This window comes from Apium graveolens, chromosome 2 (assembly GCF_009905375.1).
Source record: "Apium graveolens cultivar Ventura chromosome 2, ASM990537v1, whole genome shotgun sequence".
Taxonomy (NCBI): Eukaryota; Viridiplantae; Streptophyta; class Magnoliopsida; order Apiales; family Apiaceae; genus Apium; species Apium graveolens.
The window spans coordinates 270,082,791-270,154,879 of record NC_133648.1 but is presented as its reverse complement, the minus strand read 5'-3'; the positions used below and the strand labels follow the sequence as shown (position 1 = coordinate 270,154,879).

The window sequence follows — 72,089 nt, the reverse complement described above, 5'->3', positions numbered from 1 at the left end:
GTGCAGGGCAAAGTGAAGAAAGTCATATGGATCATTGACAGTGGGTGTTCCAGACATATGACAGGTGATAAGGCCCTGCTATCACAATTTGAGGAGAAGGCTGGCCCTTTGGTGACCTTTGGAGACAACAACAAAGGATTCACAATGGGATATGTCAAGATTGTTTCTGAAAATGTTGTCATTGATGATGTAGCACTGGTAGCTGGTCTTGAAGTGAATCTTCTCAGTGTTAGCCAATTTTTAGACAAAGGTTTTGAAGTTTTATTCAACAAAGAAGAATGCACTTTCATCAGCAAGAAAACTGGTGAAGTTGCTCTGAAAGGAGCAAGGAAAGGAAGCTTGTTTGTTGCAGACTTGGACTCAATGAATAAGGATGGAATTTGTTGCATCTACACCAAGGCATCAAAAGAACAAAACAAGTTTTGGCATAAGAAGTTGTCTCACTTGAATTTCAAGAAAATTAACACCTTAGTCAAAAAGGAGTTAATAAGAGACATGCCTAAACTGGAGTTTTCTCAAGTTGAAGTTTGTGAGGCCTGTTAGAAAGGAAAAATGAAAAGATCAAGTCACAAGTCAAAAGCTGTGAATTTTATAAGTGCACCATTGTAACTTATTCACATGGACTTGTTTGGGCCAATAAATGTCTTATCTATTTCAAGGAACAAATATGCAATTGTGATGGTGGATGATTTCTCAAAATACACTTGGGTAGAGTTCATGTACACTAAAGATGAAACTCCACACATCATAATTGAGCACATCAAGAAGATAGAAAAATAGGCTGAAGATCAAAATTGCGTGAGAAGATTGAGAAGTGATAATAGAACAGAATTTAGGAATGCAATATTGAATGAATTCTGCAAAAACAAAGGAATTGTTCAAGAATTCTCAACAGCTAGAATACCTCAAAAAATAGAGTAGTTGAAAGAAAGAACAGGACATTAGTTAAAGTTGCTAGAACAATGCTGCAAGATGCCAAGTCGCCAACAAGTTTCTGGGAAGAAGCTGTTAACATTGAATGTTACACTCTGAACAGATATCTCATTAACAAGGCACATGGCAAATCACCTTACTCAATCATGTCTCAGAGAAAGCCTACTGTAAAGCATCTTCATGTGTTTAGAAGCAAGTGATACATTTCGAAAGACAACTCTGAATATGTGGGAAAATTTGACTCAAAAGTTTTTGAAGCAATTTTTCTGGGATATTCATTGGAGAGAACTACCTACAAGGTCTATATGATAGATTAAAAGAAGATTATGGAGAGCACATATGTGACTTTTGATGATGACAAGTGTCCAGGCTTGGAATGCCTTGATGAAAATGAAGCTGAAGCCCTTGCATTTGAAAACCTCAATATTGATAGTGATTCTGATGGTGAAGATGAAGTCAATGCACAACAAATGTTGAATGAAGAAATTACTGAATAGGAAAATCATGGAAATGGAAGCTCATCTCAAATACCTGAATTTGATAGCACAAACTCAGGGGAGAAAGAGAAGGATCTAGCAGTCATACCAATAATGAAGAGAATGATGAAGGAACAATTCAATAAACTCATACAAGGAAGTGGGATAAAAGTCACACTAGAGAAGAAATTATTGGTGATCCTATTGCTGGTGTGAGGACTAGAAGTGCAACTGCTAATGAGTACCTACATGCATGCTTTCTGTCTCAGATAGAACCCAAGAAAACTGAAGAAGCTCTAATGGATCCTGATTAGATATCTATGCAAAAGGAGCTTAATCAGTTTGAAAGGAACAAAGTTTGGGAGTTAGTTCCTGCACCAAAGAATAGAAGCATTATTGGAACAAAATGGGTGTTCAGGAATAAGATGGATGAAAATGGTATAGTTACTAGAAATACGGCAGGGTTGGTTGAAAAAGGCTACTCACAAGAAGAAGGAATTGATTATGATGAAACTTTTGCTCCAGTTGCAAGACTTGAAGCAATAAGAATTTTTCTAGCATTTGCTACACATTCAAATTTTAAAGTGTATCAAATGGATGTCAAGAGTGCCTTCCTAAATGGTGAGTTAGAAGAAGAAGTTTATGTGCAACAGCCACCTGGCTTTGAAGATCCAGAATTTCCAAATTTTGTGTACAAATTACTCAAGGCTCTATGTGGACTAAAGCATGCACCTAGATATGGTATGATACATTGTCATAATTCCTACTGAAACATGGTTTTAATAGAGGTAATATAGATAAGACTCTCTTCCACAAGAAACATGGTGAAGATATTATCCTAGTTCAGATCTATGTGGATGATATCCTTTTTGGTTCTACAAATGAAAAGCTTTGCCAAAGATTTTCTAAGCTTATGCAGCGTGAATATGAAATGAGTATGATGGGGGAATTAAGTTACTTTCTTGGACTACAAGTCAGTCAAAGAAGTGATGGAATCTTCATCAGCCAAACTAAGTATGTCAAGGACTTATTGAAAAAGTTTGGTATGGTTGATTGTTCACCTGCTTCTACACCTATGTCTACAACAACAAAGTTGGATGAAGATAGAAAAGGCAAGAGTGTAGATATTTCAAGCTATAGAGGAAGGATTGGATTATTGCTTTACTTAACTGCAAGTAGAATAGACATCATGTTTGCAACATGTCTATGTGTAAGATTTCAAGCCAATCCAAAAGAATCACATTTGATGGTTGTGAAGAGGATTTTCAGATATTTGAAGGGGACTCCAAACTGGTTTTGAAGCTGTTGGCTACACAGACGCAGATTTTCCTGGATGCGGGGTTGACAAAAAGAGTACTATAGTGGAAATTGTCAATTTCCTGGTCAGAAACTTGTATCCTGGTATAGCAAGAAACAACAATCTGTATCAACTTCTACAACAGAGGCTGAATACATAGCTGCAGGTAGAGCTGGCCAAATGTGCGGGTTTGAACCGCATATTGGGGACCGGTTCGTACGGAAACCCGTAATTATTCGGTCCGAACCGGGCCGGTTCAAACCCGCACAATTCATTAAATTAGTCGAGCCGGTTACGAATACAGTATTGAAAAACCGGGACCGGGACCGGCCCGCACTAACCCGCCGACACGGAACCCGCACGAGCTGCACGCGCCTGCAAACCCGCACAGCTCGCACAGCCCGCACAAGCCCGAAAAATACATACATAATTCAATACAATTTTTTCACTCAATCTTAATTCTCTCTCTGACTTTGAGCCTCTCTCAATCTCAATTCTCATTCTCTGCCTTATATATTTCCTAATTATTTCCGAGCTTCACCAATCAGTATCACCAATTCACCATCCTTAATTTATTTCTAAATTCTCACTCGCACATCATACATCAAAAATTCAAATTACAAATTCACAGACATAGGACAGGAGCCACAGCCACACAGGTGAGCACATCACAGTTCGCAATTACTACATTTATTAGAGCTGCGTCGGTGAGGAAAAAGATGGCTGAGACTGCCAATTGCTTGGGCGTAGGTGGATATGACCACAGTACCATTTCAATTTCCACCCCTTCTCTCTTTATAATTTCTCTGTAGCTTGTACAAGACTCTCCCTGTTGGGTCTCTTTGTTCTTCTTTTAAGACCTACCTACACAGTTAATCTACACTACACTACTGCACTATAAATATAATAATAATTATAATATAATATATCAAAGCAATACATGGCACTTGGCAGAGAATAGAATCTGGTTGCTTTTGCACGCGCGGCCCGTGGGTCAACCGCACGAGCCCGCACATCTATCAACGGGTTATTTACCGGTTCCGGTTACGAGTTCGGTTTCGACGGTTCCAGCCCGGCCCGAGCCCGATTCGTTCATCAACAGGCCGGTTCAGTGTTAGCATTTCGAGTGCCCAACCCGTGTGCGGCCCGGCCCGGCACGCACGGACCGCACAAGTGGCCAGGTCTAGCTGCAGGAAGTTGTTGTGCTCAAGTGCTTTGGATTAGAAATTAGCTAATGGATTATGGCCTAGTGTTATACAAAATTCCTATCATGTGTGACAAACTAGTGCTATATCTATAGTGGCTAATCCAATTTATCATTCTAGAACAAAGCACATTGATGTTTTATTAGAGAACATGCTACAAATGGTACCATTGAGCTTATTTTTGTTCCAACAGAAAAATAGTTGGCTGACATTTTTACTAAACCTTTGGATGAAGCAACTTTCACTAGACTTGTAGGTAAAATTGGAATGCTTAATTCTTCATCCTAAGGCAAGAACTCAGCTAATATTTTGCAGCAGATTAATTTCTGGTAAATCAAAATTAATTTGATTTAATTGGAAATTAACTAAAATATGAATTATAAATATTTCAGAAATCTCTGCATATTTATTTTTCAAAACAAAATCTTTAACTTGGAATTTTTCAAATTCTAAGTAAACTGCTCAGTTGTTAATTTACATTCTTAATATGTGAAATTAACACAAGGCAAAATTAAAGTGTTCAAAAGTATATAGAGAACTGAGTTCTCGATAAGTCTAACTGACTTATCGATAAGTCATCTTAAGACTTCTCGAGTGAGTTCTCGATAAGTCAATTTACTGACTCCTCGAGTGACTTCTCGATAAGCTTTATTATGACTTATCGACAAGTCCTTGTAAAGTTCTCTAGTAGTGTTAATTCACAAAGTTCTGTACAAGTATAATTTTTAGACTTCTCAATAACTCAGAACTGAAATAATTTAACTTAATAAATTATTTTGGTAAAATACTTTTGGCAAATTTATTCTAATTTTATTTTGGATTTATTCAAATAAAAGTTGGAATTAACTCAATCCATTTTTGGACAAACTGGGTATTTATTTGACATTCTGATAAGTCAATTTTTAGTTCTCTATAAGAGTAATTTAAAATGACTTCTCGATATGCTTTTCATTTCTTAGAATGACTTCTCGATAGACTAATTCCAAACGTCTATTTTTAAGTTCTCGACAAGTCTTTGCTTTTACTATAAATACCCAGACATCTCGATACATATACATACTTACAACTTTCGAGATCTCAAGTGACCTAGCCTTTCAAGCAAAAACCAATTTCTCTCTCGGTTTTACTCCTTTCTCAAAAATTCTTCTTACCCATTCACTCTCATCAATCAAAAATGGCACTAAATGTTGCAAGAGCCTCTATTCCATAGAAAGGAACAAACTCTCTCACTTTTACTGATGCTAACCAATCTCCTGATAATTTTAAGGGGTTTGTGAAACTTTTGGCTGAATCTTATCTTGCAGGAGCTTTAACTGCAAATCATGTTCAGTATCTGGATGTTTTGCATGAATTTTGGACTACATCAGTAGTGAGGACTGATATGAATGACAACTCTCTCTCTATGGTGGTGACATGCACAGTTGGAGGCCAGCTAATAGAGTTCAATGAATAAGATGTGAATAGAGCTTTGGGGCTGCCAACTGAAAATCTGGTAGAGGTACCAACTCCTAATGAACTAACTGAGTTTATGGACTTCATCAACTATGGTGGAAGAATCAACCTGTCAAGCTTGAACAGAACAAATCTAAGGAAGGAGTGGTTCTTTATCTTTGATTCAGTGGTGATGGCCTTCATATGCAGGAAGACAGGGTATAACAATATTTCAAATGTGGTGCAAAAGCTGGTGTACTCAATTGCCCACAACAGACACTTGAATGTTGGTCCATTGATCCTGGAAGAACTTACAACCAGGCTAACAATGCCCCTGTCAGCTGGAGGTAAGGAAATTTTCTTTCCTAGATTTATTATGTCCACTTTAAATCATAAAGTAGAAGATATACATTTATTGAATGGTATAGATAGCATAAAAATAGGCAATTATAAGCAAGTGTCCAAAGTAATATTTGGTTTACTTAATAAAAAGAATAAGGTAAATGTAGGTTTGAAAATCACTCCATTCATATTGGAGAGGTTTAGGACTTACCCTTACCCAATTCCTAACATGAGGTCAAATGTACAGATCACCCATAGGGATCTTCCAAGCTGAAACCATTCCTTCAAAACCAGTTGAAGCTAGGAAACCAACCACCTCATCTTCTCAAAAGGATGAGGTGATTAAAAAGAAGAGAAAGGAGTTCACCCTAACTGTTATAACTGAGAGTGGTGAGGATCAACATGAAACTGAGTCACCCTTGGTCAAGAGATCAAAGAAGAGTAAGAAAACTGAGCTGACCACTCAAGCCACCTTTGTATCCTCTCAACAGGATGCAGTTGTAAAAATAGGGACTAAACAGACTCTAGATAAATCCTCTCAATAGGGTGTGTCTATTGAAAAGAGCATTTACCCCAATGCACCATGTCAGAGTCTGCACAGCCTGCACCTGAAGCAATTTAAGTGTATGGTAGGAGAAATAAGGATGACACACACATTGAGAGAACATCTCTTGAAGCTCCCTCATTCATTCAGGGGTAGCTGCCAACACTCACATCTGAGCAACAAAATCTCATATCTCAAATTTCTTCTCTACCAATAGCACTTAAATTCAATTTTCAAATGCAAGCTCACTCAAGTGACTTGGTTCAAGAAACCTTGATCACCACCCATACACTTCAATTAGATGGTGAGAGGCTACTAGCTGGGGTGGACCTTGATGACACCATCAAAACCATGGGAGATTTATTAGTTTTTACTAAAGACCCCATGGAGATACTAAATGCACCTTCATGTGCAAATCAGTCTTCACAGACTGTAAGGTTTGAGGGTAGTACTCCTGAGGGGGAGCTATCTAAATCCTCTCCAATTCAATTGGAGGTTCCTCATGTAAGAACAACTCCCCTCAAAACCCAAGCAGAAATTACCCTGGCAGTAGATGCTAGGAGTACAATTGCCAATGATCCTGTCATAGGGGAGGCAAGTATAGCACATTCAGGTGACAGTGTGGTGCAAGACACACAAGGGTTTGAGACTGGTGCACATGACAGTAACCCAGTCAAGTCCCCTCCAATTCAATTGGAGGTTCCCACAACTAGTGTGGAACAACTGGTCATAAACATAGAGCAATCTGTGAATAAAACTATGACTTCAGTCACATGTATTTCTGAACCCTCTACTTCACAACCTCAACAATCACACATTCTATCTCACTGGTTACAAGAATCTAGCTCTCAACCCACATCTGTAGATGATCTACTAGTTGAGTAGATTTCTGGACTGGCAAATATTTCACAGCATCTATTGACTTCAAACATGAGCAATCAAGATTATCAAGCTATCATGCTAATATACAATGAAGAAGTTGAGAAGCAAAAAGAGAAAATTGTAAATAAAGCAGAACAAGATGGAAATGTGGATGCATGGCTCTCTCAGGAATTTGTACTAGAGATGGATCAAGTCTTGGCCAGATTTACGGAAGAATACATCACTATTCTGGGAAGCAATGCAAAGGCCTTGACTTCACAAGATGTATATGATGCAGTTACAGAAGTGTACAAACCTCAGCTCAAAGCATTTCATATTTTTGGTAAAGCTCTTGAAGTCAAGCTAACTGGTCATGAAGACAAAATCAGGAAGCTGGTGAAGGAGAAAATGGATGAGATTATACCATCTCAAGTACATATCACTTCCAAATTCAAGCATTTTGCTGATCAAATGTCAAGGATGGATCTCACTACCATTGAAAAGGAAGTCAACAATCTCAAACAATCCTTCATCTCTCTTCATACAGTTGTCCAGCACTAAATCACTCATTTCAATGACACAAAGGTTAAGCTGGACCAACTTCACCAAAGCAGATATGAGCCCTCAACTTTGCTTATGGAAGGCATCAAACAGGATGTAGAAGAACATTTTGGAACCTTAACATCTACTAGCTCTTATCAGCCTGGCTCCACTTCCATAAAATCTGCAAATCCAATCTCTTCAAACTCAAGTCTTAGAATTACAAAACTCAAATGCTTCTCTCAGTGCACAAGTCCAAGCCTTGACTTCTCTAGTCAAAAGTCAACAAACTGACATCCAGACCCTGGTGGACTCTCACAAGCACCTTCAAATGCAGAATTCTGTTGCTTTGGGGGCCATCATGGAGAAGCTCAATATTTCACTGCCCGCCTTACCAGAACAAATTAGGCAAGAAATTCCAACTCCTTTGCTCATGCCTATTTCCAAGACTAAGGGGGAGATTGAGGCTAGGATTGCACAATCTAGGGATGCCAAGAAACAATCTAAAGAGTCTTTTCAGGTAGGACAAAACTCAAGGGCTTAAGTTGATGTTGGGAAAGAAAGCCTACTAAGGGCTGCAGAAGGACATAATCAAGATCAGGAATTCAATGACCTCCTTGCAGCACTGAGAGTTTCTCTTCAACACAATTATATGGGTTGCAAGAAAGCTTTATGCAAGAACATCAATTTTGTAAGAGCAGTGGTGGTAAAGATTGACAATAATCTGGAGAAAAGGATTGTCATGAACATTAATGATGGTGGTGTAGACAGGTGCGTTCAGGTGACTCTCTCAAATCTCCAAACTTTAAGAGCATCTGAACTTGATGTAATGATTGACAGAGTAAATCCAGTCATTCAAGAAGACACTCAACTACTCCAAGAGCTCAAAAAGACACAGATAGGTGCTTTCCCAGAAGCCTATCTACATCCACACAAAGAGTAGTTTATGTTTGTCCAACAAGAAATTAAGCAAGGCATCTCATTTTTACCAAACATTATGTTAGATTAAAATGAGGCTAATCATGACATTGCAATCTGACTTGAAACATAAAAAGAACAAGAAGCCTGAGGATGTTGAAATGATAAAAATCTTGGACAGGTATCTCTTGAATCCTAATACCATATTGCCAAATACTCAGTACAATCTAATGAAAGATGAGGATGATGATGAGCAGAAGGGTGACAAGCAAAATCATTCTGGCTCAAATCAAAGTTAAGCTTCCAAAGCAACTGGCAGTAAGGATGAGCAGAAGAAAGGAGAAGTCAAAAAAGATGAGGAGAAGAAGAGAAGAAGTGAGAGGAGGAGTAAAAAGAATCACGATGGCTCAGAACCACACCAAACCCTAAAAATCCAAACACGATCAGCTCAAACCTCAGCTCAACCTTCAACATCAACTATCTCAAACATCAAACCACCTCAAACCTCAAAGCCTAAATTTTTATTCAAGCAAACAGCTAACTCCTTCCTAAAAATTACAATCACCACAAGCCAGACAAGTCTCAAGAAAATCACAACCTTACCTTTAGCCAAACCTTCACTAAAAGTCAATCTCAAATCTGTTGGGAGAAAGTCTAAGAAATTGAAGCTTGCAAAAAAAAGGAGAAGTCACTGAAAGGGCCATCTGGAACTGTTTCAAGCAATCTGATTTTCTACCTTTGAATTGGTGCATCTCAAATGAAGATCATTTCCAACAACTTGCTGAGGAAATAGTCAAAGTATAGGTTGTATCTCTTAGAGAAGTTAGAATTTTCTATGAAGATAGGTCTTTCACCTTCATTGGCAGTGATTTAATGGATTCTCTTTCTCCCACATAAATTAAGATAATAATAAGTTTGCTAAAAGAAAAGGATACTGCTACAAGGGCATGGAAATCAGTTATAGCTGAATGGTTGATTACAAGGGAGGAAACAAGAAAAAGAAATAAGGCTGAATCTGAAGAAATGGTGAGGAAGTATGATGAGGAAATAGAGATGTTCATTAAAAGATCAGAAGAGCTCAAGGCCAAAGGAATGAGCAGAATCTCTAAAGATGGGAAATTTCTAAACATCAAAGCTGATGGATTCTCAAGATTTAGGATTGATTTACTAGACAGTGGTTATCCAAAGGTAACAAGACAAAAACTTGTAGAAGCTCTAAGTGGGACACCTATAATAGAAGAACTTGAAATTCTTGATCACTTAAAGGATGTTCTTAGAGAAGAAGCAGATACAAAAACTGTCTTTACCTGAGACTTGTAACCATCAAACTTTGTAAATCTCCCGATATATAAAAGTTGTAATTCTATCAAGCTTTATGTATTAAATTTCATTTTCCATTTTTTTTAACTTGGGGTTAGTCTTGTTAACAGGTATGAATTTGTGTTAAGAATTCTTCTCACAATTTGGGGGAGATTGTTGTGCAAGACATGCCTGTACTTTAACAAGACTAAGTCAAATTGATAATCCTAAGTAAGTTGTATTGCAATCTTAGTTTGCATTTGTACTTGTAACATATAAATTCTGTAAAAATGTAAAAGAGCATACTTGAGTCTTTTTGTTTAAACAGTATCAAGTCTAAGGATTCTATCTGAAAGAAGATCAAGAAGATCATGCCTCATAAGAATTATGAAGAAGCTTGGAGTTGAATAAATCTGTTTGGATAAAAATATTATAAGTCAAGATCTCTACAAGTCACATATTTAGTGTTATAGAGAAGTCACTCGAGAACTCTAAATGACTTATCGAGAAGTCAGAAAAGCTTATAGAGAACTCACAGAGATATCAATAAGTCAAAATTGAAGACATGAATTTTGGAGATATCGACAAGTCATTTCTTCACTAGAGAACTCAGAGTTATCGACAAGTCAATATTCATTAGAGAACTCTGAGTTATCGATAAGTCAAATTCCACTAGAGAACTCAGAGATATCGATAAGCCAAAATTCACTAGAGAACTCTGAGTTATCAACAAGTCAAATTTGACTAGAGAACTCTGAGTTATCGATAAGTCAATAAGTCACTAGAGAACTCAGAAATATCGATAAGTTAAAGTGAAGATATGAAGACTAGAGATCTCGACAAGCCAAATTCTCCTATAGAGAACTCAAAGACCTCTACAAGTCAAATTTACTATGGAGTACTAGAAATCTCGATAAGCCAATATACTTATCGAGATGTCAAGTTCTCTATAGACCAAATGGAGATCTCGAGGCAAAATCTCGAAGTAAAATTTGCAGACCAGTTCAATATCCAAGATTTACAATCAACAAACAATCCAAACAGCTGGATTGACAAGTCTACAAAAAGCAGTTTGAAGAGAGTGCAAGATCAATGGTGAAGATTAACTAACAAAGGAAGATCAAAGTTAACACAGTGTGCAAGGATTTGCTAAGCCAAAAATGGAAGATACACCTTTCCTAAAATAGAAATGACAAGTGACAGTTTACTAAAGTAAAAGCAGTTTCTTATTATACACTGTGTAAACCAGAAGTTAACTAAATTATAAAGTTAACACTGGTCCTTTGTGAAGTTGTAACAATTTAGATAAAAAATCAGAAGTTAACTAAATTATAAAGCTAAGCTCTTTATCAACAAAGAGCCTAGAAATTTTGTAGCAAAACAATCTTAATTTTAATATAAAATTAAGTGAGTTTTGAAAGATCCGTATTCTTTATTATTGCATGTTTAATTTCAGCAAGTAACACATTTCACTACAAGATTTAATTTACTTTTTTCAACCATAAAAAGTTCAAGAAAAGCATAAAAATAGTAAAACACATTCACCCCCCCCTCCGTGTGTTATTCATTTCCTAACATATATTTTTGAAAAGAATACCTAAATCCAAAATGAAAATCCCAAATTGAAACCAAAAATCCCAATTTAAACTGAATCCCAATTCAAAACCCAAAAACTCTAAATCATCTCAAAAGCTCTAAACAGAAAAATAAGAAATATATAGAGACTGAAAAGGAGAAACATAGAGTTTGAATAAATCTCAAACGGTATAGGCAGAAAGAAAAAATTAATTTGAAATTGTAAAAGAGTCGATAAACTTACTATTTCATGCTAATTAAAGGCGGGCTACCGCCTAATTAACTCTAATCGAATCAATTACAAACAAATTACAACTCAGATTTTGAATAACTGAAAATCGATCCAATTAGAGTTCTTAAACTAATGTTTGATTTTGCTCAAGAATCTAGGATTAATGAGTGAGTGAAAGAGACTTAGAAGATAGATGAGGTAATATAGGAGTGTGAGAGACGAGAGAGATGTGTGTTAGGGTGGTGAGACGACCGATGATGGAGATGATGCTAGTAGGGTTAGAGTGAAAGAGGGGCGAGATACATTAGGGGGAAACAAAGGAAAAATTATTTTGTTAAAGGGGGAAACAAAAAATATTTTAAGAATGAGGGAGGAAAATCTGTATAATAAAATTTTATATATGTATATTTTAATATTATAACATAAATATTTGTTAGTTTTTTATATTTTAATATAATACGATAATTTATTTATGTACTAGAATTTTTTTTAAAAAATTATCTTGTTAATCGAGAAATAATTTTATTTTGGGGAGTGATACTTTAAATTTCCTAGATATTTTTTATTCCGATCATCTAAGATGAATTAGATTTTTTTAAAAAAATCTAATAACTAAAATGATATATCTTCACATCCGTAGGATTGTATCATTGAAAAAATTATTTTTAAAAATTATCTATTTAATCAGGAACGAATCTCGTTCTAGGGAGTAGGTTTTTTCCTTGATTTTTCTATTCCTACCATGAAAGATGAATATAAAAAAAATTGTAATTTTTTCTTATGACTAAAATTGATATATCTTGACATCTATATGGTTGGATCGTCGAAGAAATCATTTAAAAGAATTATCTAGTTAATCGAGAACGAATCTCGTTCTAGGTAGTAGGACTTTTCCTAGATTTTTCTTATCCTGGCAAGATGAATTTGATTTTTTTTGTAATTTTTTCTTCTAAATAAAATCAATATATCTTAACATCCATATGGTTAGATCATTGAAAAAATCATTAAAAAAATTATTTTATTAATCGGGAATAAATCATGTGCCTTGGAGTTAGACTATTCCTAGATTTTCTAATATTGTCATGCAGGATAAATTTTATTTTTTTTTGTAATTTTTTTATGAAAAAAATCGATATATCTTAACATTCATACGGTTGGATCAATAAAAAAATCGTTTAAAAAATTATGTGGTTGTTCGGAAAAAAATCTTGTGTTTGAAAGTTGAACTTTTTCTACATTTTTCTATTCCTGTCATGCAAGATGAAATTGAATTTTTTTTCATATTTTTTTCTTATAAATAAAATCAATAAATCTTAATATCCGTACGGTTGAATCGTCAAAAATATTGTTTAAAAAAATTATATGGTTGATCGGGAACAAATCATGTGTTTGGGAGTCAGATTTTTCTATTCCTGTCATGCAAGATAAATTTGAATTTTTTTGTAATTTTTTCTTATGACGAAAATTGATGAATCTTAACATCCTTACGGTCGGATCGTCCAAAAAATCGTTTAAAAAATTATCTGCTTGATCGGGAACAAATTCTGTGTTTGGGAGTCAGACTTTTTCTAGATTTTTCTATTCCTGTCATGCAAGATAAATTTGAAATTTGTTTATAATTTTTCTTATGACTAAAATCAATGTATCTTAACATCCGTATGGTTGGATAGTCGAAAAAATTGTTTAAAAAATTATGTGGTTGATCGGTAACAAATCATGTGCCTCGGAATTAGACATTTCCTAGATTTTCTATTCCTGTCATGCAAGATAAAATTTGAATTTTTTTGTAATTTTTTCTTAAGACTAAAATTGATATATCTTAACATCCGTAGGGTTGGATCGTCAAAAATATGGTTTAAAAATAATATCTGGTTGATCGGGAACAAATCGTGTGTTTGGGAGTCAGATTTTTCTATTCCTGTCATGGAAGATAAATATGAATTTTGTTTTTGTAATATTTTCTTATGACTAAAATCGATTTATCTTAACATCCTTACGGTTGGATCGTCCAAAATTTCGTTTAAAACAATTATCTGGTTGATCGGGAACAAATTTCGTGTTTGGGAGTCAGACTTTTCCTAGTTTTTCTATTCCTATCATGCAAGATAAATTTGAATTTTTTGTAATTTTTATTATGACTAAAATCAATTTATCTTAACATTCGTACGGTTGGATCATCGAAAAATAGTTTAAAAATTATCTAGTTGATCGGTAACAAATCATGTGCCTCGGAGTTAGACTTTTCCTAGATTTTTTATTCCTGTCATGCAATATAAATTTGATATTTTTTAATTTTTTCTTAAGACTTAAATTGATATATCTTAACATCCGTACAATTGGATCATCGAAAAAATCATTTAAAAAAAATTATCTGGTTGATCGGGAACAAATCTTGTGTTTGGGAGTCAGATTTTTCTTAAATTTTTCTATTCCTTTCATGGAATATAAATTTTAAATGTTTTTTGTATTTTTTTATTACTAAAATAGATCTATCTTAACATCTGTAATGTTGGATCATCGAATTTTTTTTAAAAAAAAATTATCTGGTTGATCGGGAACAAATTCTATGTTTGGGAGTCAGATTTTTCTTAGAATTTTCTATTCATGTCATGCAAGATAAATTTGATTTTTTTTTTAATTTTTTCTTATGACTAAAATAGATGTATCTTAACATCCGTATGGTTGGATCGTCGAAAAAATCGTTTAAAAAATTATCTGGTTGATCAGTAACAAATCTTGTGTTTGGGAGTTAGACTTTTCCTAGATTTTCTATTCCTGTGATGCAAGATAAATTTACATCGGTACGTTTGGATTGCCGAAAAAATGGTTTAAAAAAAGTATCTGGTTGATCGGGAACAAATCCTATGTTTGGGAGTCAGACTTTTCTTAGATTTTTCTATTCCTGTCATATTAGATAAATATGATTTTTTTGTGATTTTTTTGTAATTTTTTCTCAGGACTAAAATCGATTTATCTTAACATCTTATGGTTGGATCGTCCAAAAAATCGTTTAAGAAAATTATCTAGTTGATCGGGAACAAATTTCGTGTTTAGGAGTCAGACTTTTCCTAGATTTTTCTATTCGTATCATGCAAGAAAAATTTGATTTTTTTTGTAATTATTTCTTATGACTAAAATCAATGTATCTTAACATTTGTACGGTTGGATCGTTGTTATTCCCAAATAATCTCGACAAGAATTATAGAAGGGGGGGGTTGAATGGAATTCTGGTTTCTTTTGGATTTCAAGAACATTTCTACTACAAATAAATAACTGTGTTTAATTTTGCAATAGTGCGGGATAAAAGTAAAATACAAATCAAATCACAAAGCATTTAAATACAAGTATTTAAAAACTTTCTGGTGGATTGAACTTTTCCACAAGAGATATATATTGAGTAGAGAACTCTGTCTTACAAAATATACACAACTGCTTACAAGTTGAACGACAAGAACTGAGAAATTCTTTTACAGATTTTGCCTTATCTATTTCTCTGGTAATTTCTTGCTAACTTGTGTATTATTTAACTTGCTACCCTTGGTTTATATATCACCAAGTTACATGATAAAAAGACAAGATAATAAGACAAACTATTTATAGTCTAACTTCATGCTGCTACACTTCTCTTTCCAGCATCTTTGAATATCTTCAGTCTAACATGGAAATGCTTCTTTGTTCTCTAAAACCTGAATTAGGCCGCCACATTCTATTTGCGTACAACTAACGCATGTGACTGTCAAGTCACTATCAACTGCTCTTTTGAATTTGATCATCCGTTGAAACTCAGATTGATCATCCGTCGAAACTCTGTTTGATCATCCGTCGAGACTTATGTTGATCATCCGCTGAAGCTCCGTAAATCATCCGTTGAGACTGTCTTCTTAGAAGTTAACTCTATTTCATTTATACAAGATTACAAGGCATCTAATATTTATAATTAACCATCCTATCTTGCTTATCAATCTAGTTGTCAGCATGATTTGAACAATCTACAACATTTAGTTCACTAATCCTTTTAAGTATGCAGAAATGTGCTACTAATCTTATTGTTACATAAGCTACTCTTTCAACGGATGTTGAATTGATCATCGGTTGAAATCTACAAAATCACTTAACTAAAATCTACTTAGAGTTTTGTTCAAGTTATCATCAAGTGCACAATATATTCCTAACAATCTCCCCCAATTTATGTCAACTGGAATTGTAGCCATAAATTAAGAGGAAATTGATGATAATAAAAGACACTATGAATACAGAATTAGATAAAGTAGATTAAAGATTATAAGTGCTGCAGTTTATTGAAAATTCTCACAAAGAAAGATTTGTAGAGTGTCTTATAGATCATTTTCAAGGTGCTCCTTTAGACTGAGCAAATTTAGATCATTTCCTTGATTGCCTTGACTTCTTTCCCAGCTTCACATCATTCTCTTCAATCTGATATTGGAGTTGTCTGAAAAATTCTGATTCATCCTCATTTGTTAGATCCAACTTTTCTTGCATTTCCTTGAGATTGCAATCTTTAGCTGATCTTCCAATCTGAAGAATCTTCTAATATATTTTTTATCTTTGAACTCCATGATCCAGTATGGCCTTAAATGCACCCTATCTCCAGTGAAAGGGATTGTCAATACTCTTGGGAGTGCATTTGGTCCTCTCCAGCTATTTTTTATCTCCTCAATCTTGTTTAGTACTATTTTCTTGGCAACTATATTGAATCCAAATTTTTTTTTGATTGAAGAGAAGACAGTCACCAAAGTTGAATAGCCTTCATTGAGAATTCTGTGAAGGGGCCATGTAATTTCTTTACCATCCTTGTACCTAAAGACAAGTCTCTCTGGGAGGTGCTTGTAGGAATCAATAGATCTGACTTCTTCTAGCTCATCCAGATAGAGATTTATGTCTGAAAATTCTTTGATGTCACATATGAAGAGTTGATCTCCCTTGTTTACAGTGGGTTTGGGTTTGGCCAAAGTCTTAGATTGAAGTTTAACAGGCTTGACTATTTTGACTGCTCTTTTCTTTGTCTTCCTTTGTTTGGAAATGATTGGAATGTTCAGATCTGGAAGAGGTAAGCTGTCCCAATCTATAGGTTCATCCTTGGGAATCATAGGTTCACCATGAAAGGTGATATTAGGATCAACCTTGAACTCAGCCTCCTCCAATGAAGGTTTGGCTAGTTGACTTGATGTTGTAGATTGAGTAGGCAAATAGTCTTCCTTATCTTCATTCAAATCTAGCTTCCTCTTTGCATGAAATTTATACCTTATTTTCTTTGACTGCTTTGGCTTTTCTTGTTTTTCTTCATTCAGATTTTCAGTTATCACAGCAGGCAATGCAACTTCTGTGGTTACAGGCTTCTTGGCTAGGTTCTTGGCTTCTAAAGCAGCTTGCTTTTGTTGTTGTTTAAGCCTCACCTTTTCTTCTTTCTTAGCCTTTGCAAATTTTGGATGTCCAGCCACCACACACATTAGTTTACCATTCTTGTAGATTTTAGCAATTCTGTTCTTTGAAACTGTGTCTCTAGGATCTTTGGATAAAATAATAGACCTTGCAAGCAGCTTCTTTTCATCTGGCCTAGGGGTTTCATAAGATAGGTCCAGTGGATTTGTATTTGAATTCTTTGGATAATTCCTTTTTGGTTAAAAAATCATACTGGCATTTGGAGACTTGATTGATGAGGGTTGACCCATTTCCATGTTCTCTAGGCTTATTTCATTAGCTGAAATTTATCTCAATTGGCAGAAGTGAGAAAAGACCTTGTCTTGCTTCTCAATTTGACCAAATTTCTTCTTGATATTTTCATCAAGCTTCTTTCATTTTGCATCCACCTCCTGCTCAACTGCTGCAACATCAAGCTTTTTAGATCTTTTATTGAATTCTAACTTAGCTGCTGCTAGCTTGATTAAATCAATGCTGTCAAGAGTTGGTGGCTTTGGAAAAGCAATTGCTGGAACAATCACTTTGCTTACTTGAATCTGGAGCACTTTCTCCCCCGCACTTGTTGACTCCCCCTGGCAAACTGAGATGATAGAGTATTTATCCCCCTTTTTGTTAGCATCAAGTTGAGTAGAGGTTGAGATTTGTGTAGCCACCAACTGTTTTAGTAAACTGGTTTGAGCTTCCTGATTTGCAAGTATCCTGGCCACTGATTTCTCCACATTTGTTAGTCTTGAATCTATGGCCTCAACATTTCTGTTCAAATCAGCTTCCTTTCTGAGCTTCTGAGCTATTTCTGTCATTGTGGTGCCTAAAAGCCTGGCATCCAACCTTGTTACAAAGTTTTTTTTAATCTCATCAATTTCCTGTTTGATGGCATCAACATTTTGACCTTGTTGAAGGGCTTGAATTTTATGCAATTGGAGAGATTCTAGGTGAGTTGAAAGTAGTCTTTTGGTGCTAGCATTTGTGGAAGCTTGAATTGCTGTTTGGGTGTCATGGATAAGCTTGAATAGTGTGAATTGGAGATGTGAATAAGATCATTCCTTGTGCAGCATCCATGATGGAGTTTCTTCATCTCCCCCTATGCTCATGCCTTCATCCTCATCATCCTCACCATCATCCCCAAATGAGTTTTCAGCAAATTCAAAGTCATTACCAGATGTGAATGGCATAGCAGTTATATCATCTTTGCTCTTTACATTGAAGCAGTAGCGTGCACCAAGTTTAATATCTTCTCAGCATCCTCATTGCCCTGTCCATCCAGAATTTGATATGCTGGAACAAGATGAGTAAATGTCTCAGCATCCAAAGAGATAGAATCTATGACAGTTTAATATTCTTGCTAAAACAGTCTCTTTTTTTTGCATCACTGACATTCATTGACTCACTAGCAATGGTTTCCATCCTTATCTCTCCTGTACCTGCTTTTCTCTCATGATCTCTCTGTTTTTATATCAAGGGCTCCCCTTGGCTTCCCACCCTCACGCCCTCACCTTCACCTACTTATGTGGGACTCCACTCACTCACTTTTGCCGAGATGGAAGAAATAGCTTGCAGATTTTCACTCTTTTCCTCTCCTTTTGCTTGAGAGCAACTCAGCCTCTCACTCTGTTAACTCCCTTCCCATTAGTCTCTAACACGCTCTAATAATTCACGCAAGTATACACGTTCACAAGTAATATATAATTATTTCTAGTTCGTTCCCATAGAGACCGGTTTAGGTTAACTTTGTAATTTATGCACTTATGCAACAATGATATGGCTATTATTCAATGTTAAGATGAATAACAAATTGGGGTTCTGATTATACTACAATTAACTATTGAGAATTATACTAGATAACATTAACTAAGAGATTAAAGAGAATTGAATAATATATGACACAAACATGGGATTCTAACTTTATTAAATACTTCATTCAATAGCCTTTTTGTTCTTAACCTTAGTATGTAATGGTGATGACACTAATCAGATAACACGAAACTGATAAACGCCAACTTTCGTTGCACGAATACCATACTACCAGACATCCATAAAAGAGATAGAAGCTGAATAGACACCAAATATATTGAGACCCTATATGTCTATAGAATTTGACAATATAACGGTTTAATGCACAAGTTATCTATCGTGATTACATAGGGCAAGTAAGATGGTTAAAATTACCTACGAATCATGCATAACAATAACACATGAACCTATGCTAGCATGGCAAGTTCTAAATCCTTAAATTCACTGTCGCTTCATTAAAGATTAACACGCTATCTTATAAGTTCGCGATGCTCATAAGACGAATAAGCACAACCAATACTAGGTTATCATACAATCACCACACAATAAGGCATCGAAACAAATTAACTAAAGAAATCCATAAATAAATCCGCTAGAACCCCACGATAACGATTAGCCCATAATTGGACGCATCATCAACGTGGGTTCCGATGAAAGCATGGTATAATATATGTAGTCTTTAATAAACAAATAATAAATGAAGTACGTAATCCAGAGTATTAGGTTCAACAAAACAAGAAACAAGCATCCAAGATTACAACTTAGAACAAAGATTCACAAGTATAAAACTAGATCTTCTTCGCCTTCGTGAATTCTGCTATAGGTCTTCTTGTCGTCTTCTCCTTAAGCTCCATTATGAAAAAAACGTCTTTTTAATGTCTTTAAATAGCAACCCAATTAATCAAAAACCCATAAAAACAGTTTTCTAATTGAAATAGGAATCTGGAATTCCGACCTGGCGCGGGCGCGCGCTTCACCAGCGCGGGCGCGCTGACATTCGGCTTCGGCGCGCGCTAGCATCGCGCGGGCGCGTCGGACTTTTGGAAAAACTGAAATTGCCTTCTTTTCTTGCTGCAATGAGTTGGTCTTTACGAGCCTTTGTTCCTTGGACACCATCCTAACACTGTATTAGCATCAAATCAATGCTAATTCACCTGAATTCCGGATTAATGCCTGAAATGCAAAAACACTGGAAAACACATTAAAACACCAATAACTTGAGTACAAATACACCAATTCAGAGCTTTACAGAGCATTATAAAGTGTCATAAATGCCACTCAACATATCCCCAAACTTGAATCGATGTTTGTCCTCAAGCATAAATAGACTCAAAGAACAAGAAACAAAAATGCATGAATGCAACTATATGAATGCAACGATCCCCATAGAATAACTAAACCAATCAATAAGCCATATCTCAACAAATGCAGTTATTCACATAAATATTAATCAAACCTCACAAATCAACTTACAAACCAGAGACGTGCGTGTGTGCAAACTCTTACAGATATACTATCGCAACTAGATCAATAATCGTGACTCACTAAAAATAAAATAAAAGCTAGACTCAAAATAACTTATAACACTTCAATTCCTATATTGGAGTTTTATACGGATTCACGCCTTTATTCACAACACATAAACAACACAAATATGCTTATTTGACCATGCAATGAGTGAGGTCCACACAAGACTTATATAATAGTACCCATGTAGCGAGCGTTAGGTTAGCGGATCCTAGACTATAAAAAGCCTTAGGTAACTAGGCACAAAGTCCCCTAAGAACTTAATAACTCGAGTACTAAAGATCCCACTGTAAGGCATATATCATAGCCTATTTGTATATTCGAGGATTCAACTCAACTCAAATAAGAATGTAATAAGTAAATAGTGGATCTACCGTCAAAGAGATCTCACAAAGTAATATCTGTCAAAGGATTCAGAAACAAGGTTCATCTATAGACTTGAGGAGTTAATTCACTGGAAGAAGTTCAAGAAGTTGATCATGCCTCAGTGATATAAATCAAGATCGTAGATTTAATCAAGTGACAGAGATCTCGTCAGAGTATCATTAATTACAAGGATTTAATCTGAAGAAAATCAAAGTGTCAAAGTCAAGACATGAAGAAACGTCACGGAAGTTAGTCACTCATGAACCAGACAGTACATCGAGTGTCAACATTGAAGTGGTGGAATTGATTCATAATTTTCAGTGATTTTCAGAAGATTTGCAGAAAGATGGGTGCTGTTGAAGACTAGAATTAATTCTCTATTAATTAATTAAGTCATATAATTTAATTAAGAAAATAAATTATATCTGTGAAGAATAATTTATTTATTAATTGAATTAATTGATTAATTAATTCTGAATTAATTTTACGAATTTTCAGAATTTAAATTGGATTAAAATTCATTTAAATTCAGCAAGTCAAACTGATTGTACTAGTATGACAATCGGTATGACAATCAATAGTCATACCGAAAGTCATGCTAGTACAAACAATAGTCTCACCGAAAGTTACACTGGGAGGAGGATTGTCTTGCTAGTTCATTCTGATTGTCTTGCTAGTTCATTCTGATAGTCTTGCTAGTTCATTTGATTGTCATACCGAAAGTCTTGCTGAGCTCAGGATTGTCATTCCAGTTCAATTCAATTCTGTTGAATGAATTAAAAAGAAACAGAAGCAGCATAAAGAATCATCCAATCCAATACACAAGTCAAAAACAAGAACACAGCAGCCGCAGCAAATATTTCATTTTCATCTGCTTTATTCAAGATCAATTTCTAGATTGTAAAGTTAAATCCAATCAACTAGAAATCTTTATCTTGTTCTTGTGTAACAATCTAGCGGATCAAAATCCCTAGAACTTAATCTCAAATTGCGTTTAGCATTTGAATCTTTTTATTACAAAAATAGAAAAAGTTCATGTCGAATTTATTCTAGATTTGTGATAATTAATTTGGGATTAATTCCTTGTAATCGATACAGTTGTTGTAACACCTTTCAAGTTTAATAATATTTTTATTTAACTTGAATTTTGTTTCACATTTTTTATTCCATATTTAATTCGATTATTCGGTACTGTTTGTATTCAAGCCCCCTTCTACAAACACATCGGGACCTAACAATTGGTATCAGAGCCTTCTGATTAATGAACAAATCAAGATCCTAGACTTTTGTGATTTTTCAACTCCTTATATTTTTATTTATTCAAAAATTCATAATGACTTCACAAAAAGTTGGAACCGTTAAAATTCCACTATTTGATAAAGAAAATTATATCATGTGGAAGAAGAAGATGCTATTATTTTTACAAGTTGCAAATCCCAAATATCTGAATTTGTTAAAGAAGGGTCTAAAAACTCCGATGGTTATTGAACCAGAGGTGATAGTAGATGATGTTGTGATTACCATAGCTAGAACCTATCCAAAAGAGCCTGAAGATTTTACTCCTGCTGAGAAGGAAGAAGCCTCCTTGGATGCCAGCCTTCAATTAATATTAATTGATTCCCTTGATCCCTTGATGAACAGACATGTGATGAACTGTAAAAATTCCAAACACATGTGGGAAACTATTGAGGTGATTAATGAAGGCACAGAGGAAGTTAAGGAGAACAAGTTGGAGATCCTAACCTGTGAGTATGAATATTTTAAATCAAATCCAGGAGAAGGAATTACTGAAGTGTTTGAGAGGTACAATGCGTTGATCAACAACCTGAACATAAATAGGAAATATTATTCAATCAGGGAGGTCAACAAAAAGTTCCTTTTAACACCGCCAACTCATCTTGAACATAGAATCACTGCCATTAGAGAAGCTAGAGATCTGAGTGAGATTTCTTTGGACAGGCTCTATGGAGTGTTAAAAACCTATGAGTTGGAGCAGATTCAACAGAAGGAAGTCTACGGGAAGGATAGAATGGTCAGCACATCTACTGCACTTGTAGCTGAAGGTCAACAACAACAGCAATCTCAACAATTGGAGAGAATGGTACAGTGTTCCAAGGCTGAGGAAAATATGTTAGTAGCAGAATATGATCCTCCTACTACAAATCAATCAAGTGATGATTTTTATTCCTTGGAAGAGCTAGAGCAATTAGAAGACGAGTCAATGGCCCAAATTGTCAAGAGATTCTCCCATGTCAGATTCAAGAGGAATCCCAAGCTTAAGTACAAGTCCAACTATAATAAATTCCAGAAAGGTGGATCTTCATCCTCTAACACCAGCAGTGGTGGATACAAAACAGGGATGGTTGATCGGAGTACCATTAGATGCTATAACTGCAATGAGTTGGGACACTTTGCCACAGAATGTAGGAAGCCAAAGCAAGTAAGAAAGAACTCTGAAAGGGCTTATCTGGCAAAGGGAAGAAGCTGGGATGATACTGACAGTGAAGATGAAGATGAAGGAAATCTTGCTCTTATGGCTATTGATGGAAAAGCTTCATCGTCAAGAATAGAGGTAAAACTTTCTGATGCTGAAATGGTTTATCATCTAAGAGGTAACTTAGATTGTGCACGTCGTGATAATGAACTGTTAAGTTTACAGATCACAGACCTTGAGAAAGAGGTCAATGAATTAAGACTTGTGCACATTAATCAAGACAAATTAAAAGAACAAGTATCTTTTCTAGAGAATAGAGTTGACTGTTATAGAAAACTCGAAACTATTCTCAAAGACAAGATCACCGGTCTTGAGACTAAGGTTAGAGCCTACTTCAATTCTTGTTCGAAGGCTAAAGAGTTCTACAGTAAGCAATCTGTTAATCAAACATCTGGAATAGGTTATGATTACAATGTTGCTATTGGAGAATTAGGCATAAACTCCCCTCCTCGTGTCTGTGCTAAAGGGAGGGAAGTACCACATGTGCTTAAGGGTGTTGATGAACCCCTCTATAAACCATCAATTGCTGAACCATTTGATGCGACCTCTTCTATTATTCAGGAAGAAATACGTGCTGAAGATCATGCTAATGAGAAGGTTGTTTCCAAGTCAAGTGTGTCGAAAGTTCCAGTCAAAGTTGTGAAAGCAACTGAGACTAACTCAGACACACATGAGTTGGATAACAAAAATGCCATGTCTACCATGCATAAATTGCCTGCTGTTAATCACTCTCATAAAGCATGTGGTGTTTCTAATTGTATGTCTTGTGCTTTTAATATGATGTATGCTTATTTTAATGGTAAGCATGTTTCTAATGATAAGACTACTCCTCGTCAGCATGTGAATAACAAGAAGCATGATAGGTCTAAGACTGCCAGTCCTTCTAAGGCTAGAAAGGAGACATTTGTGCCTAAGCTTAAACAGAAATTTGTTAAGGCTGTTTACAAGGTCAAATGTTCAGTCATTGAGAAAGTTGAGACAATTAAAATTAAAAATGTTGTTTTGCCTGACAAAGGACAGTTCTACAAGTATGCCGGGCCCAACCAAGTTTGGATTCCGAAGAAGGGTTAATCCATTTGTGTTGCAGGGCATTAAAATAGGTGAAACCGGAAGTGTGGATTCTTGACAGTGAATCATCAAGATATATGACCGGAGATAGAGCCCTGCTATCAAATGTGGATTGAGAAAGCTGGCCCCCTGGTTACCTTTGGAGATAACAGCAAAGGTTTATCTGAGGGATATGGCTGTTTGCAAGCTGGTAATGTTATCTTGAACTTGTAAATAGTTTCTATATTTTTTCAATATTTATATAAGTTTTTATTTGTATTTTCTGTACTTGTAAATATTGTATGATATATGAAATTGAATGCTGATATCTTGTTGATAGATATTTGGTATTTAATTCATTGATATTTATTTTTATTATTATTATCTGTATTGTATTATTTTATTTTATTTTTATTTTATTTTAAATATAATGCAACATAACAATTAGTATCTAAAGTAGTTGACAAGTATCGGTCAATGATATGTTGTTAACATTATGTTGCAGATATTTGTAAGCTTTTGACATGAATGAGAATTACTTAGACTTTACCCTAAGTGATCAATATTTTATCGAAAACTCATTCATATTGAAAAACAAAATCAAACTTCTTTCTACATTAGTGATTTCTTATTTCATGTAAAATCTTTTGAAATCACTATTGTAAATCATTTTCTCTCTATTACCATATGTTTTGTGTTACAGGTTCAGTCTCCATTGACTTTCTTTCATTGACAGTCATGAGGTTGAAAACCCACAACGTCTATCCCAGACTGTAAAGGCAAACACAAAAACAGAACCAACCAACACTCTCTTACCACTAAATGTAGTATGAATGAGCGTGAGGGAGATAGTGCCATAGTGCACCACATAAGGAAGGTTCTGTAGTCAACCCAGTAGCTCTGTCTCCTACATAGATGAGTAGTATTTAAACCGAGATAACTGCTAGCCCCCATACATCTTCTCAAAAAGATGTAATGGCTAAAAAGGCATAAAAACAGTTACTAGATTCATTCTCTCAACAGGGTGCGTCTATTGAATTTTGCCTGTCGGCCAAGATATCCGATGTAGTGTCACCACTTCAAACATAAACAATTCTTGATGCACAAGGAGAGGTTACACACACAAAGGATGAGTTGACGAAAATAAGAGTTTTGACCATTTTAAGGTCAGATTCGATTGTTCAAGGTTCGTTAATGGACCAATTGCCTTTACAGGTGTTAGGAGAGGATACTGATCCAAAAGCCATATATCAGTGGTCAGTGTCTACCTCCCCAGGCTTAAATCCCCTGGATGCATCTGCGGATAGTGGATCTGACATAGGCACAGATCGACAACTTGTTAACAATGATTCAGATATTACCAGATGAGTCACAAGGAAATGTCTTCACAGACATTAGAAGGGAACTTTGATCTTTATGCTAAATTCGTTGGATCATTGTTTACCTTCCCAGAATTCAAATCTGGAACCCTAAAAGGGAAACTAGCAACTTGTAGATTATGACTCAGATTCATCTGACGAGTTTAACAAGGATGGGGATTTGCGAACTCCCATTGCACCACCTATGACCTCCTTAAGGATGGCTAGGGTGATTTTCCTTGCAGGTACATCTGATTTTTGGAGCTATGAGTGGAGTGATACACTTGTGAGAATGAGTGTAAACACGAGTGGAGAGAAGAGTGAAACACATGTGAGGTACACTAAACAGAATCACACACTCACAGTGAGGAAGAAAGAGAAACTACTTGTTATTTCTTTTCCAACCAAGTGATATATGAGAACTCCTTCAGACGACGGCATACATTCCTTCTTTAAGGGGGAGATAAAAGCTTAAGTAATAGTTTGGAGGATTCCTCTACTAAGGGGGAGAAATAGCAGGGAGGAAGAAAAAGATTCTACATGTACACTACACCACACCATTATTGTTTGTAACTACGGATCCTATTGTACGGGAGAGGTGGTAAACACAAGGTGATTTTCTAGTAAGGGAAGAAGCTGTTTTCAAAAGGGGAGTACCATTGGTTTTTATCTGCGGAATCCTATTGTACGGGAGAGGTGGTAAACGAAGGTGATCTTCTTTAATCAGTTGATTCTCATAGGGGGAGAAGCAAGACAGATATGCACTTCTCAACAGGAAATGTGGTTGTACAGAAGAAGATGAAACTACTTGAAGATATGTTCAGTCTAGAGGAACATTTACTTGGAATCTGGAAAAGGTTAAATGTCATCCAGAACTTTTCTGCTATTTACTTTGCATTTCTGTTTATATCTTTTTCTTATTTGTTAGTTGAGTTATCCTCTAGGTATTTGTGTGTTATTTTCTAACAAACAAATAGGGGGAGATTGTAAGGCATATATCATAGCCTATTTGTATATTTGAGGATTCAACTCAACTCAAATAAGAATGTAATAAGTAAATAGTGGATCTACCGTCAAAGAGATCTCGCAAAGTAATATCTGTCAAAGGATTCAGAAACAAGGTTCATCTACAGACTTGAGGAGTTAATTCACTGGAAGAAGTTCAAGAAGTTGATCATGCCTCAGTGATATAAATCAAGATCGTAGATTTAATCAAGTGACAGAGATCTCGTCAGAGTATCATTAATTACAAGGATTTAATCTGAAGAAAATCAAAGTGTCAAAGTCAAGACATGAAGAAACGTCACGGAAGTTAGTCACTCATGAACCAGACAGTACATCGAGTGTCAACATTGAAGTGGTGGAATTGATTCATAATTTTCAGTGATTTTCAGAAGATTTGCAGAAAGATGGGTGCTGTTGAAGACTAGAATTAATTCTCTATTAATTAATTAAGTCATATAATTTAATTAAGAAAATAAATTATATCTGTGAAGAATAATTTATTTATTAATTGAATTAATTGATTAATTAATTCTGAATTAATTTTAGGAATTTTCAGAATTTAAATTGGATTAAAATTCATTTAAATTCAGCAAGTCAAACTGATTGTACTAGTATGACAATCGGTATGACAATCAATAGTCATACCGAAAGTCATGCTAGTACAAACAATAGTCTCACCGAAAGTTACACTGGGAGGAGGATTGTCTTGCTAGTTCATTCTGATTGTCTTGCTAGTTCATTCTGATAGTCTTTCTAGTTCATTTGATTGTCATACCGAAAGTCTTGCTGAGCTCAGGATTGTCATTCTAGTTCAATTCAATTCTGTTGAATGAATTAAAAAGAAACAGAAGCAGCATAAAGAATCATCCAATCCAATACACAAGTCAAAAACAAGAACACAGCAGCCGCAGCAAATATTTCATTTTCATCTGCTTTATTCAAGATCAATTTCTAGATTGTAAAGTTAAATCCAATCAACTAGAAATCTTTATCTTGTTCTTGTGTAACAATCTAGCGGATCAAAATCCCTAGAACTTAATCTCAAATTGCGTTTAGCATTTGAATCTTTTTATTACAAAAATAGAAAAAGTTCATGTCGAATTTATTCTAGATTTGTGATAATTAATTTGAGATTAATTCCTTGTAATCGATATAGTTGTTGTAACACCTTTCAAGTTTAATAATATTTTTATTTAACTTGAATTTTGTTTCACATTTTTTATTCCGTATTTAATTCGATTATTCGGTACTGTTTGTATTCAACCCCCCTTCTACAAACACATTGGGACCTAACACCCACTCGTGATCAATTATACATAACACATTTTTTTTCTTTTTTCTTTTTTTTTCTTTTTTTTCTTCTTCTTTTTCATAAATTTCTCAACGAGTGCGTTTCACTCCATCTCACTCAACCCTAGACTACTCATATAAAATGAGCTGGCTACTAGCCATTTGACACCTAGCCACAACAACTAGCAATGAAATCCAATTTTCTCCAATTTTTAAATATCATGTTAATTTATTATTAAGAGAACACCCTAAATTCTGAATATAAACAAGCGATTAAACCTCGACAAACACATAAACCATGACCATGATCTAGCCCTCAAGAAACCTATAAGACTTAGTGAAATATAATTGTCTCTAGCATGCAAATCAATTCGATAAAACTTAACATCACTAAATATGACATCACTACACTAGCATCAATATCACAAATCAATCGGAAAAATCATCTAAGGGATCATGTTATTATGCAAATGCATGAAACTATATGAACAAACATCATTAAAAAACTACAAAAATATGCAACTATATGCACTAAACTATCATGAATATGCAAACTATATACGACTCACACAAAACATATTCCTTCAACTACTACCCCCAAACTTAAAATTTTCACTGTCCTTAGTGAAGGTAATAGTAAGGAATCAGGCATACCTACTCGGAATCAGGATCATCACCCTCAACGGGTGGAGTGTCAGGCGTATCAGAAGGTGGATACATGGAGTCCTCACCAAATACTGGCCACTGGATGTCAACACCTGTGGCTCTAAATGCAGTCCCTAATGCCCGGGTGAGATCACGTGCAAACCGACTATGGATGTCATGTATCGCATCCATCCTCCTCGCTAGACGCCTATACTGTGCCATGCTCAAACCAGTACTGCCCTGTGCTTTCTCCTCATGTTGCTGCTATTGCTGCGATCCCGAAGGACCAGCCTCCTCTCCCAACTAAGCTCTCCAAGCTGCTCTCCTTGCCTGCTGTGTACCACCAACATAAGTCTGATCCGCTGGCCTTCCACCTGGCAAATGGTCATATGAATAAGCAAGCCCCTTAGGATCGGGCTTCCTATCATACCACTCAGTCTTGTTCAACAGCGTCGAACTAACAATCGGGGCACTCGGGAGCTGCAGCTGCTCGTGTGCTGGCCAATGAACACCAACTTCCACAAACAACTTCATCACAATAGAAGCATAGGGTATAGAACCCGTAGTACTCCCTCGTAAAAATCTCAGAATCCCTTGGTAAATAACTATACCAAGGTCCACATAGCCCCCCTGCAGAATACCCCACAACAAGCATGCACGCTCCATAGTAATCTCATGCACATGAGAAGATGGCATGATGTTAGCACAAATAAGAGAATTCTATGCACGTGCAAACCTGTTCATGCACGAAGCAGGCAAAGTGGAATAGTTAGTCGTGCCCATCTTGAACTTCCAGTGAGTCTCAGGCACACACAGGGTAGTAACTATCAAACTCCTTTGGGGTCTTCTCGTTCCAAATATCCTGCCCTGGCTTCCTCGCAGGCTGCTCAATCACCCTCCTTATCACCTCGGCACTGTACTTTACCGTCATCCCCCGAACCACAGTGAAACTATTTTTCTCCGCCTTTGCATTAGCATAAACTCACGAACCACACTCATAGGCACAACAATGGGTGCCTCGTAAAAAGCAACCCAGCTCATGTCCAAGGTCATCTCTAACAACTTACCATCTTTCCATGATGGCAGAAAACCACACTCCTTGGCTATAGGCTTCGAAGGAAGCCTCGTATACTCCGCTTTAGCCTCGGGAGTTGAAAACCTTGGCCTCTTACCACCTGCACTCGAAGAATCAGTGGTGCTGCTGCTCACTTGAGTTCGCTGTCTTTTGGGTGCCATTGGGATTGAATAAGAGATAACAAAAGATAAGTGTTTGAGAGATAATTGTGTTTGAGAATTTGACAAGTGATGGAGAAGTTTGTGTATAAGTGTGTGTATATATAGGAGATTGGGAGAGAATTAGATATGGAATAAAAGTGGGAATTGATTATGGGATTAGTGGAAATAATGGGTTTGATTTGGAGAGGGAAATTTGGGATATGGAAGAGTAAAAATCGGGTAGAATTTGATTTTATAGTAAAGTCCCTGATTTTCTCTTCTTTTTCTATTTTTTTTTTCCAGGTTCAGGGGACAGCGCGGCCGCGTGCTACCTCAGCGCGGGCACGTCGTGCTTCTGACTTTTAAGCGCGACCGCCCCGCTAGGCAGCGCGGGCGCGCTCTGCTTCTGGAAAAGTGGCGTGGTCGCCCCGCTTCCTCAACACGGGCGCGCCGTGCTACTTTAGTTGGCCCCAAATTTTTTTTTTTGTGCTTTTCTCCTTTCTTTCTTCTTCCTCTGTCTACTAATGTACAACAAACTTGGGTTGCCTCCCAAGAAGCGCTTGGTTTACGTCGTTAGCTTGACGTAGAAATGCGAGATCAAACGGAAAATAAAATGGCAGTAACGACCTCACAGTTTTCCGTGTCACCATAGTAATGCTTTAAGCTCTGACCATTTACCTTGAATGCTTGGCCCGGATCATTCTCAAAAATCTCCACCGCTCCATGTGGAAACACAATTTTGACAATAAATGGCCCTGACCACCTTGACTTCAACTTTCCACAAAAAAGATGAAGACGAGAGTTGAACAAAAGAACTTGTTGCCCCGGCACAAATGATTTGAGCACTAGATCCCTATCGTGCCACCTCTTGACTTTTTCCTTGTACATTTTGTTATTTTCATACGCTTGAAGTCTAAACTCGTCGAGTTCATTCAACTGAAGCATCCTCTTCTTTCCAGCTGTATATAAATCAAGATTCAACTTCTTCAAAGCCCAATACGCTTTATGCTCGAGCTCCACTGGTAAATGACACCCCTTACCAAAAACCAACTGATATGGCGACATACCCAACGTAGTCTTGTATGCTGTTTTGTAGGCCCAAACAGTTTCATCAAGCTTCAAAGACCAATATTTTCTCGATAGACAAACAACTTTCTCTAAAATGTGCTTGATCTCTCTTTTAGATACCTCAGCTTGACCATTTGTCTGAGGATGATATGTCGTAGCAATGCGATGATTCACATTATACCTTTGCATTATGGCAGTGAATTTGCGACTGCAAAAATGCGACCCCTCATCACTGATTATGACTCTTGGAGTTCCAAATCTTGTGATATCTGCTTGTGAAAAAAATTAAGCACTACCTTCGCATCATTCGTTGGCAACGCCTTGACTTCAACCCATTTCGAGATATAATCAACCGCCAACAAGATATACTGATTCTTGCAAGATGAGACAAATGGCCCAATGAAGTCAGTTCCCCAAACATCAAAGACTTCAACCTCGAGAAGCACATTAAGAGGCATCTCATCCCTCTTGGACATATTACCCACACGTTGATATCAATCACATTTCAAAACAAACTGATGAGCATCTTTAAACAGAGTCGGCCAAAGGAAACCTGCTTGAAGAATACGAGCTGCTGTCTTTTCTCCACCATAATGTCCTCCATAAGCCCTTGAGTGGCAATCTCGCAAGATCCCCACTGTTTCGCTGTAAGGAATACATCTCCTGATGATTGGTCAGCTCCTTGTCGAAAAAGAAATGGCTCATCCCACATATACCACTTCACTTCATGCGGAAACTTCTTCCATTGAGTGTACGACAAGTCGGGAGGCATGATATTACTCACAAGGTAGTTCACAATGTCTGCAAATCACGGTTCTTCCTCTTGCACTCCAAACAACTGCTCATTGGGAAAAGACTTATTTATTAATGTCTTATCCAGTGAAGTTGCACTTGGATCCTCTAATCGAGATAGTTGATCAGCGACTTGATTTTCAGTACCTTTTTTGTCCTTGATTTCCAACTCCAATTCCTGAAGCAAAAGAACCCACCTAATCAGTCTAGGCTTCGAGTCCTCTTCGAGATGAGATAGCGAATTGCAGTGTGATCAGTGAAAACTGTCACCTTCGTCCCAAGCAGATAAGCTAAACTTCTCAAAACCATAGACAATAGCCAAAAGTTCTTTCTCAGTAGTGATGTAGTTTATTTGAGCACCATTAAGAGTCTTACCAGCATATTAGACTACATGAATATGTTGTTCTTTATTTGCCTAAGAACTGCTCCAATTGCATAATCACTTGCATTACACATCATTTCAAACGGTTCAGACCAATCAGGTGCAGTTATGACAGGTGCTGTAATTAAACTCTTCTTTAATATCTCAAAAATAGCAAGGCACTCGTCATCAAACTTGAAAGGAACATATTTCTCTAGCAAACTGCACAACGGCCTCGAAATCTTAGAGAAGTCCTTGATGAAACGCTTATAGAAACCCGCATGACCAAGAAAACTGCGAATTCCCTTAATAAAAATTGGTGGAGGAAGTTTTTCGATAACCTCCACCTTAGCTTTGTCCATATAAAGACCCTTACTAGAAACCTTGTGACCAAGAATGATGCCTTGGCGCACCATAAAATGACATTTCTCCCAATTGAGAACCAAATTGGTCTCAACGCACCTTTTCGGTACTAACCCAAGATTATGCAAGCATTCATCATAAGAAGTTCCAAAGACCGAGAAGTCGTCCATGAACATTTCTACATTATTTCCAATCATATCATAGAAGATAACCGTCATGCATATCTGAAAAGTGGCTGGTGCACCACATAGCCCAAAAGAAGCTCTCCGGAATGCAAAAGTACCAAAAGGACATGTGAATGTAGTCTTCTCCTAATCTTCTGGAGCGATACAAATCTGATTATATCCCGAATAGCCATCCAGAAGATAGTAGTACTCATGCCTAACCAATCTATCAAGCATCTGATCAATGAAAGGAAGATGGAAGTGATCTTTCCTTGTGGCCTTGTTTAGCTTCCTATAATCCATGCAAACTCTCCACCCCGTGACTGTTCGTGTAGGAATAAGCTCATCTTCTCATTTACTACCACTGTGATACCACCTTTCTTTGGCACACACTGAACCGGGCTTACCCAAGAACTGTCAGAAATATGATAGATGATCCCTGCATCCAGCCACTTGAGGATTTCCTTATTCACAACCTCTTTCATGATCGGATTTAGCCTTCTCTGTTGCTCAACAATAGGCTTTCTTCCTTCCTCTAGCAGAATTTTATGCATGCAATAAGAAGGGCTTATTTCCTTGATATCTGTTATGGTCCAACCAATTGCCGATTTAAATTCTCTTAGAATTCTCAAAAGCTTCTCCTCGTCGCTACCTGAAAGGTCAGATACAATAATAACAGGCAAAGTAGATGCATCACCTAAAAACGTATACCTCAAATGTTCAGGTAAGGGCTTAAGCTCAAGAGTAGGAGCTTCCTCAATAGATGGCTTGAGGCACTTTGGAGAACTTTTCAGCTCCTCCAGTCCAAGAGATTCAAAAGGCATATCCATCTTTCGCTTCCAGGGAGAAGCATTCAAATATTGCAAGTGCTCTTCACCTCCATCATCTTTACTGTCAGAATTCCCCAACAAGGCCTTTTCTAAGGCATCAGACCCTAGCAATTGATCAAGTTCTGAATTAACCACATAATCGACCATCTCCGCCTTAAACACACCTCATTTTACGTAGAGGACTTCATCACATTAAACACATCAAAAGTTACATCCTGATCCAACACTCGCATGATGAGCTCACCCTTCTGCACATCTATCAAGGTTCGGCCAGTAGCCAAGAACAGTCTTCCCAAGATTATGAGAAACTTCTTATCCTCCTCAAAATCAAGAATTACAAAATCGGCAGGAAAGATGAGTTTGTCCACCTTGACCAAGACATCCTCCACAATACCGCGCGGATATGTAATAGAACAGTCGGCCAACTGCAAAGTCATACAAGTAGGCTTTGGATCTGGTAAGTCTAACTTCTTGAAGATTGACAAAGGCATCAAATTAATACTAGCTCCCAAGTCACATACGCATTTGTCAAATGACACCTTTCCAATGGTGCAAGGAATAGTGAAGCTTCTAGGATCTTTAAGCTTCGGAGGCAACTTCTGTTGCAGCGCAGCACTACATTCCACCGTGAGAGCATATGTCTTTAAGTTATCAAGCTTCACCTTCTGAGAGAGAATACCTTTCATAAACTTCGCATAACTAGGCATTTGTTCAAGAGCTTCAGCGAAAGGTATGCTGATTTGAAATTTCTTGAACACCTCCAGAAACTTCTCAAACTGCTTATCCAGCTTTTTCTTCTGCAGCCTCTTAGGAAAAGGAGGTGGAGGATAGATCTGTTTCTCTCCTGTATTACCCTCAGGAGGAGTGTGCTCAATAGTAGTCTTCCTTGGTTCCACTTTTGCTTCCTTCTGCACTTCTTCTTCCTCAGCCTCAACTCCACATACTGGAGTCTTAGCTTTTTCGGGATTTGCAACCTTACCAGACCTCAATGTAATTTTCTTAACATGCTCCTTAGCTTTCTTCTTACCCGACACTTTAGTATCGCTTGGAAGCATTCCGGGTTGACGATTCAGTAATGCATTAGCAATCTGCCCAATCTGATTCTCCAAGGTTTTGATAGAAACAGCTTGGCTCTTGCACATGAGCCTCAACTCCTCCAATTTAGATTTTTCATTAGCTTGCGGTAACTGCTGAAGTTGAAGTTGTTGCCTAGGGGCATATTACGGTTGTTGAAAACCAGGAGGGTTATATTGATTTGTTGTGTATGGCTGATAAGACTGTTGCATCGCATTCTTATTGTTGCTCCAGCTGAAGTTATGATGATTGTGGTTATTGGGATGATAAGTGGTTGGAGCTTGCTACTGTGATCTCTGAAAGTTGCTTACAAATTGAGCTGATTTGCTAGAAATAGCACACTGCTCAGTTGCATGTGCCCTAACACAAAGCTCACAAATACTAGAGATTTGATTAACTCCATAATTAGCCAAAGAATCCACTTTCATCGTCAAAGCTTGAAGTTGAGCAGCTATAGCAGTAGCTGTATCCACTTCCAGAATTCCTGCTACCTTGCCTTGTAACATTCTTTGCGTAGAATTCTGGTATTTATTAGCTGCTATTAGCTCAATCAACTCATAAGCTTCATTATAGATTTTGGCCCATAAGGCTCCACCAGATGCTGCATCGAGTATAAGTCTAGACTGTGCGCCTAAACCATTGTAGAAATAGTTTATAATTATCCAATCAGGCATGCCATGGTGTGGGCACTTCCTTAACATCTCCTTATATTGATCCCAAGCCTCACACAGAGATTCTCCAATTTGCTTTGCAAACTGAGTAAGAGCATTCCTGATTGCAGCAGTTTTCGCTATGGGAAAGAATATAGTGAGAAACTTTTGAGCAAGATCCTCCCATGGGGTGATAGACCCTGGTGGTAGAGAATGTAACCAGCACTTTTCTTTATCCATCAGAGAGAATGGGACGAGTCGCAGCTTGATAGTATCTTCAGTCACCCCATTGAACTTGAAAGTGTCGCGGATCTCGATGAAATCCCTGATGTTCATGTTGGGGTCTTCTGTAGGAGAACCCCCAAACTGAACTGAGTTCTATATCATCTGAATCGTGCTAGACTTGATCTCAAAAGTGTTAGCCGAGATGGCTGGTCTGATGATGCTCGACTAAATATCATTGATCTTAGGCTGAGAATAGTTCATCAGAGCCTTAAGAATTCCTGCTTGATCTCCCATTACTACGAAAGCTGGTTCCTCAATTTTCTCTTCTTCTTCTACTTTCTCTTCGTCCTCAAAAACTTCCTTCGAACCACTACAGCTTCCTCCCCGGCTTGATCCAGAGTTCTCTTACGAGCCCGCGAACGCGTATGCAGACACACTCGCTAGAGTACCTGAAACACAATAAGGAAAAGAGTAGGTAAGTAACAATATGGAGTCAATGAACTTTAATGATCACTGATGAAAAACACATAAACTAAAAGTTAACACCGAGTCCCTGGCAACGGCGCCAAAAACTTGTTAGTTGCTAAACACGCGCTAATAATTCACACAAGTATACGCGTTCGCAAGTAATATAGAATTATTTCTAGTTCATTCCCACAGAGAATGGTTAAGGTTAACTTTGTGATTTATGCACTTATGCAACAATGATATGACTATTATTCAATGCTAAGACGAATAACAAATTGGGGTTTTGATTATATATAACAATTAACAATTGAGAATTATATTAGAGAACATTAACTGCGAGATTAAAGATAACTGAATAATATACGACACAAACATGGGATTCTAACTTCATTAAATACTTCATTCAATAGCCTTGTTGTTCTTAACCTTGGCATGTAATGGTGATGACACTAATCAGATAACACGAAACTGATAAATGCCAACTTTTGTTGCACGGATACCATACTACCAGACATCCACAAAAGAAATAGAAGCTGAATATACACCAATTATATTGAGACCCTATATGTCTATAGAATTTGACAACATAACGGTTTAATGCACAAGTTATCTATCGTGATTACATAGGGCAAGTAAGATGGTTAAAATTACCTACGAATCATGCATAACAATAACACATGAACCTATGCTAGCATGGCAAGTTCTAAATTCTTAAATTCACCGTCGCTTCATTAAAGATTAATACGTTATCTTATAAGTTTGCGACGCTCATAAGACGAATAAGCACAACCAATACTAGGTTATCATACAATCACCACACACTAAGGCATCGAAACAAATTAACTAAAGAAATCCATAAATAAATCTGCTAGAACCCCACGATAACGATTAGCCCATAATCGGACTCATCATCAATGTGGGTTCCGATGAAAGCATGGTATAATAAACGTAGTCTTTAATAAACAAATAATAAACCAAGTACGTAATCCAGGGTATTAGGTTCAACAAAACAAGAAACGAGCATCCAAGATTACAACATAGAACAAAGATTCACAAGTATAAAATTAGATCCTCTTTGCCTTTGTTGAATTGTGCTATAGGTCTTCTTGTCGTCTTCTCCTTAAGCTCTGTTATGAAAAAAATATCTTTTTATTATCTTTAAATAGAAACCCAATTAATCCAAAATCCCAGAAAAATAGTCTTCTAATTAAAACAGGAATCTGGAAATCTGACCTGGCGCGGGCGCGCGCTTCACCAGCGCGGGCGCGCTGACATTCTGCTTCTCTGGCGCGGCCATGCGCTAGCACAGCGTGGGCGCGCCAGACGCGTGTCAGACTTCTGGAAAAACTGAAATTGCCTTCTTTTCTTGCTGCAATGAGTTGGTCTTCACGAGCCTTTATTCTTTGGACACCATCCTAACACCTTATTAGCATCAAATCAATGCTAAATCACCTGAATTCAGGATTAATGCCTGAAATGAAAATATACTAGAAAACACATTAAAACACCTACAATTTGAGTACAAATACACCAATTCAGAGCTTTACGGAGCGTTATAAAGTGTCATAATGCCACTCAACACTTTCCTCAATCCTAAGAGTGACTGTACAACCACTAAATCATCTACACTTGTAACATTTATTGAAATTTGAAGTTGTGTAGTGACATTCAACGGATGAGGAACATCCGTCGAAGTAGTAGTTGGAAGTGTCAACGGATGACTGCTGTTAAGCACATCCGTCGAGATACAATCACTAGTCGGCGGATGAACAATATCCCTCGAGATAGTAGAAATGATAGAGTTTGGAGTAGAGACTGTTGTAGAATCTGTGGTGATTGATTTAAGATTTTGCACAGTATTCTCAGTAGAATCAGAAAGAAAAGGCAAGTGAGCCAACAAATTATTTAAAAGATGATGCTTACTTGCTGTAGATTTTGGCTTCTCCATGAGAGTTAGAGATGGAGAATCAGGAATTGATGTATGAATCATATAAACATCCAGAGAATTTGTGGGTGAGTTTGGTATGTTAGGTGCTTCTATTATTAAAAATTTTGGCTGTGACTCCACATTTATTGGAGCCACATCAACCTGACTTTGAGAAGGTGCCTAAACTGAGTCTTTGACTGCAGTTGGCACAGTATGTGCACCCTATGTATCCCCAATGGTTTTTAATTTCTTCTTTCTAATATAAGTTTGGGGTGAGCTTATGTCCCTAACCCTTTCGTCCTGTACTCTTGGCTGTGAGCTTTGTTCAATAGTCACATCCTTTTGGGATGATGCAACTAGTAAAGAGCTAATGTCCTTATTAAGCACAAAAAACTGCAGTGTGGCTAGGCTGGGATACACTCACCTCTCCATCCTTATTCTTAGGGCTTCTTTGATGTTCACCCTGTCCCTCACCAGTCTCACTTCCTTTCACACTCCCCTCTTGGCTTTTGGTGGATTTTACAACTAGTTTCTGTTGAGAGAAACTAGAGGGGGCTTTCTTTGACTTGGATTTGGAGATTTTTGGTTTTGTAGCTTGATTAGGCATCTGTTTGGTCACTGTCATAAATGCCATTGCCACAGTTAATTGCAAAGAAGTAATAGGTTAGGAAGTAGTAGGGACATGAATGTTTACCTCACTTACTTGAGGCAGTTCCATGATTTGCATGTACACAAGAGTAGCATCCTTGTGATGATTTGCCCTGTTAAAATCAGCAATAATTCTCCTCTCTTGGACCCAACAAGCTACCTTGTTTGTTGGGTTCTCAATTAAAAGATTCTCAGAAACAAAATTAGCTAGCATCATGAAAAATCTAGCATAATAAATATTCTTAGATTTGTTTTTAATATCTCCTAACTTACTCCATATCTCATACATAACATAAGTACTGAAATTGATGTACTTATCACTAAGAAGCATATAAAGCATGTGAACAAGTGAATAAGATACATCATCAAAATTGCTAATTTTTCCAGAAAACACTTTAATAAATAAATCATACAGAAAACTCCATTCTTTTCTAAGACCAAGTCTCCTAACATCACCTAACTTAGTGGCATCAAGAGCATAGCCCACAGAAACTAGCATGTCACTCACATCAGTGTCTGTGTGTGGAGCAAGAGTGTTATTTTCAAGCAATTTAAAGCACTTTTCAATAGTATCACAATTAACACAGTATTCATTACCTTTGAGAATGAAGATAATAGTTTTGTCCTTGGAGTTGAACACAGCTGTAGTCCGAATTTCCTCGACAACTTCACAGTAAATGGTTGGGGACTCAAGCATGGCATAACTCAATTTACAGTTCAGTATGAAGTCCATCATCTTGTGATAGTCTTCAGATGCCGGAATTTGCTTGTTCACTAGAGCCACAAAGTTGTTCTTTTCATAGAAAAACCCAGTTGAGGACATAATTTTGACTATAGGTACCATTGCTATGATTGAGATTAGTTGCAGAGAGAGAGTATTTGCTTTGGAGAAGAAGAGAGTTAGAGAAATTGCTTTGAGAATGATAAAAGAAAAGAGTAGAAATGAAATTAGCTTTTATACTATCTCAGAAATAAAAATGTCAAAAATTAAAAAGTGAAATAAAGTAACCAATCAAATTAGCCCAAAATAGCCGTTTTAAAAAAATAAAGAAAACTGTCAAAATTCTAAGATTATCCCTTGAAATATACATACAGGCTTTAAGTAAATTCGACAGATAATGCTCAAAATCAACGGCTAAGATTGAGTGTAATTCGACGGATAATGGTAAAAGTACCCAGAGTAATAATTGATATTTCGACGGATGATATAATTCAACGGATATTCATTTTCAATGGATAATGAACATCCGTCGAGATACAAATTCTGACTTAGTCAAAATTTTATCTTAGAAAGGAAATATCAACTTTTACTCTGGCTGCATTACAAGTTGTTAGACATCAAAATAGATTAGGAGTAATTAAGCATACCTAACTCACTTACCAACCTAGTGAACACTACCACATAAATGGTCTTCAGCAACATCGAAAAAAATGTTAAAAATGCTGAAAAATGTAGCCATAGGGCGTAAGGCAACACTTTAGTCAATTTTGTGGGTGTTGAAAATTTGCATGTGGCCTTTGATGTTATGCCAACACATTTTAGAAAACAATGCCAACATCCATATTATGTTACTTTAGGGTCCTATGGCAACATTTTTTACTCAATAGAAACACCAACACTGGTGTTGATTTTAACACTATAGCAACACCCTCTAGTCAATAGCAACACAATATTGATGTTGATTTATTTGTTATTGCAACATCTTTCTCCATCTATAGCAACACTACTGGATTAATATTCCTTATTTTTCCAACACCCCATCATGTTCTAGCAACACCAATTGAAATATATTTTTCGAACACTTTATAAGGTAAAGGCAACATTTTTAGTGGTAATTTTTGAATAGCTTGTTACTTAAAAAGACCTCCTAGTTTTAATCAATTTTATCCAAAGAAATCAAAACAATACACAAACCAATTCCAACTAAGATATGCAATGTCAAATTAATTCGAATATAAGCTTTAAAGTTATACTTGAATAAACTTTAAAGTCATACAATTCCAACTATTTTGACCTAAAATCTTATGAAACATAGATAAGATTACATATTTCGGTCAAAATCTAACAAAACATGATAGGTATTATATTTATAAGTTGATAAAAAAAAAAACAAAATATTACATTATAACTAAGATATACAGGACGTGCATCCTTGCTCCACTTGCACCACCATTTTTTGGTGACTGCCTACTCTCCAACTCAAGATCCTGCATATTTCCAAAGAATAAGAAGTAAATACACAAGTTTCAAATAAATCAGCTCTATGATAAGTTTATATTTATACTTGTTAGGGTATTAGAATGGGTTGAATGTCAAATATCACTAATCTTGATGTAACAAAATATGGAAATGAATTGAATATTGAATCCAAAGAAACGTGGAACTAAAGAGAGACAAATCATTGTTAAAAACTTGCTAAAATTAATAAAGGTGATAATTAGTCAATTACTAGAAAATTATATTTTTGCTAAAATATTTCATATTGTAAATGTATTTTTTAATAATTAAAATATTTTAATCACTTTTTCTAAAATTTAATTTAGTTCGGTGAACTTAGATACAGGTAGTTTTGTCTTATTAGAAGTGTCTGGGGTGCTTACTTGTCCAGCGCAATATGCACGAAACTATTAAGCAGCTAAAAACTTCAATTTTTTTTTAAATATCCAGTTTAATTTAAGTGTGTAAATTTTTTCAGCCATGACATTCTATTATGTATATTGCGATATTCTTAATGTTCTTAAGTGAATTCTTCTTTCCTATACATTCAAACTAACAACAATTTATTACCAAAACTTGATACAAGTAGACATCTCATTGCATTAATAATAAATCTATTTTTTACATTCATCTTTTAGCATTTTCCAACGAATAAAAACAAAATAAAAGACAAAATATAAGTTTATTATATTTTAGATAACTATACCATATTAACTTAAGACTTAATAAAATACCTAATTTATATTAATATGAAATGTTTTCCATGAATTACTAGCAAAATATGAAGTAGAGTATGAAAGAGTACCTGATTTTTCTGCATTTCCATGAATTCTTCCTGCAAAAGGAACACCGAATTCATCATAAATGTAATTATATATAATCATTTAATAAAATTAGGACTTGCAATTAATTAGAATTATACCTGTTTATTCTGTATTTTTCTCATTAACTTCTTTAAGCTTTGCAACTTCTGTTTCTTTAAAAAAAATCAATGAGGACATCCTTCACCTAAATAATCTTCCAGAGTTATTTTATCGTATTCTAACTTTTCCCTACTAGTGAAAAAAAAGTTCATATAATTAGTCAATTTCTTCTCAAATTCTAAATAATAAGCACAGAACTATCAATTAACAAACTAGATTTTACGCAGAGCATCCATATAGACCATGTTCTTTCCCACCATTTATTTATATTAACACATTTTGGACCATGTTGTCCTTTACTAGCTAAACAAAGGTCACACTAACACAAACCTCATCCAAAAAGGCCATAAAAATTATAAGGAAAATAGAGGTATAGTCCCAAATTGGTCAACACTCGTTTTAGATCTTCCAGGTGTCAGTAGATAACACAAATCTCTCTCATTAAAAAATATAACAAATTTTAATGCTGACCAACCTCATGAAATATGTTACTTGTTATCATAAGGAAAACATGGTACATCCAAAAAATAAAAATTAAAGAGAATAAATATATCAAATTATAATGCACTACAGTGACTAAGCAAGTGTACCCTCAGACTAAAACTTGTAATATAAACAGTGTCCCCATCAAGTTACAGAGTCAAACAATACAATTATAGTAAATTAGGATTCTTTTAATTTATTTGTTTCAGTGATTAATCATCACGAGATATATTACTTGCTTTTTCTGGGTTACAAGCTGTGTAATTTCAACTCAAATATATAAAATTTGCACAACTTTGCATACTGGTAGTATTGAGATATCTTTATATAGCCTCTTTCAGCCTGTATGATAACTTAAAACCAACTATATAATACTTCAATGAAGTTCTATTATGCAGAATTAGTGTATCTGCATATACTACAAATAAAATAATAAATGTTGCAAACATCAATCTCACAAGTAACAGTAACTTCTATTTCAACAGGTAAAGTATAAGTTAAAGTATACCTTAACAGATATGTTATCCTTGTGCTTCTTTAGAATATCTAAAAGAACATGAGTCCAGTATCTTCGATAACTCAACAATCCCACGTCAGACAAGGGCCTTTCAGGTGTGCCAACTTTCCCCTCTTTCTTTGAAAGCTCATAAGCTGTGCGAAGTTTATAAAAATATTAGCTATCATATGCTGATATGCACTCAAAAGAACAACAAAATAACCACAGTAAGAATCATCCTATAAGCATTCAATGCATCCTGCTCTGGTGTAGACTAATAAGAAACTAATAGTATAAAAACTACTCAACTACTAATTTGGCATGTTTAATCTAAAAACGAAACCTCTCGCTATAATTGGTGTTGCGCCAAATACATATCATTTGACGTAATATTATTTAAATTTTGAAAGATCTACGACACCAAAAGCCGCCATAATGAAATTAAGAATTTGTTAAAATTTCTCCTATTCATGACGATATTATTTAGAATGAGTTAGATGGAAAGACGAGAATATAGATTGGATATGAAGTCATTATATTTACATAACATGTATAGCTTTTCTTAAACAATCAGTTTCAAAAGTAAACTTTAGGTGACTATTATGTTTTTTGATGTTTTGGAGAGAAATCATTCAATACAACATAAATAGTTTTTATTTAAGCAAAATTTAAAAGTATAGCCCATAAAATTTACGATTGAAGCATATGATTTTTTTTAACATTTCTTTAATCTTGGCATCAGATACATCAGGCACTTCATTACGACCTCAACCACTGGTTCTTCCGCTTTTATAACTTTTGTTTCCTCATTCACAAAGAGAATATATATGAGCACATGTATAAATTAACATATGAATCAAATTTCATAACCCCCCATCAGTTAACAAATTGCATACTTACATACAATTGAATTAAAAATCCCCAAATAATTGGGTTTGTAAAAAAAATCTACATCCCCTAAATTTAACAAATTAAAATACCCCCAAAATTAGGGTTTGTAAATAATTTATAATTATCGGTTGTACCTCTAATTAGACCTTTGAAATGGGAGTGGAACCGAGCTTCGAAATCAGAGGAGAGCTTTGAAACTGAGCTTTATAATCGAGTTTGACGAGCGGCGGCAACGAAAGATGAACAGAGGTAAGGATTTGTATGGAGAGATTGAAACAAGAGAGTCGTATTTTTATGTTTGAGTTTTTGCGGCATCAACTATAGTTTAACAAAGATGAGGGTTTGCGTAGAGAGATTTTGTGGAGAGAATGTAGGAAAAGGGCCATGCTTTGTGTTTGCTTTGTGCAGAGAGACCGAGACTGGGACTTTTTTATATTTTAATATTTGTTTTATTTTGTGTGGGGCATTCAATTTATCTTTAGAGCGGGATTATTCCCCAGCTTAGTTTTATTATTTTTCATTGTCTGAGGCAACACCAAGAGAGGTGTTGGCAAAGCAAATCTAAAGCAACATTTATAACAAGATTTTGTTACGATGTTGCTGTATATCATATTTTTCAATTTTATGTCACATAAGGCAACATGTTTTTGGGGCTTCACCATTTTGGATGTTGCTGAAGACCATTTATGTGGTAGTGGAAGGTGGATTCATCAAGTGGCTTGGTAAAGATGTCTGCAAGTTATTTTTTACTTGGAACAAAATGAAGTTCCACAGTACCATTCATAATATGCTCTCTAATAAAATGGTACTTGATGTCAATGTGCTTGGTCCTTAAATGTTGTACTGGATTTTCAGTGATGACAATAGCACTTGTGTTATCACAGAAGATGGGAATCTTATTCACCTGTAGACCATAATCCAACAGTTGATTTTTCATCCACAAAATCTGTGCACAACAACTACCAGCAGCAATATATTCAGCTTCAGTTGTAGAAGTAGAAACTGAATTTTGCTTTTTACTAAACTAAGACACTAGCTTGTTTCCTAGAAATTGACAGGTTCCTGTTGTACATTTTTTTTTATCAATTTTACACCCTGTTAGATTTTTAACGCAGCGGGGCATGGCAAAACAGTTTTACACATACTAAATCCAAATTAAAAGCATATAAATCGTGAATAAAAATTCGAGGGATCGAATCTAACCTTTAAAAATAATTCGGAGACAACGATCAGAGATCCTTAGCAGTTGCTCCTCAAGTGTGAAGCACTCCACCGGTATCCACCAAGAAAACGACTTTTAGGAGGAGGTGGAGAGAATTTGGTTTTCTAAAACTTTTGGGTTTCTGGGGTTAGAATAAAATAGGGTCTATAATAGTGTATTTATAGGCAAAATTTTCAGCTGAAATTTTCCCATAAATATTATTATTATTATCCCATTTATTATTCTCATTAATAATTAAAACACCTTTTAATCATTAATCCTTTTTCTAAACACTTTAGAAATAATTCTCTCTCTTGATTTAATTTCCAAAAATTAAATCCTTAATTAATAATATTAAGAACTTTTCTTAATTAATTTATAATCAATTAAATCTCATTTAATCAATTATTAAATTTGCCAATTAATTATTTATTTCACAAATAAATAATTATTAGCCATTATTAATTAATTCCTCCACCATAAAATCATTCTCTTTTTATGGTGTGACCCTGTAGGTTCAATATTAAGCCGGTAGTAGAAATAAATAATAATAAAACTATTTTATCATTATTTATATAAATTTTTTAATTTATTAAATATGATTAATTAATTAATCACATTTATTCTACATCGTGAGTGATGCTTCTCAACATATCGCGACTATCCGGATAATATGAATTCACTGCTTAGAATACCAAGAACCTGTCAGTGAATAGTTACCGTACAATAAACTCCTTCTACCCTACAATGTCCCGATTAAATACAAGGCATGGATCTCGTGTCAAGCCTATCTAATTCAATCACTTGCTTACCATTTACTATGTGTGGTTCTATGCAAATTAGAAACTCCTTTCTAATTTCATTCACTCTGGCCAGAGATTCCTGAACTAGCATAAGTGGATCAGCCTTGAACATTCGCTTCCTTCACTGGAAGGGGTAGATCCTTTATTGATCATAAACTATCTTCGTGTACAAATTCCTATACCCAGAAGAGCCCTAATAATTGTCCCTGGAGACTAAGGATACTTATACAACTATCACTATGTGAACAACTGCTGACACGTGAGTGAACTCCATCAGTTGTTCAGCTGTGCGAGTCATGTTCAGTGAACTTATTCTATAATAAGCACCTACATACTAGCTATAGTGTCACCACACAAATGTCTATGAGAACAGACATCCTTCATAATGAAGCAAGCATAGTATGTACCGATCTTTGCGGATTATTAATTACCAGTTAGTAATCCTATGACCAGGAACTATTTAAGTTTAAAGTTATCATCCTTTTAGGTCTCACTATTATGATCTCATCATAATCCATAAAAAGCTTTACTCTAAACTATGGTATATCTTATTTAAACACTTAAATAGATAAAGCCCGTAATAAAAACAAAACAAGTCTTTATTAATATCAATGAAATCAAAATAGATTATGTTAGGTCACACACACACACACACACTGTAGAGGGGGTGAATACAGTGTATAGTACACTCAAATCGAACTTTAAGAACTTAAGTAACAGAAAATAAACTTTATTGAAACAATAAACTCTGTTACAGTATGGAACTGTTACCTCTCAGTGATGAACAAATATCACGAGAGCTGCTAGGGTTACAAAGAATAATAACTTCGATAATGATAACACTTATAGTGTAAACCCTATGCCTGTATTTATATACTACACAGTTACAAGATAATCGCTAATTGATATGGAATATAATTCTGCTTCCTAAAATATATCAATCAGATATCTTTTCTTCCAAGTATTCCATTCTTCACGGAATTCCTTCTTCATGCATATCTCTTCTTATGTTTATCTCGATCTTCTTTCCTTTAATCAGCTACTGTCCTTATCTGATCGTCCTTCAGCACTTAAGTTCTGATATCTATCTTCTGATGATTATCTCCTGATAATATAAGTACTGATATCCTTAAGTCCTGACTTCCAGTATAAGTACTGATCAACAGTTAAGTACTGATTTCTCCTGTTCACGTAAGATCTGAAAGCTAAACATAAAATATATTAGCCATGACATTATCAAATATATCTAACAATCTCCCCCAACTTGTAAATTAACAAAATATACAAGTTTAACAGATATTTGATGATGTCAAAAACATTAAGTACAAATGCATGAGAAATAGACTAGATAACTACAACTTACAGTCCTTAAAGTTTTTACCAATTTCAACTTCTGATAACAACTTCAATCTGTATAAATATCATAATTTAAGCAGTTGTAGATCTTCGACTTGGCTTCTTCATTTTCTGATCTCTCTGATGTCAGGAGTTGTTCTGAGATAGTTCTTCAACAAACATTTCTCAGCATATCTTAGTTCATCAATTATTCTCCTTTTAACACCTTTAAGCTCTGCAGTATCTTCACCAGTTTGAAAGATTGCAACTCTGAGATCATTAATCTTTGCTTTTCTTAACTCCTGATCTAGTCTTATGACATAAGCTTTGTCAGATTCAAGATTGAATTCAAGTCCCTTAATACCAAGATACGTTATGATCTGTGCAGTATTAGGCTTCATATCAACAATATCACCATTGTGATCTCTGTACTTTGGAACATATATGCTGTCAGACTTAACAGAATAAAGCCTTTTCTGTCTCTGAATCTGTTCTTTTAAGTAGTTTACATCAGTCTCTGTTATTCTGTCATCCACTTGAAGTAAGAAAAGTACATGCTCCAATTCTTCAAAATACTTCAAAGGAATGGCATTTTGTCTTATATGATAAACCCTACCATCTGTCATGAAATACAACATGATGTATTCTTTCAAGTAGGTATGGTAAACCATCTGTACAGATTCCAGTTGATTCAATCTCTCAGGAGTTGCTCCAATACCTGGTTCACTCAAGGAAGTTGGATCATTGGTAGTGTTGTGTACTCTTCTTTCATCAGCACTTCCCAATCCAGTTTTATCTCTAGCTTCCTTTCCAGTAACTACTCTTGCTTCAAAACCACTTGCAGTAGTCTTCAAAGATTGAGTCTGTTTTGCTTTAGTGAATCCTGGTAGGAGTGTTTTAGATCTATTTTCTGATATCAAGTTAACTTGAGCACTGTCAGAGGTTACTTGCTTCTTCTGAATATCAGAACTTACAATTTCTTGACTCTGAACAACTTGAGCCATGTCAGAGGTTGTTTTAAGAACTTTTCTTGTAGTCAGAGCAAGATCATCTTTTCCATCAGTAATTTCTTCTTCCTCAGGAGGTACATAAGGCTTGATAGGTTCACCAACCTTTTCTTTACCCTTGGATCTTGGATCTATCTGTGGTTGTGATCTAGCCAAAGTTGCTTCAGTATGTATCTTTTCTTTGATCACAATGCCTTTAGGTTTTGGAAGTAACTTTTTACCAGAAGCTTCAGATTTAGATGTGACTTTCTCTGATTTAAGTCTGGCTTCTTCTTCCTTTAAACTTTCCAAGTCCATCCCTGGATTTTCTTGAAGAAATAACTGTCTTGACATTTCCTCATCAAGATCTAGAAGTTCATCAGAACTTATCCTTTTACCAGCAGCAGAACTTATTCTTTTCCCAGTATCAGAACTTGTTCTGTGACTAGCTTGTCTTGATGTAAACCTTCTACCTTGACTATGACCACTACCCATTCCAGAGGTTCCTTGGTCATCTTTTCCATCATCCTTTCCTTGCAGTGTCTTGTTGGTTTTGCATTTGGACTTAATTACCTTCTCCCCCTTTTTGGCATCAGCAGGTAATAAAAGAGAGATAAGTAGTTCCACTGAGGTCTGGATTTCAGTAAGTTGCGATTGCTGAGAAGCTTGATTTGTCAGAATTTGATCAATCTGAGCTTGTTGCTTCTCTTGAGTTTTCTCAATATAAGCAACCCTGTCAATGGTAGGTTGGAAGAACTTTTTCTTATCAATTTTCCAAACTTGTTCCTGTTTGATAAAGTTCTCCTGAATCTTGTGTAGCTCTGCATGAGTATTGGAATGAAGACCTTGTAGATGTTTAGTACTCAATGCAGTGACTCTAAGCTGGGTTTTAAAATCATCAGAATTTAACATTTCATCAGCTTTAGTCAAGTGCTCAGCAAGATGTAAAGCATTTGGAACACATGAAACTGAGTTCCATTCCTTAGTCCACTCCTGACCTGCAGGAGTTTCACTCCAAGGTACTGGTGCATCCCTGATAACAAACTCCTTTACCAGTTCAGACTTAGGAAGAGTCGGTGGAGGAGTATGTCCTGAAGGACCTGCTTCATCAGCATCTACAGTTGTAGCAGCTTCACCAGTATCTCCAACATTTGCAGCATCAGAACTTAAAGAATCAGTATCTTCTGATAAGACAACAGTGTGAGTAGCAATGGAGGCTTCAGCATCCTCTAATTGCTGATCTGATACTAAGTTCTGATCAACAGCCATATCCTGATGCTCACCTAAAATCTGATCATCAGTATCTTGATGCAGAGAAGGTGTTGTTGATAACTCTGGAGTTTGAACAGCATCAATAACAGGTGTTGTAGAAGTATTATTTGCTGTTGGAGCTTCTAAGAAAAGTATTTCAGGCACAACCAGGTTCTGAATATCAATTTCAGCACTTGTGCCTGGATCAACAAGAGACACAGATGGTGAGTTAGCCTTTTCAGATACAGCTTCCTGAGATGGAGTTGATGGAGAAGAAGTGACTGGAGCAAATTCCTTGTCTTGTGAGAACAGAGATTCCTGATCCCCTTCCTTAGCTGCTTCTTCCTCATCATCTGAAACTGGCCTTGGTGCCCTCTGTTTCTTGTACTTCCTTGTTGATTTGGATTCCTTGGGAGTTTCAGGAACTATCATACGTCTAAGCCTCTTGAGAAGCCTAGAACCCCCAATGTCAGAATCCTTCTGAGAAGTTGCTTTCTCAGCTTCAACCACCACAGGTTCTGAAGAAGGAATCTGGACCTCAAAATCTGATTCATCTCTCAAAGTAAAACGCCTCCTCTTTTGAGGTGTTTGAGGAACAGTCTTTGTTCTCTTTGGCTTAGAGGATGTAGGATTCACAGTAGGTGCTGAAGAAGAAGGTTGAGCAGTCTGTGAAGTGGAGAGATAGGATTTGAGATAAGTTTTGGGGGTAGGTTGAGTAGAATGAGAGGTAGGTACTGAGGTTGATGGATTTTGGTTATGGTGAGTTGGTTGAACATTTGAGTAAACAGATTTGTAAGTAGCAGGATCAGCATTTACCAGAATCTGTTTCACAGACTGAGGAATCTGTAATTGTCTCACCATTGATTTCTTTGTGTCAGCATTTATCAGGTCGTTAAAGTACCTTTTTGCAACCTTAAAAGGTGGGGTTTGAGTGCTGACTAACTGGGGTTCAGCAGTACAATACGTATAAATAAGTTGACAGAATCTAGCAAAATAAACAACATCTCGATCCTCTGTCATCCTATCCCCAATAAAACCAATTATTCCAGTTGCAAAATCAAAATGAGTTTGATGGATAATAGCATACCCTATGTGCTGACTCAGAATTGGGATAACATCAAAATTTGAACATTTGTTCCCAAAAGCTTTGGTGATGCAATCAAAGAAGAAACTCCATTCTCTTCTGATATTAGCCCGTTTCAACTGTCCAAGTTTCGTCAGACTCTTTTCATATCCCAATTCAGCCATTAACTCCAGAAGGGCTGAGTCCTCTGGAACTGAGAAAGTACAATCCTCAGGAAGATGTAAAGCCCTGCGTACTGTACCATGAGTGACTACAAAAGATGAATCACCCACTTGGAAGATAATACTGGGAGTTCCACGGTTACCACCATCATCAAAAATGCCAGTCCTCCAGAACCTCAGAACTTGTTGACTTGAAAATAATTCAGGCTGAGTTAAGGCGTACCCAACCTCACTATGTGCAAGAAGATCTTGCACAAAGTGAATTTCAAATGGACCTTCAGCATGATCAAGAATTGCAGCATAGTTGTTTGGAACAAACTTTGCTCCATCAATGATTAAATCCTTTGGTGCCATGAAAAAATTGAGAATTAAGAATGCCTGATAGTTGTTTGATATAATGTCTGTAGGAAAACAACGGAAAAAGTAAAGTGAAGGAGAGTAAAAGTAAGAAGAGAGATAAAAGATGAAGAAATTAAAAAGATTACAGAAATCTTCTCTCTGCTGTACTTATACAAAAAAATATTACCGTTGGACACCTGTCAGACATGCAGTAATAACGGATAGTTACTGGGCTCGAGAAAACAAGAATGATTACTTACCCAGTTGCCTTGTTTCAAGGAAAAACCGTTCCTTTAATCAAGAGAAACAATTTTAATTCAAAATTTAAACCGTTAGCACTGATTGAATTATTTTTCACTGCAACATTAATATTCTGAAAATAAATCATGTTAAAAATGACCGAGATAATTTCGATGAATAAGTGCTGACAGAGAATCAGAACTTAAATAAAAGCACAATTTAAATGGTCATCAGAATATCAATCAGGATTTATCAACACAAGATAAAATAACTCAGAGACAAAATCTTGAAGTAAAAACAATTTTCATTAATATATCAAGTCAATACATTTATGAAATGGAAATGACATCAGTACTTATACAAGATTTTCCCTAAGCTTCTAATCCTAACGTCAACAGCTTTAGTCCTAGCTAAGAAGCCTGACAAAGCTGATGATGAAGAAGAACAGGAAGAAGACGAGATTAAGTCATCTTCCTCTTCCTATCTTCGACGAACAAGATGGCGAGTCGTATGATTCGCTCTTGCTGACGGATAGCTTCCCGCCTTTCCTCCTCCAATCGCTCCAGATGGCAATGGTAATCCATATAGAAGAATAGAAGGTGAGTCAGCACCTCCTGTGGGACAGAATCCCAGATCTCCTCAGGAATGGCTGTTACATGCCACTCCTGCTGCCAATCGGCACAACTTAGCTCCATTGTGAAGGTTTGGTTGTTCAAAAACATGTTGTATCGAACCATTGTGTTTTTGATAGAAGAAGGAGGATAAGTGTGTGATAAGAATGTGATGGAAAGACTGATGTGAAGTGGTTGCTTATATAGGCAAGAGAATGCCAAGAGACGCAAAGATATTTAATGCTGACAGGTAGAATTAATTCTATCTCGTCTCCCTAGACTTTGAAAAAGAATAACAGTCATTGGAAAGAGGAAGCATGGTCTAGACCGCACAAAACATAAGAAATAGTGGTCTGTTCAAGTACAAATACCATTAATCCTAATCACAGTGACTATTAATCTTCCACTTCAACATATTCGAGTACAAACTGAGACTGTTATCAAATTTTATTCAAAGATAAGCCAAGTAAAGGATTAGACTGAGAAATCAGAACTTAGACCTATACCAGAACTTAACAGTCATCAGAACATAATTTCTTAACTCGAAAAGGAATGCCTATCTTAGTAAATACTCATACAAGTTCTGAGTTATGGACGTCAGTACTTAATCATCAGAACTTGTAACTTAGAACTTGTCCTCAGAATTTGTGCAATAATGACACATTGACTATTTTATCTAAAATAACATAGACCACCACAGAAATTTTCATCATTCAGATGGAGTGATTAGTGTGTGCATTAAGCTAAATACAGACAAAGAGTAAAGTCTGATTCACTGCAGTACATCTTAGAAATAAGGCATAACTAAAATTTTGCTAAAGATCTGTCATTGTCCTGAAACCGACTGAAGAATGAGTTTATGCTTGAGTCCACCTCAACTATTTTGTGCTAATTTTATGCATATTTTGAAATTCTATTTTACAGTGGCTTCTCAGTGTAAGTGAGTCACGACTGTTTATCAGAATTTATGCTATTTTCAGAGTATTTCTCCAGTAATCATAGAGTGTGAAAAGTCACCAAGAAAATATTTTGCTTTTCTGATGCATATTTACTTAATACCAGCAATGCACTTGGGTCGTCCCTTCCACATTTTTACTCTAGATCTCAAAGGAGTACCTGATTTTAATCTTTGATCTTTTTGCTTTTGCTTTTGATAAGAGAGGTCTATCAGCACTTAGTACATTCAGCAGTTTTACTAGTATCAGAACTTAACAGATGAGTAGCATTATTCTAATTTGTGACTTAGTAATAAGATATACAAAGTGAACTTAACTAAGCTCAATTATCAGAATTTGCTAGTGTCATAAGTTTTCCACTTAAATAATTACTTCTTCCATGGAATCATTTGTTTATTGAAGACTACTAGGTCAGTATCTAGCACAGTTATCCTCATAGGATAGAATAGGTACTAGAACAGACATATCACTTATCAGAGTTTAGAAACATATATCAGACAATAGTCAGTACTTAAAGACATTTATTAATTAAGCACAGAATACACAATGAGATGAATTCTGTAAATACTGAGCATAAAGTCTGATAACACAGAACAAGTCTAAGCAGATTTAGAGAAGGAACCTGAAACCATTCCAAGTTCATTTACCAATCTTGTAAAAGTAGCTTCACATAATGGTTTTGTGAAGATATCTGCCAACTGTTGATCTGTGGGAACAAAATGCAATTCCACTGTACCTTCATCCACATGTTCGCTGATGAAGTGGTACCTGATGCTGATGTGCTTTGTCATTGAGTGTTGAACTGGATTACCTGTCATAGCAATAGCACTTTGATTATCACAGTAAATAGGGATTTTGAAATATGTTAACCCATAATCCAGTAACTGATTCTTCATCCAAAGAATTTGTGCACAACAGCTTCCTGCAGCAATATACTCTGCTTCTGCAGTTGATGTAGAAATTGACTTTTGTTTTTTGCTGTACCAAGAAACCAATCTGCCTCCAAGAAATTGGCAGCTTCCACTTGTGCTTTTCCTGTCAATTTTGCAACCTGCAAAATCTGCATCTGAGTAACCTATTAGTTTAAAATCTGATTCTCTAGGATACCATAATCCCAGAGCAGCTGTTCCTTTAAGATACTTAAAGATTCTTTTTACAGCTGTTAAGTGAGGTTCTCTTGGATCTGCTTGAAATCTTGCACAAAGACAGGTAGCATACATGATATCAGGTCTACTAGCAGTTAGATAGAGTAGAGAGCCAATCATACCTCTGTAGTCAGTAATATCTACTGATTTACCGGTATCCTTATCCAGTTTTGTTGCAGTGGCCATTGGAGTGGATGCACTTGAACAATCTTGCATTCCAAATTTCTTTAGCAAGTTTCTGGTGTACTTGGTTTGACAAATAAAAGTGCCTTCCTCATTCTGCTTGACTTGAAGGCCCAGAAAATAGCTAAGTTCCCCCATCATACTCATCTGATATCTTGACTGCATAAGTTTGGCAAACTTCTTGCAAAGTTTGTCATTTGTAGATCCAAAAATGATATCATCAACATAAATCTGGACCAGAAGTAAGTCCTTTACATGGTTGAGGTAGAACAGTGTTTTGTCTATTGTCCCTCTGTTGAATCCACTTTCCAGAAGAAACTGAGCTAAAGTCTCATACCATGCTCTAGGAGCTTGCTTAAGTCCATAAAGTGCTTTGTCAAGTCTGTAGACATAATCTGGATGTTTGGTATCTACAAAACCTGGAGGTTGTTCAACATATACCTCTTCCTCCAATTCTCCATTGAGAAAAGCACTTTTCACATCCATTTGAAAGACAGTAAACTTTTTGTGAGCAGCATAAGCCAAAAATATCCTTATGGCTTCTAACCTAGCAACTGGTGCAAATGTTTCATCATAATCAATTCCCTCCTATTGAGAATATCCTTTTGCAACCAGCCTTGCCTTATTCCTTGTAATTATGCCATCACTGTCAGTTTTGTTTCTGAATACCCACTTTGTACCAACAACAGATCTATTCTTTGGTCTTGGTACTAGGGTCCAGACTTTGTTTCTTTCAAATTCATTCAACTCTTCCTGCATTGCTTGCACCCAATCAGCATCTTGAAGAACTTCTTCCACTTTCTTTGGCTCAGTCTGAGAGAGAAAAGAATTGTAAAGACACTCATTTGAAGTACCTGTTCTAGTTCTGACACCTGCATCAGGATTTCCAATTATCAAATCAGGTGTATGTGATTTTGTCCACTTCCTTGTAGATGGAAGATTTTCTCTAGAACTGGATGCTCCCCCATGATCCATGCTATCTTCATTTTCATTTTCTGATGCTCCCCCTGAAACTATGCTTTCTGAGTTGGATTCTTCAGTACTATCAGAACTTGGCTTATCAGAACTTGACGAATCAGAACTTGAAGAGCCAGATGCATGTTCGAATGTTTCTTGAGATGTGGTAGGATTTTGAGTATGCTCCCCCTGCATAGGAGCATCTTCATTTAACGTAGTCACCACAGTTTCAATAACATCAGAGTTTAATCCATCAGAGTTTGCAGTATCAGGACTTAGACTGTCAGGATTTTCAGTATCAGAATATGAGTCTTCATTTTCAAATCTCAGCTGATCATGGTCAACGAAATCTTTAAGACCAGTGATCTTCTTGTCATCAAAAGAGACATTGATAGATTCCATGACCACTTTTGTTCTCAAATTATAGACTCTGAAGGCTTTTGTGGAAAGTGGATATCCAACAAAGATTCCTTCATCAGCTTTTAGATCAAACTTTGATAGCTGTTCAGGATGAGTCTTGAGAACAAAACACTTGCATCCAAATACATGAAAATATTTCAGATTTGGCTTCTTTTTCTTCACCATCTCATATGGTGTTTTTCCATGCTTGTTAATGAGTGTTGCATTTTGAGTAAAACAAGCAGTCTGCACAGCTTCAGCCCAGAAATAGGTTGGAAGCTTTGCTTCTTCAAGCATTGTACGTGCAGCTTCAACGAGAGTTCTATTCTTCCTTTCGACAACTCCATTTTGCTGTGGAGTTCCAGGAGCAGAAAATTCATGCTTTATTCTATGGCTTTTGCAGAACTCTTCCATTATCAAATTCTTGAACTCAGTGCCATTATCTGTAATAACCCCAATTTTTGGGAAATTTTTGAAACCCTTATGAATAGTGTTTTTGCTGAATGAGAAAACTTTTCATGCCACACTATGTAGGGGTTCTGATATGGATATTCTGAGATTTTATTAGTACTTTATATAGGATATACGTGTATGTAAAGATCGTCAGAATCCAAATCCGAACACTTTGATTTTTCCCGGAAATACATTAGATACGGAAAGATTTGAGAAAAAGGTAACAGGATAAAAAGGATTTAAATTAAAGGATTATAGGAGAGGATCATAAAAGGAATATAATATATTGATAAAGGTTAAGGGAACCTAAGTAATAAGATCCCGGGTATGATCCCTCAAACGATAAACGAAAACGAAAGTTAAGCGAACCGTATAACAGATCAGCGGTCATTAGGCAAACGATTAGGAAGTTAATCAAGGGGATTAGTGGGGATGATGTCATCCAACCAATAGAAAGAGGACAAGGAGGGGAGGATGACATCATGAGGATGACACAAGCATGACATGGGAAGGAAGGAGATGTGGTGGCTTTTTAACCACACAAAATCTCAGACCACTGCCATGTTTAGATAGCTCATGTTACGAGCTTCGTTTTGATATATAGTTCGTTCGATTCCGATGCACGGTTTAGGAGAAACGACCGTTTCAAGTAACGGCGTTTCGCGAACGAAACTTTTCCCCTCGCCATACTTTGAAACATAGGTTAAAGACCAAAAAGGGTTAATTAATGTATGAAACATTTATGGTAAGTGTGTTAGGCAGTTGGTAAGACACTCGCGAAGGAATCGCCTTAAAACTCGTAAAGGTTAAATTATTAAAAATGGTGGAGCCGAGGGTACTCGAGTGACTTAAGAGAATCAGTGAGCGCAAAACAAGCGTTAGAATCTAAGTTAGTTAAAGTATAGATTTACAAGTGATTTTGGTTTAATTCCAACTTACTTGTTGTTTAGAGGTTACCAGACTCGTCCCGAGCCTTTTATCACCCCAAGTCGCTCAGGCAAGTTTTCTACCCGTTATAACTGTTGTTGTGATGTATATGTGTATATGCATGATCTTGCGATAAATGCATATTTGTTATTAGCAAATTCTTGCGATATATTGTAGCATGTGATATGGTATATATGCATGCCTGTTTCGTATTCTTTTCATATATATCTGTTGATTCAGTTGTTAATATCTATGGTAGAGAATAACGGTAATTTGCATATACCCTTGGTATAGGGACCCAAAGGTGAAAACATTTTCTAAAACCGGGAGTCGAGGATCCCGAGTAGATTTTATATATATAAATATATATATATATATATTTATATATATATATATGGTTATAGTTTTCAAAACTATTAATCGAATAAGGTTTATTCGATAACTTTATTTTATTAATGAATATCATCTTGAATATTCATTCGAGGACTTATGACTCCTTTATATTATTTATTGAATATTACTTGGATATTCATTTGAGGATGTATGACTCCTTTATTTTATTTAATGAATATTATTTATAATATTCATTCGAGGTATTATGACTCCGCTTATTACTGAAATATATTCTTTATTTCATTAGAGAATAAAGTGTTAATAATCAAACTTATTTTCGATTATTCAAATAAAGATAATACTTTCATATAAGTATATCTTTGGTTATTTAATGTTTATTTCAAGTATAAGTTTTAATACTTCTACTTCAATTATTTTTATAAAGATTATTCTTTATGGGAATATTATTTAAATAATAATATTCAGATATTTTCTAATATATGGGGACTGATTTACTTCATTAAATCAGCTTTACTCCAAACACTCTTTAAAGTGTTTTCGAGTCTTCAAAATAATTTTTAAAAGTTAGAGCGGATCCCAAAACTCATTTTTATATTTAAGATCTTCCTTTTTAAGGGGATTTAAATACTCGCTCAAAACCTGGGGAATCCGGCTCTGTGGTGTGTTTTATATTCGCAACGAGGTTGCAGTTTTGGTAAATGAATTGATTACTTGCCCAATGTTCGGGAAGTAAGCCCATCTAATTGAGTCGGTATAAGCGACAGGCCGGGGTACGGTCTATGAAAGTGTAAGTGGCTGGGTGGCAGTCCATCAACGCGTGAGGGGTCAGGTAACGGTCTAGCGCGAGGTCCTAATGCGGCCAGGGTGATGACCGGTGAGGAATTCATCCATCTACAGTAGAAAAGGTTACTTATTGGTATCTTTGCCTGATCAGCAAGATATCTGGTTTATGCCAAAATTCTTTTCCTTTCCAAAATTCATTGGATGTTTCAAACTCTGTTCATACTTTACATAACAGAGGTTCCAGGAAATGTTTAAGAGATATATATATGTGGATATATATATATCGGGACTAAATAAAGTATCTCGTAACTTTATTTCATTCAATAATATTTCAAAGATTGAATCTATTCAATTCTTGTCTTGTAGTCTCATCTATGTGATGAACTTTTGAAACTGATTATAACTTGAACGGTGGTAGTTCAAGTAGTATTGGGAAAGATATAAGTATATTGGGGTATTTGGTAACCTCATTTTTTAAACTTATATCTAATTAATAATTGTCTTATGAATGACAAAGATTTTCAAAAAAACGTTGAGACAAGGTTATATATATGAGATCACCTTGCAACGATATTTTTTTATACAGTTATACACTGGGACTTTGTGTATATTATGCATGGAAGAGGACTTCCAATATTGTGAAAAGTTTATATGTATATATACTGAATATTTTGTGACTTCATCGCATTAAGATATCAAACTTGGTTCATTTCCTTTGACCAAGACTTTCATGAGTATTATGAGTAGGCTCATATACTATTAATCATTATACATATTATTTTGGTGGGCTTGCTGCTCACCCTTGCTTTCTTCTTTCATCACACAACAACAGATAGAAAAGATGAACAGAACCAAGCTCCCGATTCGCAAGCGATTAGGAGACGTTCCACAGTTTTCTAGAAGCATTGATGCCGCCGTAGCTGAGGTAGGAACTACCAATAGGCTAGGCTTTCAACTTTTGATGGACCAGATTTATTTATATTTATGAATTGTAATAATGGCAAAGAAATGTAAATTTATTCAGAAAACCTTTTAAGGTGTATTGGCAGATAATTGTGGAATAAAATGACTTGTGGTTATTTTTGGATGTTCATCTCTGAGACTATAATGTGTGGTGTGTGTGTTTATTGTGGGGTCACAGTATAGAGTAGTTGAGTAATTATTAAGATTGGGTGTTATTAAGGGAAATGGAACTCGTGACGACCCGGATCCCCGACCCCGGATCTGGGGGTGTTACAGAAGTGGTATCAGAGCTAAGCGTTATAAATCTCAGAGATGATGTGACGTTAAGATAATAAGTTCACAAAGATAATAAGAACTCTTGCCAAGTTCATAGTCGGGCTACCTAACGTAGTACTGACAGTTAAAACCCTTATGGGAACCCTTATAAATATCATGATAGGAGCGTAGTTCGTTATCGTATATGGTAGCGGGACTCCGAACCCTGAGGTTGAGGAGCAACAGCGCGATGATGTTTTATTACTAATTGGAGATCGGATTGTGGGTCCGATAGAGCGTCCTAACGCAGGACCAGATGATGTTGATATTGAGGATGTAGCGGTTGAGGATGTTGTCCTAGAAGGGATAGTTGCTGAGGAGGATCCCATGGAGGATCCTGACAAGAATGAATAAAGGACCACTGATGAATTGATGACCATGGTTAGGACGACTACCAGAGGTAGGATTGGCCGGTCACTACCGGAGCTTCGTTCAAGTTTGTAAAGATAGTAGCCCCTTTAACGCGGCTTACTCGTAAGACTGAGAAGTTCGAATAGACAGAGAAATGCGAGAACAGCTTTTAAGAACTGAAGCAGAGGTTGGTGATGGCCCCTATGCTGGCATTGCCGGATGGAAAAGGAGATTTTGTGAAGTGTAGTGACGCTTTGCATAAGGGCTTAGGGTGCGTGCTTATGCAGCACGGTAAGGTAATCGCGTACATGTCAAGACAATTAAGGTAATATGAAATTCGATATCCCCGCCCATGAGATTAGGCTCGTGGCAATAGTTTTACCCTAAAGATTGGAGGCACTACTTGTTTGGAGAGAAGTGCGAGAATTACCTAAGCCATAAGTGCTCTAGTACATTTTCACGTAGAAAGAGCTCAACATATGCCAGAGGAGGCAGTTAGAGCTAATCAGGAATAATGATTGGGAGATTCTTTATCATTCGGGGAAAGCCAATGTGGTGGCTGATGCCCTTAGTAAAAAGGAGAGACTCAAGATGATAATGTCTTTGGGAGAGTTTATAAGAGATTTTGGAAATAGTAGTGAAGGTAACCGGAGCCGGTACCGAAAAGCTGTTTGAGATTGCAATACAGCCCGAATTATTGGAAAAGAACATATTGTGCCAGTAAAAGTGATGAATGAAGGCAGAGAGCCAACAAATAGATATGAGATTAATACCGAGAGAGATGATAAGGGAATAATGAGGTATTCCTATAGAATTTGGGTTCCAAATGTTTAAGAGCTTAAAGATGAGATCTTAGATGAAAGCTAGTTTGAGGAATAAGAGTTAGAGCAAACCCTGAACGTGATAGTCAGGGAGGTCGCCATCAAGATAGAAGGAACCCATGACTTAATGGAGTGGAAAATGAGGTTTTTAAATTAAAAGATGACCCCAATTATGGGGAGTAGGATGAAACATTTCATACTAAGGAAACAGAAAGTCGAGTAAGGAAAGGAGACCCGAGACGGTACTCCTATACGGCAATTCATGGACCTGTCTAGACAGAACTTAGACTATTATCCCCAACCACCACCTTGAGGAAACAATGCGATAGGAAATTCTTTCAGGACCTTTAAGTCTCTAAGCTCTCAGAGTTCCAAGGAACAGGTTGACCCAGTCGAGGGAAGAGCCTGGCTAAAGGAAATATAGGAATCATTGGAGATTCTAAATGATTGACGAATCACCAAAGACTGTTTTTGTCACTTACCCTCCCAAGAGAGAGACCACCCGCTGGTGAAAGGCCAAGGAAGGCACGGAGCAAGAGATTATAATAAACTGATTAAAGTTCAGCCAATTATTTTCGGGAAAGTAATTCCCAAGGTTATGGAATAGTGTAAAAGCTTTAGAGCCAGAACAAAGGCAGACGAGTATGATGAATTATGAATCTAAGTTGTAAAAGTTATCAAGATTCGTTCTGAAGACACGAATCCAGAATGACGGGATGTTTGAAATCAATGCTTATGTTGTGTTGGTTCATGAAATAACGATAAGAGAAAGGAATATAAAGGCAAGAGAGTTTGAGGAATGATAAGGGAGTTGGGTATGAGGAAACCATAAAGACTCGTAGAAATAGAAATAGAAGAGTATGTAATCGTCAGGATGAGGGTGATTCACCATGAGTTAAAATTGATGGTTGAAGGCATAAGAGTTATGTATATTTTATCCCCTTTAAGTTGGGAGGATTCGAGGAAACCTTGAGGTAATTCGAAGGATAAATAATGAGACGCGGATAGACTGAGGAGACAAGAAAGTAAGAAATTAAGAAAATTGGATGAAGGAAGTGACCTTCAAGAATGGGAAGTGTAAGACCGGTGGCTTGATACCCAGGAAGGGAAACGCCAGGTATGAAAGATATCCCAACATTGAGGTGACTGTTGAGATAAACAACAAAAGTAAATAAGGAATTATTAAGAAGAAGTTCACGTTGAACATGACCAATATCTTCCAGAACATCCATGTTATCATTACCAAATCAGGAAAGAAAAGCGGATGACCATTGTTATCTTTTGGAGGCCATATGGATTGACCTCAATTTGAATAAGGATGCTATTATGAAGTTAGGTATAGACTATCGAGGTGGGAATGATGAATAAGATAATCTATCAAGGATATATGACTTGATTTATCCATGGAAGGATGCAGGTACCTTTTAAAGGTGGAATTAAGGATAGAACATTGGTAACTTAAAATGAATCCTAGGGGAATGCATACAGGTTGACATTTCATCCTTAATAGGGATAGTATGAGTTTTGACAGTATGAATTGGAAAGGATTAAGGTAATAATAACCTTTAAGGATCAGTGGAGAAATTTTTCAGAAGTATATAGACAATGGTTCTAGTATTAGTAAATGGTATTTTGATATTCCCTGTATATAGGGAATACAGGAGGAACGATTGAAGAATAACCTTAGAGGTTTTACAAGGAGAAAGGAAATATTCGAAATTCTCAAGAAAAAAAAAATGTTGATAAAAGAAATATGACATAATTATAATGTTGCCAAGTGGGGCACGTGTTAAACCACGAGAAAGTATGGATCGAACCAGTAATGGTCGAAATTGTTCAGGGCAATTAGGACTTAAGATAAAAGATGTTCTAATTATGATTGAGAGTCAGTCATGACAGTGATTAACCTCTAAAGACTAAGGCAATAACTTATGGAAAAATGGTGATTTTTTTTTTACTCAGCAGATTTTAAGGAAAGCATTTTCACATAAGTTGTGATTGAAATAAGGTAGAAAATTTATTTGGAGGTGGTTAATGTGACATTGACTGTAAGGAAAATTTTACTATCAGGAAAGGCCAAAGAGGTGGCCGACACTTTAAAGGTAAGTGGATAATTATAGGCGCGTGTGCCAAAAGAATACAGTGATGATGGTTAAAAATGTGAAGGTTGAATTATGGTTAGGAAGATTGACATTCCTTCTGATGACTGTGCAATACCCAACCGTAATAGTAGTTGGTAAAGGTTTAATTCGTGTAATCGCCATGAACAGGCTATCTATCTTAGAAGGTCCTATCTTGAGATAAGCCAGGACCATATTTCAAAAAGGACTAAACAAACCTTTGAGTTAAGTCTTCTATTGAAGGCATATGATTAAGAATGGTATTAACCTGCTATCGTTCCTTTGAGCGAAACTCTTCTGCAATTTTATCTGCTTCATGTCATGTATGTATGTCAGAATCAGGAGTGTACTCCATGAATCATGAATGGTGATTATGTTACCTCCTTAGAAGGATTTGATACGACATGTATGGACTCCGTATGGTTAGATATTAAGACTTCATGGAAAATGAATGACTACAGTAGGTCAGTGGTGGACCATAGTAAGGCAGCAATGATTCTGCGAGTAATGAGCTGATTACAACCGTGAGAGTTGTATTGGAATGGGTGTTGAGATTGAGTACCACTAATCAGGTCGTGGTAGTGTATAAGTTATCATTGATAGACTAATTAAGTAGAGTATCTACCTAGTGAATTATTATTCTTTCTTATCAATTGAGAGTCATATTATTATACGAGGAAGGTTGCGGTGCAAGCATAGAATTCAAGTAACGATGATGTCTAGAATGAGATCCCAGATTCGATTTTCGATGTCGAGGGAGTTTCAAAGGTAATTGTGTATAAGCTCGAGGAAGAGCATGGGTCCATAGAATGATGGACGGGATAGCGAAAATATTTAGGCACGTGAAATGCGATGCTATAATACTTGATGTTGATATAAATACATATATGTTTTGTTCTCCTATGACAAACCTCTATAGTTCAGAGGTAGATTCCAAGCCAGATATTTTATGGCAATTTTTTTTTTCATATATATACAATTCTCTTCAATTCGCTCTTTTCTCTTCTTTTCATTTTCATGTAAGCTGAGAAGAACAACCCTTCCAGAAGGGGAGGTATTGCCGAATGACTATCTATCTGTGTGATAGAAGCCTAGTAGGATACCATCTATTGTTTAATTGCTTGTCAAGTACTAAAGGCTGGCCACCTTCTGTACTAACTATGCGATATAACAAGTGTTCATGATCATAGTGATCTCTCAACAAATTCCTTTACTTATATGATTGATCAAACTTTGGGAAATAGAAACAGCTGAAAAAGGAGTAATAAAGTTATGGTGGTATTCGGAGTGGAAACACATTCGTGATACTAAGGTTGACGTGGTTATTAAAAGGTTATAGATCGCTAACGAGCAAAAGTATAACCAGTATAATATTAGGAACAGAAGGTGATAGCGATTACGAACTGGAAAAGAATGGGTATTGAGAAGCAAAAGCTCTAATGCTAAAAGCTATAATGAGAGTCTGTGCAATAGACTTGAAAGAAATTGGAATGATCACTTAACACGGATTGAGTTTCTTACGACAATAGATCATATGTCAGTATTGAGATATCGCCTTATGAGATCCTTGAGGGAAGACAATGTCGATCTCCCTTATGTTAGGATGAAGTTGTAGAGCGCAAGATGCTCGGACCAGCAGTGGTCCAAAGGACCAAGGATATGATAGATCAAATCAGAGGACGGCTGGTAGTAGCCCAAGATGGACATGATAAGTATGTTGATTTGACATGAAAGGACAAAGAGTATGAAATAGGGGACCTAGTAATGTTATAGGTATCCCTTGGAAAGTATTGATGAGGTTCGGAAAGAAAGGAAAGCTAAGTCTACAATTTGTTGGACCCTTGGATATATTAAGAAGTATTGGGAAGTTAGCATATGAGCTAGCCTTATCCCAGCACATGTAGCAAGTCATAACGTGTTTCACGTATTAATGATAAGGAAGTGTAATTCGGATGCCAGATAAATAGGGGCATATGAGCGCATAGGCATGCAACCAGACGTAACCTATATGGAGCAACCAGGAAGGGTTATAGAGTGAAAAGGAACAAGTACTTAGGAGAAGGGTTATCAAACTAGGCGGAGTTTGATGGTAGAACCACAATGTGGGAAAATTTACTCGAGAGTTAGAAAGTGCAATGTTAAGAAAGTATCCCTATTTATTTTCTATCTGATTCCGGGACGGAATCCTTTTAAGGAGGGGAGACTGTAATAACCCCAATTTTTGGGAAATTTTTAAAACCCTTATGAATAGTGTTTTTGCTGAATGAGAAAACTTTTCATGCCACACTATGTAGGGGTTCTGATATGGATATTCTGAGATTTTATTAGTACTTTATATGGGATATAAGTGTATGTAAAGATCGTCAGAATCCAAATCCGAACACTTTGATTTTTCCCGGAAATACACTAGATACGGAAAGATTTGAGAAAAAGGTAACAGGATAAAAAGGATTTAAATTAAAGGATTATAGGAGAGGATCATAAAAGGAATATAATATATTGAGAAAGGTTAAGGGAACCTAAGTAATAAGATCCCGGGTATGATCCCTCAAACGATAAACGAAAACGAAAGTTAAGCGAACCGTATAACAGATCAGCGGTCATTAGGCAAACGATTAGGAAGTTAATCAAGGGGATTAGTGGGGATGATGTCATCCAACCAATAGAAAGAGGACAAGGAGGGGAGGATGACATCATGAGGATGACACAAGCATGACATGGGAAGGAAGGAGATGTGGTGGCTTTTTAACCACACAAAATCAAGGGCAACTAGGTAATTTACTAAAATAAACACAAAAATCAAACCAACCAAGCCAAGCAAATCATTTTTCATCAAAATCAAAAAGAAACCAAGGCATTGTTCTTCATGCTCTCGGCCAAAACAGAACCAGAACACTAAAACTGCTGTATCTCCTTCATTTCTCACTCAAATATTGTGTTCTATAGCTCATTGGAAAGGTATTGAGATGGCCTACAACTCTTGTTCACAAGTCTCGTCCAAATAATCATGGTAAGACCCTCATTTTTACAGTTCTTTAAATCGGACTTTTAGAAACTTCAAAGCCTAACTTTGTGTTCTTGATTTCTTTGGAAAGATCAAGCTTGTAGGAGGCTCCCTAAGGCTTCCTAGCAACTTAACACCTCCCAAGGAAGGTATAAACTTCAAACCCTAGCCTTTACTTTATTTGTTAGTAAGTTTAATGGTTGGTGTTGTGAAATGAGAAGCATGGATTGTGATTATTAGTAGTTTGGTTTGATTTGGAAGTGTTTTGGTAATTGAAGCTTGATTATAGTTCATAGGTCTTGATTGTGGTTGTTTGAGTTTAAAACCTTGGAGATTATGGACTGATGTGGTATGGTTTAGGTGAAGTTTTGTTGTATTGATGGTTATGAGTTGGTTGGTGGTTAATTGGAGTAGTTTAAACATTGGTAATCGCGTAAACATAGCCATCGTAACGTCCGATTTTCTTTGGACTGTTTTTGTGCATAACATTAGGACCCGAGAACCCCCTGCTAGATTATGACCACTGCCATGTTTAGATAGCTCATGTTACGAGCTTCGTTTTGATATATAGTTCGTTCGATTCCGATGCACGGTTTAGGAGAAACGACCGTTTCAAGTAACGGCGTTTCGCGAACGAAACTTTTCCCCTCGCCTTACTTTGAAACATAGGTTAAAGACCAAAAAGGGTTAATTAATGTATGAAACATTTATGGTAAGTGTGTTAGGCAGTTGGTAAGACACTCGCGAAGGAATCGCCTTAAAACTCGTAAAGGTTAAATTATTAAAAATGGTGGAGCCGAGGGTACTCGAGTGACTTAAGAGAATCAGTGAGCGCAAAACAAGCGTTAGAATCTAAGTTAGTTAAAGTATAGATTTACAAGTGATTTTGGTTTAATTCCAACTTACTTGTTGTTTAGAGGTTACCAGACTCGTCCCGAGCCTTTTATCACCCCAAGTCGCTCAGGCAAGTTTTCTACCCGTTATAACTGTTGTTGTGATGTATATGTGTATATGCATGATCTTGCGATAAATGCATATTTGTTATTAGCAAATTCTTGCGATATATTGTAGCATGTGATATGGTATATATGCATGCCTGTTTCGTATTCTTTTCATATATATCTGTTGATTCAGTTGTTAATATCTATGGTAGAGAATAACGGTAATTTGCATATACCCTTGGTATAGGGACCCAAAGGTGAAAACATTTTCTAAAACCGGGAGTCGAGGATCCCGAGTAGATTTTATATATATAGATATATATATATATATATATTTATATATATATATGGTTATAGTTTTCAAAACTATTAATCGAATAAGGTTTATTCGATAACTTTATTTTATTAATGAATATCATCTTGAATATTCATTCGAGGACTTATGACTCCTTTATATTATTTATTGAATATTACTTGGATATTCATTTGAGGATGTATGACTCCTTTATTTTATTTAATGAATATTATTTATAATATTCATTCGAGGTATTATGACTCCGCTTATTACTGAAATATATTCTTTATTTCATTAGAGAATAAAGTGTTAATAATCAAACTTATTTTCGATTATTCAAATAAAGATAATACTTTCATATAAGTATATCTTTGGTTATTTAATGTTTATTTCAAGTATAAGTTTTAATACTTCTACTTCAATTATTTTTATAAAGATTATTCTTTATGGGAATATTATTTAAATAATAATATTCAGATATTTTCTAATATATGGGGACTGATTTACTTCATTAAATCAGCTTTACTCCAAACACTCTTTAAAGTGTTTTCGAGTCTTCAAAATGATTTTTAAAAGTTAGAGCGGATCCCAAAACTCATTTTTATATTTAAGATCTTCCTTTTTAAGGGGATTTAAATACTCGCTCAAAACCTGGGGAATCCGGCTCTGTGGTGTGTTTTATATTCGCAACGAGGTTGCAGTTTTGGTAAATGAATTGATTACTTGCCCAATGTTCGGGAAGTAAGCCCATCTAATTGAGTCGACATAAGCGACAGGCCGGGGTACGGTCTATGAAAGTGTAAGTGGCTGGGTGGCAGTCCATCAACGCGTGAGGGGCCGGGTAACGGTCTAGCGCGAGGTCCTAATGCGGCCAGGGTGATGACCGGTGAGGAATTCATCCATCTATAGTAGAAAATGTTACTTATTGGTATCTTTTCCTGATCAGCAAGATATCTGGTTTATGCCAAAATTCTTTTCCTTTCCAAAATTTATTGGATGTTTCAAACTCTGTTCATACTTTACATAACAGAGGTTCCAGGAAATGTTTAAGAGATATATATATGTGGATATATATATATCGGGACTAAATAAAGTATCTCGTAACTTTATTTCATTCAATAATATTTCAAAGATTGAATCTATTCAAATCTTGTCTTGTAGTCTCATCTATGTGATGAACTTTTGAAACTGATTATAACTTGAACGGTGGTAGTTCAAGTAGTATTGGGAAAGATATAAGTATATTGGGGTATTTGGTAACCTCATCTTTTAAACTTATATCTAATTAATAATTGTCTTATGAATGACAAAGATTTTCAGAAAAACGTTGAGACAAGGTTAGATATATGAGATCACCTTGCAACGATATTTTTTTTATACAGTTATACACTGGGACTTTGTGTATATTATGCATGGAAGAGGACTTCCAATATTGTGAAAAGTATATATGTATATATACTGAATATTTTGCGACTTCATCGCATTAAGATATCAAATTTGGTTCATTTCTTTTGACCAAGACTTTCATGAGTATTATGAGTAGGCTCATATACTATTAATCATTATACATATTATTTTGGTGGACTTGCTTCTCACCCTTGCTTTCTTCTTTCATCACACAACAACAGATAGAAAAGATGAACATAACCAAGCTCCCGATTCGCAAGCGATTAGGAGACGTTCCGCAGTTTTCTAGAAGCATTGATGCCGCCGTAGCTGAGGTAGGAACTACCAATAGGCTAGGCTTTCAACTTTTGATGGACCAGATTTATTTATATTTATGAATTGTAATAATGGCAAAGAAATGTAAATTTATTCAGAAAACCTTTTAAGGTGTATTGGCAGATAATTGTGGAATAAAATGACTTGTGGTTATTTTTGGATGTTCATCTCTGAGACTATAACGTGTGGTGTGTGTGTTTATTGTGGGGTCACAGTATAGAGTAGTTGAGTAATTATTAAGATTGGGTGATATTAAGGGAAATGGAACTCGTGAGGACCCGGATCCCCGACCCCGGATCTGGGGGTGTTATATTATCACTCCTTAAAATTTTCACAGAATCTTTGACCATTTTATCCAGCTGTTTGACATGATCAATCAAGATAGATGCAGTTTCACTTTTTGTGTGCAAGAAATACACCCATGTGTATCTGGTGAACTCATCCACTATGACCAACGCATACTTCTTCTTTGCAATAGACATGACATTTACTGGACCAAATAGATCAACATGTATAAGATGATAAGGCTCAAGAATTGATGATTCAGTCGTGCTCTTGAATGAAGATTTTCTTTGTTTGGCTTTCTGACATGAATCACAAAGACCATCAGGAGCAAATACTGTGTTTGGAAATCCTCTCACAAGATCTTTCTTGACCAGTTCATTTATATTGTTGAAATTTAAATGAGAGAGTTTCTTATGCCAATTCCAGCTTTCTTCAATTGATGCTCTACTTAACAGACAGATTGCAGAGCCATCAGTACTTGTTGAAAGCTTAGCTTCATAAATGTTACCACGTCTGTATCCTTTCAGAACAACTTTGCCTTTAGATTTACTCACAACTTCACAGTGTTCTTCAAAGAAATCAACATGATAACCTCTGTCACAGATTTGACTTATACTCAATAGGTTGTGTTTAAGTCCTGAGACCAGAGCTACTTCTTTAATGATGACATTCCCAAGATTGATATTGCCATATCCCAAAGTTTTTCCAATGTTGCCATCTCCATAAGAAACACTTGGGCCAGCTTTCTCCACAAAGTCTGATAGCAGGGCCTTATTTCCAGTCATATGACCTGAACATCCACTGTCCAGAACTAGAATATTTTTCCTGTTGCCCTACAATCACAAAGACCACTAATTATTAGTTTTAAGGACCCAGACTTGCTTGGATCCTTTGGCCTTATTAAGTTTGTTAACATTTGCAGCGGATTTAGCATCAGAGTTTATGTTAACATTTTTCTTATCAGAATTTACATTATCAGACTTTGAATCAGAATTTACACTAGAAGGAACAATGGAAACTTTCTTCAAAGAAGGTTTTATTTGATAATAATCATAGTACAAACTATGATATTCCTTACAAGTATAAATGGAATGCCATAAACTACCACAATGAAAACAAGGATTTTGTGGTTTGTATCTAACTGACTGACTCTTAACTCCTGATTTTGAAGGTAAGGAGTTAATATTCTTATATTTCCTGCAAAAAGAAGCCAGATGGTTAGAACTTCCACAGTTATGACATGTTTTTCTAGGAGCATCAGGAACAGGTTTATAATCATTGCTTTTATTCACACCTTCCTTTCCATTCCTATTTTTCCTAGGTGATTTTACCTTGTTTGCATTCTTGACATCTTTCAGCTTATGCTTAAGCTGCTTCTTTGTCATTAAGCCTATGTTTACTTCAGCTGTCTTTTCCTGTTTTAGTTTGTCAGAAGTTAATTCCTCTTTAACTTCTGATTTCTCATTATCAGACTTTACAGTTACAAACTTAACATGTTTTAACTTTGGCTTTTGCTTAACAACAGACTTAATTTCTTCAGTTCCTTTGTCATTCTTATTCTCTCCATAACCTAAGCCCTCTTTCCAATTTTCACTACTTAGCAAATTTTGAGTTGTTCTGCCAGAGTTAGTCCAAGTCCTGATTATCTCTCTTTCCTTTTCTAACTCAGTTTTTAGAGATTCATTCATTTTTAGCACTTCATCCCTAACATAAAAAGCATCATCTCTATCCTTCTGAGTTTGATGGAATATAACTAACTCTTTTTCTAAGAAATCATTTCTTTTCTTAAAAGCAAGATTTTCAGAAGTTAATCTTTCACATGTTAAGGTTTGATCTCTATAACTAACAAACATGGTTTTAAGATATCTTCTCAACTCATTAATATCATCAGTATGAAAAGCATAAGTAGTCTGAGGTACCTTTGTTTCAGCAGCTTCAGAACTGCTCTCAGCACTTTCTTTATCAGCATTTGCCATCAATGCATAGTTCTCCTCACTTTCAGAGTCTGAAGTGTCTGTCCAACTTTTCTGCTTTGTGACAAGAGCCTTGCCTCTGTCACCCTTTACCTTCTTGCAGTCAGGAGATATGTGGCCTTTCTCACCACAGTTATAGTATTTAACATTGGTGTAATCTCCTCTGTCAGACTTTCCTCCTCTGCCTTCAGATCTTCTGAAATTCTTCTTATCAGAACTTATGCTTTTTCTGGAAAACTTCTTTCCCTTCCTGAACTTCCTGTATGCAATCTTGGTGATTCCTTTCACCATAAGAGCACACAGCTTCATCATCTCCTCATCAGCATCGGTCTCAGGCAAGCTTTCAGAATCTGAGTCATCATCACTCTCAGAACTTAATGACTCAGTATCAGACTTTATGAAAAGAGCTTTACCCTTGTCTTTCTTTGAGGAAGCTGCCTTGGGGAATTCTTCTTCAGCCTTAAGAGCGACTGTCCTTGACTTTCCTCCTTTCCTCTTGCTTCTTTGTTCCATCTCCAGCTCATGAGTCTTGAGCATTCCATAGATTTCGTCAAGAGTTGTTTCATCAAGATTGTAGTTGTCTGTTATTGTCGTTGCCTTCAAATCCCAGCATTCAGGAAGAGCTAACAGGAACTTAAGGTTTGAATCTTCAAGATCATACTCTTTATCAACCAATGACAAATCATTCAAAAGTTTGACAAATCTATCATATAAATCATTCAATGACTCATTAGTCTTTGAGTCAAAGTGTTCATACTCTTGAGTGAGTATTGTCTTCCTGTTCTTCTTAATTGTGTCAGTTCCCTGACACCTTGTTTCCAGAGCATCCCATATCTCCTTAGCAGTCTTGCAGTTGATTACCCTGTTTGACATTACATTTTCAATGGCACTATGCAGTAAGTGTCGTACCTTAGCATCCTTAGCAATTGATGCTATGTCTTCAGCGGTATAATCACTCTTCTCCTTTGGTACGGTCATTGCTGCTTCACCTGCAACTGCAACAACGAGTTTGGTTGGTTTGTGAGGACCTTCCTTGATTCTATCCAGGTATTCTGGATCTGTTGCTTCCAGGAACATGGTCATCCTTACCTTTCATATGGGATATTCAGATGGTCTCAGTATGGGGACTCTGATGGTCTCATACCGACTCTGAATTAGTGTCTTTGGTGGTTCCTCAGTTGTGGTAGGCTTAGTTGGAGTTTCTATGTCCGACATGATTGTGTTTGGATCTTTAACTGTATGTAAGTTAACAGATAGGCTCTGATACCAATTGTTAGGTCACACACACACACTGTAGAGGGGGTGAATACAGTGTATAGTACACTCAAATCGAACTTTAAGAACTTAAGTAACAGAAAACAAAGTTTATTGAAACAATAAACTCTGTTACAGTATGGAACTGTTACCTCTCAGTGATGAACAAATATCACGAAAGCTGCTAGGGTTACAAAGAATAATAACTTCGATAATGATAACACTTATAGTGTAAACCCTTTGCCTTTGTTTATATACTACACAGTTACAAGATAATCGCTAATTGATATGGAATATAATTCTGCTTCCTAAAATATATCAATCAGATATCTTTTCTTCCAAGTATTCCATTCTTCACGGAATTCCTTCTTCATGCATATCTCTTCTTATGTTTATCTCGATCTTCTTTCCTTTAATCAGCTACTGTCCTTATCTGATCGTCCTTCAGCACTTAAGTTCTGATATC

At 36.1% G+C, this 72,089-nt stretch overlaps 1 long non-coding RNA gene and 1 other non-coding gene across 3 annotated transcripts; one reads left to right on the top strand and one right to left on the bottom strand.

Moving 5' to 3' along the window:
* The first annotated feature begins 35,154 nt into the window (after nucleotides 1–35,154).
* Nucleotides 35,155–35,261, top strand: LOC141710203 (small nucleolar RNA R71). Its single transcript, XR_012570735.1, has one exon. It is a non-coding gene; the product is annotated as a small nucleolar RNA R71 (small nucleolar RNA).
* Nucleotides 35,262–40,378: 5,117 nt separating this feature from the next.
* LOC141706295 (uncharacterized) lies at nucleotides 40,379–43,838 on the bottom strand. 2 transcript variants are annotated; one of them, XR_012568752.1, is made up of 5 exons: nucleotides 43,546–43,838; nucleotides 42,533–42,675; nucleotides 41,541–41,670; nucleotides 41,424–41,453; nucleotides 40,379–40,608 (listed from the first exon to the last, which is right to left on the bottom strand). It is a non-coding gene; the product is annotated as an uncharacterized LOC141706295 (long non-coding RNA). The 2 variants fall into 2 exon arrangements; XR_012568751.1 differs by having other exon boundaries at nucleotides 40,380–40,608; nucleotides 41,541–41,673.
* Nucleotides 43,839–72,089: the final 28,251 nt, after the last annotated feature.